This window comes from Dreissena polymorpha, chromosome 14, assembly GCF_020536995.1.
Source record: "Dreissena polymorpha isolate Duluth1 chromosome 14, UMN_Dpol_1.0, whole genome shotgun sequence".
Classification (NCBI taxonomy): domain Eukaryota; kingdom Metazoa; phylum Mollusca; class Bivalvia; order Myida; family Dreissenidae; genus Dreissena; species Dreissena polymorpha.
The window spans coordinates 40,366,546-40,435,643 of record NC_068368.1 but is presented as its reverse complement, the minus strand read 5'-3'; the positions used below and the strand labels follow the sequence as shown (position 1 = coordinate 40,435,643).

The 69,098-nt window shown below is 34.8% G+C and overlaps 2 long non-coding RNA genes across 4 annotated transcripts; both read right to left on the bottom strand.

Moving 5' to 3' along the window:
- Positions 1-19,043: 19,043 nt before the first annotated feature.
- On the bottom strand, positions 19,044-65,789 carry LOC127858147 (uncharacterized). Of its 2 annotated transcripts, none has more exons than XR_008038771.1 (4): positions 65,696-65,789; positions 20,728-20,803; positions 19,390-19,419; positions 19,044-19,169 (listed from the first exon to the last, which is right to left on the bottom strand). It is a non-coding gene; the product is annotated as an uncharacterized LOC127858147 (long non-coding RNA). The 2 variants fall into 2 exon arrangements; XR_008038772.1 differs by lacking the exon at positions 65,696-65,789 and adding an exon at positions 22,976-23,025.
- Positions 37,293-65,676, bottom strand: LOC127858148 (uncharacterized). Of its 2 annotated transcripts, none has more exons than XR_008038774.1 (3): positions 65,620-65,676; positions 37,664-37,693; positions 37,293-37,444 (listed from the first exon to the last, which is right to left on the bottom strand). It is a non-coding gene; the product is annotated as an uncharacterized LOC127858148 (long non-coding RNA). The 2 variants fall into 2 exon arrangements; XR_008038773.1 differs by lacking the exon at positions 65,620-65,676 and adding an exon at positions 39,045-39,217.
- Positions 65,790-69,098: the final 3,309 nt, after the last annotated feature.

Genomic DNA, 69,098 nt, shown 5'->3' with positions numbered 1-69,098 from the left:
AGCCTTTTTACCTGTTTACTTATATATATCTAATTTAAGGTTATACAGATGTAAAGTTGTCGTGGCCGAGTGGGTAAGGCGATGAAATTGAAATCTTTTGGGATTTTCCCGCGCAGGTTCGATTCCTGCCGACATCGCATACTTTTTGCGACGCGTTTTATTTCTTTTCTAACGTAATTTGATTTAATATAGCACATAAGCTATGTTTATTGTTAAATATGTTGAAAATTGTATGCACATCCTTCAATTTTAAAATTAAAACAACGTTATGGCTAAATTGATTAATTTACTGCTGAAAATACGAATGATGCATGTTGCATTTTTATTTTTATTTCAAAAAGTAAACGGTAAATCTGTCTATTTTTTGGTATTTTTGCTGTATATAGTGTTTCTATAAAAACTTAATTTAAAATATAACTTAAATGATACTATTTTGAATTTTATGACACTTTGTTTTTAACCGACCCAATTTTTACTTGGCTGAAATCACTTACATTTCATGGCGCTATTCCATAGATTAAAATTTGTAAAAAATAAATGTCTGTAAAAGAATACTTATTTCATCTTGTTTAAACTTTAAACACCTTTACTGCATATGTACACACCAACTGCATGCCCATATTTGGAAATTTGAATGAATTATGGAACTTTTATATACCCCAGGGGTGAAAATAAACTGGACAAAAGCCGAGCGTGAGGGTGGTTTTGAAAAAATCGGTTTATTTTTTTTAAGCATGGAAAGCTACCTACAAATTTGCATGTAGTTTAGTGAAATGATGCTGATTAGGAAAATAATTAATTAAATTATATTTTGATATGTGCCCATTAGAGGTGCGCAAGCTTAAAAAGGTAGAATTTCCGAAATTCCCGTTCTTACACGTTGTAGCATGGATCGGGTATTGAACACGATACACGTGTGTATTAGCACCCTACTGTAGTCCCGGCGGGGTTATCAACTGCACCAATACACCGGTAAGCAACCAGGGGAATATCATATGTAAAAAGAACTATCATGCATGTTTGATTTGTTAAAGTGTGTCACAAAATTTCCCTAACTGCCGGTGTCGGCTATAATTTCGGTATAAACATGCAAAGAAATTAACACATATATAATGTTAATGCCGATATGTTATTGGACATTTTGTATGTCAAATGTTCATTATTTGTATTAAAATTAAGACGATTGTATTGAACACGATACACGTGTGTATTAGCACCCTACTGTAGTCCCGGCGGGGTTATCAACTGCACCAATACACCGGTAAGCAACCAGGGGAATATCATATGAAAAAAGAACTATCATGCATGTTTGATGTGTTAAGTGTGTCACTAAATTTCCCTAACTGCCGATGTCGGCTATAATTTCGGTATAAACATGCACAGAAATTAACATATATATAATGTTATTGCCGGTATGTTATTGGGCATTTTGTATGTCAAATGTTCATTATTTGTATTAAAATTAAGACGATGCTTATTTGCCAGAAAGCGTTTATTTCAAATTCAAAACAAGCAATAATCATACATAATACCAAAATATAAAACTAACAAAATGACAACACTCTCGCTTAACGCAACGTTCAGAAGCACGCGCACTTAACGAAATTAATGCAACTAATGCAAGCTGTAATTAATATGTGACTACTTGCTATACAACCAGTATCATGCGAAAATTGATATTATTTAATTGTGGTTCCCTCTTTGAATTTATGTTGCCTGTCGACTTTTAGAATAATGTGTCAGTAAGAAATGTATTGCTTGCTCTACAACCAGCATCATGCGAAAATGGATCTTATTTAATTGTAAATCCCTCTTTGAACTTAAGTTGTCAGTCGACTTTTAGAATAATGTGTCAGTAATAAATGTTTTTCTTCAGTTTCACATGTTTTTTTAAGAAAATTTAGTGAAAGATGCAAATGTGTCTTATTTATTTTTTTCTGTGTCTTCAATGTATCTTATTTATATGTGACTGCGTGCTTATTTTTTTTTCAAGAAATGAAAGATGCAAATGTGTCTTATTTTAATTTTATCCATGTCTTAAATGTGGCTTATTTATATAAGATAAAATGATATACTGCCAGTGTCATGCAAAAAAGGATCTAATTTCTTAATATCCACATTCACGCTTTGTTCTTTAATAGCACCGTCTTTAATTAGGCTATCTATTTAAAGTACAGATTACTGTGAACTTAATAATTGTGCAACGGTGATGTTGATCCATTATCGTTGTTAATTTAAAATGTAGACAACAAGTTAGCAATTAATGAAATCAGTTATTTTGGAAGTAAATCTAATTTTTTCTGTACAGTAGCCAGGTGGATGTGTATTGAGCGGATAAGATAGGGATCACCACAACAAGTTTCTAATACACAGTATAGACTTCCCCTATTATTATTAATTACCTGATTGGAATAAATAAAGTGTTATAGATCATTTCATGTGAAAAGCAGGATTTCTGACATAATTTCAATCGTTTTGCTTTTATACACAATTTCATGAAACAATGAATATATTGGCGCGATGGAACACAATTTATAAATCAAGCTGACAGTATAGTATCATTTTTTAATTATGTGTAATTTAATTCGCATCTCTCCCTTAACTCGTTCAATGACACGTGAACTTATATCAATTATAAAACATCACGTGCATCATTAAATATTTTTTTTTAATTATGAAAACATATATGTTCTACATGGTTTTGTTTAGTTTTTTTTCTCAACCAGAGAGACATTATAAAACATTGTTATATATAAAGCGCTTTACTTTTCTACATTACATAAAGATATATCGATTTTTTTGTTAAGTGTACGTGCTTGACATATTTATAAAAAGGCAGTGTTTATTTTTGTAATAAAATCGAAAATTGACATTTAATTTGACGCAATCCACATTGTTTAGCGGCCAAGCGCAGTATTCCGCTCTCGGCGGCCGATGGTGTATTGCAATATATACAATGAAAAGCTGGGTTTCTGACATAATTTCAATTTTGTTGACGCGGAAGTGCTTTTTGGTGGCCAAAAATACTATTGTTCCCTTTATTTAAACCTAAATCAGTATTTTTTTACACTTGAAGGTTTGTACAGCGGGGATTTCGGTACCGGCGCGGGTTCATGTGCTTGTTAAGAATTACCGAAATCCCCGCTAAGAGGCAACATATTATCCTGATTTATGCTTTGATTAAACATTGATAACTAAATTGCAAAAGTGTATAGCATATTGTAAATAAGGTAGTACGATATCATTTGTTTCATCAGATTTGTTTGGAAAATACTTTCTGAAGACTTATTATTACTATGTCATGTTATATTTACATATACTTTTGTGTAACCAATGTTTTAAATGTACATTTTACCTTTTTTACATTCGTTTACACATTTTTCACATTAATAAACTATTTAATAATGGAAAAAATATTCTGATAAGAGTGTTTAAATGATTAACACTAATATGATTGTGTACAAATCAACATTAATGCAAAGCCAAAACCCAAACATAATGACATATAGACCCTTTAAGGCGTAATATGGGGGATTGGCGTAAACATGGGTGATTTCGGCTCTGGGCGTACGAATGTAGCAGTATCGAAATCCCCGCTAATTATTTTCCAAAAGAAGTAACCGAATGGAAGATAATACATGTCACTGGTTGCTAATGAAAAAAACACTATAATAATTTTGTTGACACTTGAAGGTTTGTACAGCAGGATTTCGGTACCGGCGCGCGTTTAAGTTCTAGTGTAGAATTACCGAAATCCCCACTGAGAGGCAACTTAATGCTGTCAAGAGTGCTTAATAATTAAAATTAATATCATTTTTTTGCACCTTAACATTCATGTGAAGTCAAAAACCATTCATACCGATGACCTATTGACCCTTTAAGGCGTAAATATGGGGATTTCGGTACTAAGCGGGAGAATGTAGAATTACCGAAATCCCCTTTTAATCATCGCACATTAGTGTAACATAAATTTTAACACAATATATGTAGGGAAACTCATATGATTCGCGTAATGTGAAAATGATTATTATGCTATAATTCGACCACGAAACTTGACGTGACTTAATCTCGGACATTATGGAATGGAGCTACGCTTGCCGTATTTGACATAAGACCCATTTTCGCAAATTATCTTATCAATGCTTATATGAATTTGATTGCTATAATCTAATGCGTATTCGACACGAAATTATTGTCAAGGTTTTTCATTTTGTCAATATTTATCATAGCAGGGGACATTGCTGACATCAATATGGATACTGTTTTCATTTTCTGTCGAGAAATGATATGACTTATTATCAAGATTATTTTATAGTACGGTAGCGTTCTCTTCACAAGTGAGATTTATTTGTACTGGTAAATTGCTCTTATACTCACCATTCGGACTCGACGATCGGCTCGAATAAAAATGTTAGTCGCTTAAAAGTACAAATTCATCATATTGAGCACGATTATTATTATTATTATTATTATTATTATTATTATTATTATTATTATTATTATTATTATTATTATTATTATTATTATTATTATTAAATAGCTTTTAGAAACTTATACCTTAAAAAAAATCCCATGGGACAAAAAATCCCATGGGAAAAAAATCCCATGGGACAAAAAATCCCATGGGACAAAAAATCCCATGGGATTTTTTTATTATTTTAAAACACGATATAACGCGTTGAAATCGCGAGAAATGCTCATCATTTGTTAAAAGGTAGTGTTTCTGAAGGTTACATGAATAAATCTCTAAAAATCAGAAAAAAATCCCATGGGATTTTTTTTTCCCATAAAAAAATGGGATTTTTTTTCTATCAAAGTAAATTGAACGAAAATAAGCACAAATGCTTTAACAATGCTTAAAATCGATAACTAAGCAAAAACGAACGTGTTTTATGTTTTTGAAAATCCCATGGGATTTTTTCTCCCATAAAAAAAGCTGGAGAAAAATCCCATGGGAGAAACCAAAATTCCCATGGGATAATGAAAAATCCCATGGGATATTACAAAAATCCCATGGGAACCCCAACTTTGCAAATAAAGTTCATAGTGAAGAAAACGCATTTAACAAGCAAAAATAACCAATTATTAATCACAAGTTAGACTTTTATCTTATACTTTATCACAAATAAGCAAACCTTCAAGAAAAAGGGTACTTAAGTTTGCGAAATTTCGGTTTCGCAAAGTTTTTCCGGTGGCCGTTAACATTATTTACAAAATTGATGTGCTTTTATAATTAAAAAAAACGATTTGTTTTAACGAAAAGTATAATACAAAATATTTTCAATTTTCAATTTTCCAATGTGGAATGAGTTATTACCGCATGCAGAAATCTTTGGATAAAACGTTGCAAAATCTATATTTTTACCGCGTGCAATTGAAACCTTGTAGATAATATGATCCATAAGAAGTTGAGTTTATTTTTAAAACGTATTTCTGAGCCACGGCTTTAGGTCTGAAATGCTTTATATAAATCAATAAAGCACGTCCATGTGTTAATTCTTCTTAAAGTGATATTATGCGCATTTTGCACTGTTGAATAGAGCTTAAACGAATTAACAGGTGAAAGGAGTTAATTAAAATGTGGTAATTGACCAATTATCTGACATTTATCTTAATACCAGTTAAGGAAATAAATAAATATTCGATATTGAACATGACTGTCACAGTCCTATAGGCCGAGCAGAACTGTCTTTTTATTACGATCAGAGTTAGTGTTCGTATGTCGTATGAAAATATATCGTTGCAGGAAATTAAAATGATCTGTTAAACAATATTGTGTCTTTGTGTCGTATGAACGAATCTGCACTAAAACTAAATTTAGATTCGCATCGTACATCGAATCATTTAGATTTGTGAAAACAGAAGTACGGTTGATATTCAAATGCATTTTTCCTTTTTCCAGGATATTGTTTTAGTATGTTGATGCTGCATTTACAAATATAAGTGTATATGAAGTGAAAACACCACAATTAAACAATGGTTGCGATAGACACCTATAAACATAGCATATACTGCTAGATGCGTATAATATAACTTTGAATGACACCAATGTTAAATATTTTTTCATCACAGATCAAATGTTCTCTTTGCTTAATCCGTTTGGCAACACATAAATATATTACTAATGTCGATACCTGGGTTGCAACGAGGGCAGCACTCGCCAATCGGTGTGTATTGCCCATTAGGGCAGTAGATAGGTGGGCAATACACCTTGTAACATGAAGGGTATCCCTGATATGTCTGACCAGACACCGAGGCGCAGAGCGTCAACAGTAACACGAACGAGATGGCTGATAACATCGTTATACCTAAAATGACGAGATAGCATAAACATGTAGGTATTTCGAATACATGATGTAAAAATAAATGACGGAAAAAAAAACATTCTTTGCTCAAATTAATAACATCACTCCACGAGTGTATGATTACTTTGCATTTCATTATTTCAGTATTAAAACACTCTGTCTTAAAATCTTTGTAAACAAATTTATCATTTACCATATCAGTCGCCATACTTTTAAATGTACGTAGGCCCCTTTAGAAAAAATATATCATGTAGTCATTTATTTCTAATATACAACAAAAGAAGCGTTTGCTTCAAACCATGTCAAAACATCATCCTTTATGTTCTCAAATCATCTCCTATTAACCAATATTAAATAATTGTGTTGGTTTATTCTAAGATACACCATAGTATTTTATTTAATTTCTCAAAAAATGAATACTAACTAAATAGAAATATTTGTCAAATAAAACCTCACCTTTTGGCGCTTCTGTGAAGAATCTGAAGACTCGATAATAAAGCTAGACACTTGACGTTTATATACCTGCAAGGAAGGAATTGTAAAAATACTTAATGTGTTTCTAGTTAGATAAATCTTTGTCGAGCATGTGCATTTGCAATCAAACATGTAAGCTTTTACGCTGAATTGGAAACACGCGGTGCATCTCCTTTGTTTGATGCTTTCTTAAAAACCAAGCATGTTCGGATAATCTCGACTTTTGGTACATTATTAGCTTGTAACTGTAACATATGCATGCATTACATACCTTTCGATGTTTGTGCAGTGTTGATATATTTTTTTGTTTGAATGTCAAAGTAGCATACCAGTATACATGTAAGCTAAAATATATCCTTATATCAAAACCTAAGCCACAATACCAAAAAGCAACGCTCGTCATTGCCCGGATGTCTTTCTTTGTAATCAAGCAAATTTACATTCACATTAAGATTTATGATACATCATTTTGTTCGCTTTTGTTATTCTTAAGTTTTTAGAATAACTGTCGATATAAGGGACCAACTGCACAAGGATATATTTTGTTGACCAAAAATGCGCTCTTCATTTTGAATCATCACAATCTTGTAGTTTGTTTATTTGAAAAATTGTGCAAGACCCAACAATATTCAAATATTTAAACACATTCCGTTCAGTGTTGAGTGAACGCATCAATTAACTTAAACCCTCCTAAATATAGATAACAGGCATAAAGCCAGTGTGCTTAATAAAGTGCATCAATTTCGTGCAAGGTGGTGAACAAACAACGTGTTACTTGAATATCTGTATAATTCCATGTAAAATTCCATAATCACATACTTACAACGGATAATTTCTCGTTTCTGTGAATCGAATAATTCTTGATTTATGTGCTGAAACAGGCGTCGCACGTTAATCTTATAAGTAAAGAAATATTTTAAAGGTCGACAGAGATGACTTTTTATAATGCTATTTTGTGTGTTGGCTTGACAATTGGATTTCCTAATGAATCATATAACTGCCGTGGTGTGCTGTACCCCGAAGAAAACTCAATACCTTCACCCATTCAGATACCATCGGAGAGGTCACGTACAACGTAAATTTATACTAATGATGGATATTGTGATACAAGTAGAATATTGTGCTTCAAATTAAAGCGTCTGCTGCATCAGCATGAATTGTTTATTAATTGGGACATATGTAAGCAGAGGGTTCAAAGCCATGCCGGTATGTCATCATTTTCGTTTAAATGCTAAACCCCAGGTAAATACTGGTCTAATTTGTGTAATTAAGCACTTTAAGCTCATTATATTGCTACCTACCAGTGAATACTTAAACACTTTTTTAATTTCACAGATGTAGCTAACAATCTAAAATGCCAGAAGGGTAGAAGCTAACAAAAGCAATATTCAAAACCATACTATTTTGCTGATAAACTTTCCGATGAGTATTTTACAATAATATTCAACCTTTGATAATAAAATTGACACACTCACTTGTTATTGAGAAATATTAAATTAAAAGTGTTGCAAAAATGACTTTAATCTGAACTAGTTTGTTCAAGGGAGATCACTTTATCTTTTATAAGACTGTCCAAATGTTAAGTTTGCACTCACTGAATTTAGTTATTACAAACATCAACGTAATGTGCAGAATCTCAAAGTTTCACTGATGAAGGCCGTTAGTAAGGTCCATTTTGAAAAGAGGATAATTGAGTGAACATTCAAAATTAGCCTAATTTCAAACTTTAAACTACCCACAATACAATTATTGGAGCATTAAGTTGGAGCAACTTGAGTTTCACTTGTTTATATTTCTTGAAAATGGTATTTTATTGCTCGAAAATATAAATTTTTAATTCTTATGTAAGTCCAAAGCAATATGTTTTTTTTTATTCATTTAACTCTATGTCTAATTAACTTCACAGAAGAAAGGCTTAATGCAATACACAAGTTGTCTATGAAAGAACAATTATTTCCATTGGCAACATCAGCATTAAAATGCTTATTGAACAGCAGCATGTTGCATTCAAGTAAACTAACACATTTTTTAACATCGACAAGACTCTCTGCATCATACAATTTATCATTGGTAGAGTGCATATTAGTAAGGGGGGGGGGGGTAAATCAACTACATGTATATATCGCAATACCATAATCACATAAGAATCACACAGCTTAGCATGACAATGATTATTACATGTATTTTGTGAAAAGACATTGACAATATGTAGCTTAGTGTACATTTTTCTTTGTGGAATGCAATATTCGTATCATGAGATATAACAACGCTATATATCAGTATAACGACATATCATGGTACAAACTTATTGTAAATGTAAAAATAAGCTGTGTTACACGGATGTAAGTCTTTTGCAATATGCAGCCAGTGTACATTTAGACCAGCCAGCACTGTCTCATAAGCGGACAAGTTAGCTTAAGACCAGCCTGCATTGACTCATAAGCGGACAAGGTAGCTTCAGACCAGCCTTAACTAAATCAGTAAATTTGCCTTTTAGTGTTCCAAATAATGTTAAATCTTTTATCTTAAAATGTTGATGTCAGACATTATTTTGGTGTACATTTGTAAGTTTACGGGTACATGTACATGTCATATTCATGTTTCATTACAGTAATGATTTCAATGCAGAGTCGGTTGAATTCAAGTCTATTATTCTTTATTAATATAACCTTAAGATTTGGAAACTTACTTGTTTGAATTTTATTTCAAACATGCATATGCCCCTTGCATTTTTAGGCGGAAAGTTGATAATGATTGCCCGGTCTGTACTTCTGTGACAGGTTATGTGACGTGATTGAATATGAAACTCTTGATTCTTATTTGTATGCCCCCGGATCGAAAGATCGAGGGTATATTATTTTTGGCCTGTCTGTCATTCATTCATTCATTCATTCATTGTGTGTGTCCCAAAACTTAAACCTTGGTCATAACTTTTGCAAGATTGAAGATATTTGGCATGCATGTGTATCTCATGGAGCTGCACATTTTGAGTGGTGAAAGGTCAAGGCCATTCTTCAAGGTCAAATATATGGCCTCAAAGCGGCGCATTAGGGTGCAATGTGTTTCTGACAAACACATCCATTGTTCTATCTCTGATGTTTCATCCTTTATCTTGCTGCATCATATTTACTGTGCATTATATGTAACTGTATCAGGAAGTGTTGACACTCGTTGTGCTAATGCAGACTCAAACTTGAAAAGATTTTTGTTTGCCAGTATCAAATGGAATTAGTTAACTTTTTTTACAGTTTCACATTTCAATGCTACTGGCATGGTCTATCAGTTCATGATGGGTCCCTTAACAATGTTAGCATATTTAATGATGTACATTGTATTATTATTTTATTGTGATAATTTGGAAGTATATTAAATGGACCCATGTGCGGTTATGTGTTAAAATCGTCATTCTTTTTCTCCGTAATCCTAATGTTAACATGTATGTAGTGAAACATTAACACAAAAATAAATCGTTATTATTTCTATTTTGGGTTTTATTTGTAGAAGTACATGTTGAACAAACGGAATGAAACAAGCAGAATTCTTCGAAAAGTGTGAAACTACCGTTATGTATAACAGTTGGTTATACAAAAAGTAATACATTAACATGTTCCGAATAATAAGGCTTCTTATAACGCATAATGATAATTATTCCAGAAGGAGCTAATAAAACACTGTGGTCATTTCATCAAAGATCGTACGAAAATCTTAATTTACGACTAAAATTTGAAAATTAAATTATACAAGATGTTGATAAATATCCACGCAAAAAATATTCCGAAGGTAAGACACTGATGAAATGAATAAATGTACTCAAAATTAGTAATAATATACCTTGATTGTTTGAAATGATGTTTCTTTAAAATATGTATCGTATTCTAAATTTGTCGTACGATGATTGTTGAAACGGTCCCACTAGACCTGATAAACAAATTAACTATTTGCTATGTAGTATGTGTGTATAATGCTTAATAATCAGTTATTAAAGTATCCCAGCATACACTTGGGAATTTTATTTCACTGCTTCTGAATATCACAATTGGTATCTTATAAAGAAATCTTTCAGAAAGCTTGATATCATAATTACAGGGGATTTTCATCATTTTATGCCCAATTTAAAGATAAAATTGGCAAATTACCTTTTTGAATATTTTTTTTACAGCCTAAACAACATGATGTAAAATATTGTTTTTTTAGTTCTTGGTGAAGATTGTAAATTAAACTACTTAAAATATCATCAGTACAGTTATTCCAAATGGATGCTTATATGAACAAGTGTGTATTGATAAAAAGTATTTCATTCTTTTAAACAAAAATAATATGAAAATGTCCCAAACAACCAAAATGTTTTAAGGCTGCTAGAGTATGTCAGGTGACATACCTGATTAATCACATTTTATTGCCGAAAACGGATGAAAATGAACACAACAAAATGTTTCAAAATTTAATGTCTTAATGACTACAAATAATATCCATTCCATTAACTAAACCACTAAAGCTGTTGGAACTTTCTGAACTAGAAGAGCTTGTTTCAACATCAGATATGTCCTCCGTCAAAGCTTGTACAACAGGATGTGCGTACAAATTACAGTCTGGACTACCACAATCACATTGTTGTTCACAAATATCACAACACAAGTGTTTTAGCAGGCCCTAATTATCATCAGTATTATATGCACTCAATAAGAAATTCCTGCGACATTTTGAATCATCACTTATGTAGTTCTTCATATCACTATCAATTCCTTTACAATGTCTACCACAGTATAATGAAAGTGCCATTGCCTGAGTTCCTACTCTACCTGTCCTTCCAAACTGCTGAACAAAAGTATCCATGTTCTTCGGAACCCCATAGTTTATTACTTAATTTACCCCTTTAAAACAAACGCCCATGCCAGCAGCACTAGTTGCCACTAACAGTCTAATCAAGCCATCATCATGTCCCATGTCTTTTTTTATATTCTCCTTTACATTTTCTGCAGTCTGGGAATGATACATCCAGTTCCATTCTTAACATTATATACACATCAGAGCAATTTTTTATGGATGTTCAAAATATAAGGTATCTTTTACTTTTTTCTTTCTTGTTTTTGATTGAAGTTACCAAATACTTGAACACTAAACTAAGAGGCAAGCTTCCCTTATACCTATGACAAAATAATTTGATTTTTTGACGATCTGGACTGTCAACAATTTCAAAATAGTTTTGCATACAAAATAGCTGTTTCACTTTAGTTCGAGCAGCTTTATTTGCCGAAGCAGTGATTAATAAGATGGGACACTCGACCATAGAACGAACTTCTCCTAATTTCCCAATCCACTCGCGAAATGGCTCCTTCTCCTGCTCACTGTCAGCCTCTCCCCTAAACATAAAGAAGTACATGAACTTGTCTTTATTTGTGATGCATATTTTACTCAATCACATGCCTGACTCATTATGAAATAATAATAATATGACTTGTTATTTACTAGCCAACACTATTTGTTTTGTATTGAGACCGGCGCAAATACTGGTAATATGTCACATGTCCTAAGTAGTTTGACTAACATGAAGACAATTTTACTATCAAATATAGAATTGACATTCAAAATGACATTACAATGACAATTAAACACTTTTATTATACATATGTCTGCACTTAAAGGTTTTAATAACATAACTTTGGTTTATATATTGTAGCAGCAGCTTGTTATACAAATACCACACAGCTAAAAGTGCTACATAAATACTACACAGCTGAAAGCGCTAGACAATTACTACACAGCTGTTCAATTTATTACAATTATCAAACTAAAGCTGGTTTTTTTTCACACTGTAACACAAGTGTATGGAAGGTTGATATTACCAGTGTATTATTGTATAAGCCTCATCCACAACAGTAAGTTTAATGGAAGTACTGTTCGCCATCATGTCCCTCCACTTTTGAACGCCAAGAAGATACTCCGGGGAAAAATAAATAAAGTCATGCAGATAAAATATCTGATTCTTCATTAGGATCTCGTCCGATAAATGTAGCTTTGAATCCGAGGGAAGTCAGGTATTCACAATGTTTTTTCATTATTGACAAAAGTGGAGTAACGACAACAACTTGACTGCCAGTGCACTGATTTCTTTTGATAAATTGATATATTTGATACACCAAGCTTTTCCCTCCACCTGTCAGAGTGCTTTAAAAGACATCGCGCCCATGTAATAGATTAAAGATACTTTTACTCTGAAAGTCGTTTAAATTCTCAATTTTAAAGTATTCGCATGCACGTCGAAATTCCATTTCTACGGACGACGCCATTTTGAGAAAAAACCCGAAGTCTCTATAGTACCAGTTGTATCTGTCCCACGGTCGATAAATGGAGAGTAGCGGAATGGGTTAAACGTGGGTATCCGACGATGAATTCCGCGCGAATCGGCTCAATTGGTTATTACTCATCAGAGTATTTATCTGCCGGTGCCAGAGGGGTAGGTGTTACCCAATGGACTGTCTAAAGCAGTGGACCGACTGCCGGGGACTGAGGACTAGTTGGTACCCACAGAACTGTCTACAGGAGTAGAACGACTACCGGGGTTTGAGGGGTAGTTGCTACCCACATGACTGTCTACAGGAGTGGAACGGCTGCCGGTGACAGAAGGGTTGGTGGTACCCACAGGACTGTCTACAAGAGTGGAATGACTGCCAGTTTATGATGGGTAGGTGGTACCCTCATGACTATAGGAGTGAAATGACTGCCGGTGATTGAAGATTACGTGGTACCCACCGGACTGTCTACACGAGTGAAACGGCTTCCGGTGACTGAAGGATAGTTGATACCCATAGAACTGTCTACACGAGTTTAACAACTACCGGGGACTGAGGGGTATGTGTTACCTGCTGAATTATCCACAGGTGTGGAACGTCTGCCTGTGACTGAGGGGTATGTGGTACTCACATGACTGTCTACATTAGAGGAACGACGGCCGGAGACTGAAGGGTAGGTTGTACCCACATGACTGTCTACAGGAGTGGAACGACTGCCGATGACTGAGGGGTAGGTGGTACCCACTGGATTGTCTACAGGAGTAGAACGACAGCCGGGTACTGAGGGTTAGGTGGTCTCCACAGGGCTGTCTACTGGAGTGAAACGACTGCCGGTGGCTGATGTAAAGGTTGCTGGAATGTCAACAGGAGTATAACGACTGACGGTGACTGAGGAGAATGTATGTATTTACAACAGGACTGTCGACAGAAATGGAGCGATTGCCGGGGACTGAGGGGTAGGTGGTACTCACTGGACTGTCTAAAGGGTTGGAACGACTGATGGGGATATAGGGGTAGGCTGTGAGCACTGGACTGCCTACAAGAGTGGAACGACTGCCAAAGACTGAGATGAAGGTGGAACCCAGTTGAGGGTCAACAGGTGTAAAATGATTCTCGGGTGACTAAGAGGAATGTATTACCCAAATGACTGTCTACAGGAATGGAGTGACTGCCGGGACTGAGGGGTAAGTGGTACCCATTGGAATGTTTACAGGGTTGGAACGACTGCCGGGGACTGAGGGGTAGTCGGTAATCACAGGACTGTCTACAGCTGCCACAGGACTGCTAGGATTGAGTAGTAGGTGGTAGGTGTTACCCACTGACGAGTAGGTAGTATACACAGGACTGTGTACAGGAGTGGAGAGACTGCCGGTGACTAAGGGGTATGTGGTACCCACAGGACTGTCTACAGAACTGGAACAACTGCCGGTGACTGATAGGTAGGTTGTACCCACTTGACTGTCTACAGGAGTGGAACGACTGCCGGTGACTGAGGGGTAGGTGGTACCCACTGGACTGTCTACAGCAGTGGAACAACAGCCGGGCACTGAGGCGTAGGAGGTACACAATGGACTGTCTACATGAATGGAACGACTGCCGGTGACTAAGAGGTATGTGGTACCCACAGGACCTTCTACAGAAGTGGAAAGACTGCCGGGGACAGAGGAGTAGGTACCCACTGGACTGTCAACAGAATTGAACAGGTTGCCGGGGACTGAGGGGTTGGCGGTAGCCACAGGACTGTCTTTAGGAGTGAAACGACTGCCGGTAGCTGACTGGTTGGCGGCTCCCATATGACTGTCTACAGGAGTGGAACGACTGCCGGGGACTGAGGGGTAGTCGGTAGCCACAGGACTGTCTTCAGGTTGTCATGATATTTTAGAAGCCAGCAAAAGCATTTAATTGTTTAAGCGGCGCTCTTACATGAACGTAATATTGTATAACGCACTTTGGATGAAATGTCAGCTGTTTAACATAGTTCCGGTAGGAAATCCATCCAAATGTCTAGATATAATTTCATATTGTAATTGCCAATGTCGACATCATTCCACAGACTTTGCTTGTGTCAATGCAGGACCATAGTAAGAACACAAAATGATATACCGGGCTGGAAAAGACACGTGTCCATGTGTCCATAGGTCATGGTTATCCCCAAAATAAATATTTGTCTCGAATTCCGTTTATGTCGAACACCAGCTGCTGATGCCAAAATTGAATTGTTATCTCTTAATGTGAACTTCACATTTGAGGTTATTGTAACAGGGGATACATGCGACATTTAGTAGACTGATGGGTGTCATGTGTCGTTCATTGTTTTATATCTGACATGATGGTTGTTAAAGTTACACCTTGTTCAAGCTGTTTTAAATAGAAATCGACCTTTAAGTGAAACCATGACCTCTGAGGTAAGGAGACAGGCTTTATACACGAGTTCCGATCATTCAGTGGCGTAATTCGTTCGTTAGGTAATGCATTTTCTAGTTTCGAACGACGACGCTAAAATATTATTCCGATAAAACTCTGAATGATTTATATCATCGAATATTATTGTCCTATAAAATATAATACAATGTAATCATATAACACAATTCCAAAGTTTGTAATACTAATTTCAAACGCATGATTTCAACTGTAAATGTAAATGTTCTGACAAAAGCTATCATTTGAATATATCCGAATTTTCGAATTCGTTACTGAACCCTCTTTTATACTAAAATTTCTCAAATGGTTGTCCATGGTTTGTATCTACAATAAACATACGTTGCTCCAAGATATCATCACTTTGTGATCCACAACAAATGTATTTTTTGCGTATAGTTATCATACTATGTGTTATGAAATCGGAAAATTTAATGGTTATTTATATAATGTTATATACAACTTTTCATATATAAATATATGGAACACACACTCTTTATAGTTTATATCGACTATGAATATTTTATTTATGCAATGACGTGGGATTCTTTTTATACGTCTTATTTTGTTACATTGACCATACATTACATTCTGAGATATTTAAAAGGTAAATAAATAAAACTGACATTCACTATGTACGAATGAATAAGTGTTGAAGTGACTTTAAAGTTGGACAATATATTTATATTCGTTTATCAATCCAAGTCTAAACAACAAACAGCAGTGACTTTGATATTTGCAATTTGTGTCATAGATGTTTTGCAGTTACGCCACAATTCTTTTAGCAGTGAATACACGTCTTCATTACGTTCATATGACACCTGTGGAAAATCTTTGGTAAATGATAACGTTGCAGTATAAAGAATTTGACGTCGATAAAGATTCAATACCGCGCGCATGTGGCCGCCCGCGATCATATAAAATGCTTTCGAATTGTCAAGCCGGTCAATGTCTTTCATTTTGTTCAAATATTATTTGTAAGAGTAGCAGTACATCTGCTGTACGTTATATATAACAATATATTTTAGTAATGGAAATTAACATTAAAAAAGCATCCACTATTGATATGCTTTGACTCTACCTATGTTACATACTAAATGTCCCTGTCGTAATCAAATTCACAGATAATGTTCGCTGCTTTGCCCAGCTATACATAATTATAATTTATACATAACATTGAATTTGTAATAATGTTATGTTTAACCTCTGGCTGCTCCTCTATACATTTGAGTATTACAAAGTCATAGCAACTGCTACATCAAATGAAATCTGAAAATATTTATTAAATTAAGGTATAAAAACGGTCAAACGGATATGCTTCTATTTCCATCGTAAGTGAAAACAGAGATTTGTTAGTGTATTGCTTTACATGACGGAAAAAGCACGTATCTCAAGACAATTTTCTTTGCTCAAAGTTAAAACTCATAATTCATGGCAAAAGAACAATATAATTATATAATAATAAGAATATTGTCCTCATCATGACTGTATCAAGCCAACAATTAAGCATCTATGCAAAACCAGTCCAGAAGGTTAAAATTGAAGATCACAGTTTAAAGAAGAAACAATCAACCGCTATTCGGGCTTACATTTGCCCATCATGAATGTTATTGCAACTAACTTTAAAAGAAGTACAAATAATAAGGATCAAAATGTCTCAGCTAAGAGGAACATAGCAAGTAACGATCAAAGGTCAAAACATAACGCTGAGCATAACTAGTATTGTCAAATAAACTGGAAAAGAGTTACGTCGATAGCATAACTAGCATCACTGTAAACTTTTTGACTAACGTCGACGTTTGTGCTTTAATAACACTTATTTATAACGTCGAATATTAAGATTTTATTTTGCTTTTATATCCCTGCGTCTCAATTATGTAAATTTGCAACTTCGTTTCGCAAATTGATCTTTTATATGGTTCTGGATTGTTAATGTGATATTGCATCATTTTTATCTGAAGGTTTCGTTTATAGCATATTTGTTTTCTTTTCATTTAAAAGCGAGACTATTCGATTTGTATATGTGTTAAATTGTACTATATTGATAACAATATGTTACAATAACACAAAATAGGCAAGAAAAATGATACATATAAGACGTATTTCATAAAATGCAGCAAATACAAATTAGCGCCCCGAGCCTATTGTGACGAAGATATTTCGTATATATTTTCCTTCAAGCACTTCAAGGAGTTCTGTATCACAACATCAATCTGATGCAATTGTCCTGGTGGACAAATTTGCGAGGTGCCGACTGTCCTGGAATGCAAAAAAACGCAGGATGCCGATATTTTGGATGCCGTTTGTCCAGATACCATTGTTCACACGTTGTTTCTAAGCCCCTTATGCACACACAGCTGATTAGCGCGTGCATGTTTTGATTTGTCGTAGGCCGAGTGCAGACAATATTCGGATCAGAGCTTGCACTCGCTTGTGAATTTTCAACCGTCGCGGCGACATGATCGGAAACACAAGCGCCATGGCGACATTGCTTTTGAAGTCCAGGCGCCGCGGGGCCGCTGTGATTAAACCGCTTGGGGAAACGCCTGTATAATAATTACAGCATGCGTTAATTACAAATATAGTATGACACCTAACTAAGATACAAAAAAACACGTGGAAAACACACACAAGTAACTCAATTGGTGTTCCCCGCCTAAGAATTGTCAATATAAATCATTTGGGTAAAAACCGGTTTAAAGGGTTTCTTTCATTTTTTTTCAAATATTCTTCATGTTGCATGAGGGTTTATTATTAAAAACGTCGACATTTCAAACATTTGAAAAAAATTATGTCAAGTATTTTGCCCGTAAGTGCCTCATAATATTATGTATTTAAGCGACAATATACAACCCTCACACCAACTGCTATTTTCGAAAAAAAAAGTATTATACACAACACAAAATATCCCATGCGGTCTAGCGGAACGGCAGTTGTCCAAATGCAATTAATGATCGAATCCGTCAAAAAAAAAAATGAAATGACTTTTCAGATATTGTGTTTTGTTCAAAACTTTAATAAATAACGTATTTTATTGTATTAACGTTATTTGAATTGAATTGCTTGGTCCGTTCAATAATATATACATGTTTGCAATACGGTGCGATTGACCCCGATGGCCATTTTCAGCAAAAGTAATTATTGTATAAATAGCTTTCATAGTGAGATCTTGCCTATCTACGTTTATTTATATTTCCTTAAATGTTGCTGACTTCAAAAGAATACCTCAAAGCTTGAATACGTGAATGCTTCCGATTGAGCTTTTTTACGTATTGTTCGTCATAAAAACATTGTTTATTTAATACTAAGTTAGTAAAAATTGAATTGAACACTATTCAGTATGTTTTATAGTTTTTTCATTAGTCTTAACATAGGAAATTCAATACCGGCTCATAAACATACACCCTCATCGTTTTCTTTATTGTTAATGATGTACCATGTTCAATACTCTTGAAGAAATTAATATAATGTGAGGAAATGTTTTTATGTCCTGTGTATACTTAACGTATGACAACAATAACGGATTTGGTTGTTGAATTATTTTTATTTATTATAGGCAGCAAAGGCAAACAATTTCAGTACAATAACATTTCGTTCTATATTGCGATCCATTTCTTTCGTCCTTAGTTCATGACATTCCCTTGTCTGCCTTTTTGTTACCACTTGTCATATCTCTTTTACCCTGAATAAAACAATACGATTATGTTCGACAATTGAACGTAATTCAAATAAATATTGTATTAACAATATATCTGTGTGCATGCAAACACTGTAAGTAATGTATAAATATAGTTCAAATGGTATAAATGCTTCTATAGTATTTATATCTGATATATGTACACGAAATATACATTGTATTTAATCATATTAAACAAATTCATAAACTATAATGTTGCACTAACCTGGGAAATATGGGTCTGGATACCCATACCCTACAAAACATCATAACTTAGCGTTAGTTTGGATGCAAAATGGTTGACACGGACAAACAACTGATGAACATAGTTTAGACGTAGTTTAGAAATGTGTTCGATATTTTAAGAATAAAATAATGATCTCCGTAAAAAGCTATAATTATAGTTTTATCTTACTCAACGTTTACTCTTTGTGTTTATATGTAAATTTGTATTATGAAATAAAAGAATCGGTTATCCTGTTACCATTAAATTTTCTTGAACATGTTTTACTATACCAAATCAGATTACCACATAACACTCTCACAAAAAACTCTATAGCCCTTTACTCCGACACGCACAGACATGCAAGCGAAAAACAAAAACCACTCACACGCATACATGACGTACACATAAACTCATATACTGTTTTAGAAGAAAATCCTATAGCTTATCGGTTAAAAATGATTAACATTATTTACAAAATTGATGTGCTTTTCTAATTAAAATAAACGATTTGTTATTACCGCAAGCAGAAATATTTTGATAAAACGGTGCAAAATCTATATTTATTTACCGAGTGCAATTGAAACCTTGTAGATAATATTATCCATAAGAAGTTGAGTTTATTTTTTAAACGTATTTCTCAGCTACGGCTTTAGGTCTGAATTGCTTAATATAAATCAATAAAGCATGTCCATGTGTTAATTCTTCTTAAAATGATATTATGCGCATTTTGCACTGTTGAATAGAGCTTAAAAGAATTAACAGGTGAAAGGAGTTAATTAAAATGTGGTAATTGACCAATTATCTGCCATTTATCTTAATACCAGTTAAAAAAATAAACAAATATTCGATATTGAACATGACTGTCACAGTCCTATAGGCCGAGCAGAACTGTCTTTTTATTACGATCAGAGTTAGTGTTCGTATGTCGTAGGAAAATATATCGTTGCAGGAAATTAAAATAATCTGTTAAACAATATTGTGTCTTTGTGTCGTATGAACGACGCTGCATTAAAACTAAATTAAAATTCACATCGCACATCGAATCATTTAGATTTGTGAAAACAAAAGTACGGTTGATATTCAAATGCATTTTTCCTCTTTCCAGGATATTGTTTTAGTATGTTGATGCTGCATTTAAAAATATAAGTGTATATGAAGTGAAAACACCAACAATAAACAACGGTTGCGATAGACACCTATAAACATAGCATATACTTCTAGATGCGTATAAGATAACTTTAAATGACACCAATGTTAAAATATTTTTTCATCACAGATCAAATGTTCTCTTTGCTTAATCCGTTTGGCAACACATAAATATATTACTAATGTCGATACCTGGGTTGCAACGAGGGCAGCACTCGCCAATCGGTGTGTATTGCCCATTAGGGCAGTAGATAGGTGGGCAATACACCTTGTAACACGAAGGGTATCCACTATATGTCTGACCAGACACCGAGGCGCAGAGCGTCAACAGTAACACGAACGAGATGGCTGATAACATCGTTATACCTAAAATGACGAGATAGCATAAACATGTAGGTATTTCGAATACATAATGTAAAAATAAATAACGGAATAAACATTCTTTGCTCAAATTAATAACATCACTCCACGAGTGTATGATTACTATGCATTTCATTATTTCAATATTAAAACACTCTGTCTTGAAATCTTCGCAAACAAATTTATCATTTACCATATCAGTCGCCATACTTTTAAATGTTCGTAGGCCCTTTTAGAAAAAATATATCATGAAGTCATTTATTTCTAATATACAACAAAAGAAGCGTTTGCTTCAAAACATGTCTAAACATTCTTCTTTATGTTCTACAATCATCTCCTATTAACCAATATTAAATAATTGTTTTTGTTTATTCTAAGATACACCATAGTATTTTATTAAATTTCTCAAACAATGAATACTAACTAAATAGAAATATTTGTCAAATAAAAGCTCACCTTTTGGCGCTTCTGTGAAGAATCTGAAGACTCGATAATAAAGCTAGACACTGGACGTTTATATACCTGCAAGGAAGGAATTGTAAAAATACTAAATGTGTTTCTAGTTAGATAAATCTTTGTCGAGCATGTGCATTTGCAATCAAGCATGTAAGCTTTTACGCTGAATTGGAAACACGTGGTGCATCTCCTTTGTTTGATGCTTTCTTTAAATCAAGCATGTTCGGATAATCTCGACTTTTGGTACATTATTAGCTTGTAACTGTGACATATGCATGCATTACATACCTTTCGATGTTTGTGCAGTGTTGATATAATTTTTTGTTTGAATGTCAAAGTAGCATACCAGTATACATGTAAGCTAAAATATATCGTAATATCAAAACCTAAGCCACAGTACCAAAAAGCAACGCTCGTCGTTGCCCGGATGTCTTTCTTTGTAATAAAGCAAATTTACATTCACATTAAGATTTATGATACATCATTTGGCTCGCTTTTGTTAATCTCAAGTTTTTAGAATTATTGTCGATATAAAGGACCAACTGCATAAGGATATACTTTGTTGAACAAAATATGCGTTATTCATTTTGAATAATCACAATCTTGTAGTTTGTTTATTTGAAAACTTGTGCAAGGCCCAACAATATTTAAATATTTAAAAATATTCCGTTTAGTGTTGAGTGAACGCATCAATTAACTTAAACCCTCCTAAATATAGATAACAGGCATAAAGCCAGTGTGCTTAATAAAGTGCATTTATTTCGTGCAAGGTGGTGAACAAATAACGTGTTACTTGAATATCTGTATAACTCCATGTAAAATTCCATAATCACATAATTACAACGGATAATTGCTCGTTTCTGTGAATCGAATAAGTGTTGATTTATGTGCTGAAGCAGGCGTCGCACGTTAATCTTATAAGTAAAGAAATATTTTAAAGGTCGACAGAGATGGCTTTTTATAACGCTATTTTGTGTGTTGGCTTGACTATTGGATTTTCTAATGAATCATATAACTGCCGTGGTGTGTTGTACCCCGAAGAAAACTCAATACCTTCACCCATTCAGATACCATCGGAGAGGTCACGTACAACGTAAATGTATACTAATTATGAATATTGTGGTACAAGTAGAATATTGTGCTTCAAATTAAAGCGTCTGCTGCATCAGCATGAGTTGTTTATTAATTGGGACATATCTAAGCAGAGGGTGCAAAGCCATGCCGGTATGTCATCATTTTCGTTTAAATGCTAAACCCCAGGTAAATACTCGTCTAATTTGTGTAATTAAGCACTGTAAGCTAATTTGTGAAATTAAGCTACATGACATGTAGCTAACAATCTAAAATGACAGAAGGGTAGAAGCTAACAGAAGCAATATTCAACAACAACGGTTGCGATAGACACCTATAAACATAGCATATACTGCTAGATGCGTATAATATAACTTTAAATGACACGAATGTTAACATATTTTTTCATCACAGATCCAATGTTTTCTTTGCTTAATCCGTTTGGCAACACATAAATATATTACTTAATGTCGATACCTGGGTTGCAACGAGGGCAGCACTCGCCAATCGGTTTGTATTGCCCATTAGGGCAGTAGATAGGTTGGCAATACACCTTGTACCATGAAGGGTATCCACTATATGTCTGACCAGACACCGAGGCGCAGAGCGTCAACAGTAACACGAACGAGACGGCTGATAACATCGTTATACCTAAAATAACGAGATAGCATAAACATGTAGGTATTTCGAATACATAATGTAAAAATAAATAACGGAAAAACAATTCTTTGCTCAAATTAATAACATCACTCCACGAGTGTATGATTACTATGCATTTCATTATTTCAGTATTAAAACACTCTGTCTTGAAATCTTCGCAAACAAATTTATCATTTACCATATCAGTCGCCATACTTTTAAATGTACGTAGGCTCTTTTAGAAAAAATATGTAATGCAGTCATTTATTTCTAATATACAACAAAAGAAGCGTTTGCTTCAAAACATGTCAAAAATACTGGTCTAATTTGTGTAATTAAGCACTTTTAGCTCATTATATTGCTACCTACCAGTGGATACTTAAACACTTTTTTTAATTTCACAGATGTAGCTAACAATCTAAAATGCCAGAAGGGTAGAAGCTAACAGAAGCAATATTCAAAACCATACTATTTTGCTGATAAACTTTCCGATGAGTATTTTACAATAATATTCAACATTTGATAATAATATTGACGCACCCACTTGTTATTGAGAAATATTGAATTAAAAGTGTTGGTAAAATGACTTTAATCTGAATATGTTTTTTCAAGGGAGATCACTTTATCTTTTATAAGACTGTCCAAATGTTAAGTTTGCGCTTACTGAATTTAGTTATTACAAACATCAACGTAATGTGCAGAATCTCAAAGTTTCACTGATGAAGGCCATTAGTAAGGTCCATTTTGAAAAGAGGATAATTAAGTGAACATTCAAAATAAGCATAATTTCAAACTTTAAACTACCCACAATACAATTATTTGAGAATTAAGTTGGAGCAACTGGAGTTTCACTTGTTTATATTTCTTGAACATAGTAATTTGTTGCTCGAAAATATAAATTTTCAATTATTATGTAAGTCCAAAGCAATATGTTTTTTTTTATTTATTTAACTCTATGTCTAATTAACTTCACGGAAGAAAGGCTTAATGCAATACACAAGTTGTCTATGAAAGAACAATTATTCCCATTGGCAACATCAGCATTAACATGCTTATTGAACAGCAGCATGTTGCATTCCAGTAAACTAACACATTTTTTAAAATCGACAAGACTCTCTGCATCATTGATACAATTTATAATTGGTAGAGTGCATATTAGTAAGGGGGGAAAATTAAATACATGTATATATCGCAATACCATTATCACATAAGAATCACACAGCTTAGCATGACAATGATTATTACATGTATTTTGTGAAAAGACATTGACAATATGTAGCTTAGTGTACATTTTCCTTTCTGGAATGCAATATTCGTATCATGAGATATAACAACGCTATATATCAGTATAACGACATATCATGGTACAAACTTATTGTAAATGTAAAAATAAGCTGTGTTACACGGATGTGAGTCTTTTGCAATATGCAGCCAGTGTACATTTAGACCAGCCAGCACTGTCTCATAAGCGGACAAGTTAGCTTAATACCAGCCTGCATTGACTCATAAACGGACAAGGTAGCTTCAGACCAGTCTTAACTAAATCAGTAAATGTGCCTTTTAGTGTTCCAAATCATGTAAAATCTTTTATCTTAAAATGTTGATGTCAGACAATATTCTGGTGTACATTTGTAAGTTTACGGGTACATGTACATGTCATATTCATGTTTCATTACAGTAATGATTTCAATGCAGAGTCGGTTGAATTCAAGTTTATTATTCTTTATTAATATAAACCTTTAGATTTGGAAACTTACTTGTTTTGAATTTAATTTCAAACATGCATATGCCCCTGGCATTTTTAGGCGGAAAGTTGATAATGATTGCCCGGTCTGTACTTCTGTGAGAGGTTATGTGATGTGATTGCATATGAAAACTCTTGATTCTTAGTTGTATGCCCCCGATCGAAAGATCGGGGGTATATTATTATTGGCCTGTCTGTCATTCATTCATTCATTCTTTCATTCATTCATTCATTAATTCATTCATTCATTGTGTGTGTCCCAAAACATAAACCCTGGTCATAACTTTTGCAAAATTTAAGATATTTGAAGGCATGTGTATCTCATGGAGCTTGCACATTTTTAGTGGTGAAAGGTCAATGTCATTCTGCAAGGTCAAAGGTCAAATATATGGCTTCATAGCGGCGCATTAGGGGGCAATGTGTTTCTGACAAACACATCTCTCGTTCTATCTCTGATTACTCATCCTTTATCTTGCTGCATCATATTGTACTGTGCATTATATGTAACTGTATCAGGAAGAAATTGACACTCGTTGTGCTAATGCAGAATCAAACTTGAAAAGATTTGTGTTTGCCAGTATAACATGGTATTTGTTAACTTCTATTACAGATGCTACTGGCATGGATCAGTTCATGACCCTTAACAATGTTAGCATATTTAATTGTACTATATTAAAACCCACTAAAATGGTAATTAATGACTACATTAACACAAAAATAAATCAATTTCTATTTTGTTACATGTTTGAAACAAGCCCTACAAATGTATAACTTTTATAAAAAAGTAATACATTACATAATAACTTAAAACAAATATGTAATTAAACAGTGATGTACGCTTAATTTACTACATATTTTTCACCGATGAAATTTTACAATGTATTCAACATTTAATAATATCTTTTATTGAGAAATATTGAATTAAAAGTGTTGGTTGTCTGAATATGTTTTTTCAAGGAGATCACTTTATAAGACAAATTAAGTTTTGCATCAACGTAATGTGCAGAATCTCAAAGTTTCACTGATGAAGGCCATTAGTAAGGTCCATTTTGAAAAGAGGATAATTAAGTGAACATTCAAAATAAGCATAATTCAAACTTTAAACTACCCACAATACAATTATTTGAGAATTAAGTTGGAGCAACTGGAGTTTCACTTGTTTATATTTCTTGAACATAGTATTTGTTGCTCGAAAATATAAATTTTCAATTATTATGTAAGTCCAAAGCAATATGTTTTTTTTTATTTATTTAACTCTATGTCTAATTAACTTCACGGAAGAAAGGCCTTAATGCAATACACAAGTTGTCTATGAAAGAACAATTATTCCCATTGGCAACATCAGCATTAACATGCTTATTGAACAGCAGCATGTTGCATTCCAGTAAAACTAACACATTTTTTAAAATCGACAAGACTCTCTGCATCATTGATACAATTTATAATTGGTAGAGTGCATATTAGTAAGGGGGGAAAATTAAATACATGTATATATCGCAATACCATTATCACATAAGAATCACACAGCTTAGCATGACAATGATTATTACATGTATTTTGTGAAAAGACATTGACAATATGTAGCTTAGTGTACATTTTCCTTTCTGGAATGCAATATTCGTATCATGAGATATAACAACGCTATATATCAGTATAACGACATATCATGGTACAAACTTATTGTAAATGTAAAAATAAGCTGTGTTACACGGATGTGAGTCTTTTGCAATATGCAGCCAGTGTACATTTAGACCAGCCAGCACTGTCTCATAAGCGGACAAGTTAGCTTAATACCAGCCTGCATTGACTCATAAACGGACAAGGTAGCTTCAGACCAGTCTTAACTAAATCAGTAAATGTGCCTTTTAGTGTTCCAAATCATGTAAAATCTTTTATCTTAAAATGTTGATGTCAGACAATATTCTGGTGTACATTTGTAAGTTTACGGGTACATGTACATGTCATATTCATGTTTCATTACAGTAATGATTTCAATGCAGAGTCGGTTGAATTCAAGTTTATTATTCTTTATTAATATAACCTTTAGATTTGGAAACTTACTTGTTTGAATTTAATTTCAAACATGCATATGCCCCTGGCATTTTTAGGCGGAAAGTTGATAATGATTGCCCGGTCTGTACTTCTGTGAGAGGTTATGTGATGTGATTGCATATGAAACTCTTGATTCTTATTTGTATGCCCCCGGATCGAAAGATCGGGGGTATATTATTATTGGCCTGTCTGTCATTCATTCATTCATTCTTTCATTCATTCATTCATTAATTCATTCATTCATTGTGTGTGTCCCAAAACATAAACCCTGGTCATAACTTTTGCAAAATTTAAGATATTTGAAGGCATGTGTATCTCATGGAGCTGCACATTTTTAGTGGTGAAAGGTCAATGTCATTCTGCAAGGTCAAAGGTCAAATATATGGCTTCATAGCGGCGCATTAGGGGGCAATGTGTTTCTGACAAACACATCTCTCGTTCTATCTCTGATTACTCATCCTTTATCTTGCTGCATCATATTTACTGTGCATTATATGTAACTGTATCAGGAAGAATTGACACTCGTTGTGCTAATGCAGAATCAAACTTGAAAAGATTTGTGTTTGCCAGTATAACATGGTATTTGTTAACTTCTATTACAGTTTCACATTTCAATGCTACTGGCATGGTCTATCAGTTCATGATGGGTCCCTTAACAATGTTAGCATATTTAATGATGTACATTGTAATATTATTTTATTGTGATAATTTGGAAGTATATTAAATGGACCCATGTGCGGTTATGTGTTAAAATCGTCATTCTTTTTCTCCGTAATCCTAATGTTTACATGTTTGTAGTGCAACATTAACACAAAAATAAATCGTTATTATTTCTATTTTGGGTTTTATTTGTAGAAGTACATGTTGAACACACGGAATGAAACAAGCAGAATTTTTCGAAAAGTGTGAAACTACCATAATGTATAACAGTTGGTTATAAAAAAAGTAATACATTAACATGTTCCGCATAATAAGGCTTCTTATAACGCATAATGATAATTATTCCAGAAGGAGCTAATAAAACACTGGGGTCATTTCATCAAAGATCGTACGACAATCTTAATTTACGACTAAAATTTGAAAAGTAAATTATACAAGATATTGATAAATATCCACGCAAAACATATTCCGAAGGTAAGAGACTGATGAAATGAATAAATGTACTCAAAATTAGTAATAATATACCTTGATTTTTTGAAATGATGTTTCTTTAAAATATGTATCGTATTCTAAATTTGTCGTACGATGATTGTTGAAACGGTCCCACTAGACCTGATAAACAAATTAACTATTTGCTATGTAGTATGTGTGTATAAAGCTTAATAATCAGTTATTAAAGTACCCCAGCATACACTTGGGAATTTTATTTCACTGCTTCTGAATATCACAAATGGTATCTTATAAAGAAATCTTTCAGAAAGCTTGATATCATAATTACAGGGGATTTTCTTCATTTTATGCCCAATTTAAAGATAAAATTGGCAAATTACCTTTTTAAATATTTTTTAACAACCTAAACAACATGATGTAAAATATTGTTTTTTTAGTTCTTGGTGAAGATTTTAAATTAAACCACTAAAAATATCATCAGTACAGTTATTCCAAATGGATGCTTATATGAACAAGTGTGTATTGATAAAAAGTATGTAATTCTTTTAAACAAAAATAATATTAAAATGTCCCAAACAACAAAAATGTTTTAAGGTTGCTAGAGTATGTCAGGTTACATATCTGATTAATCACATATTATTGCAGAAAACGGATGAAAATGAAAACAACAAAATGTTACAAAATTTAATGTCTAAATGACTACAAATAATATCCATTCCATTAACTAAAACCACTAAAGCTGTTGGAACTTTCTGAACTAGAAGAGCTTGTTTCAACATCAGATATGTCCTCCGTCAAAGCTTGTACAACAGGATGTGCGTACAAATTACAGTCTGGACTACCACAATTACATTGTTGTTCACAAATATCACAACACAAGTGTTTTAGCAGGCCCTTATTATCATCAGTATTATATGCACTCAATAACAAATTCCTGCGACATTTTGAATCATCACTTATGTAATTCTTCATATCACTATCAATTCCTTTACAATGTCTGCCACAATATAACAAAAGTGCCATTGCCTGAGTTCCATCTCTACCTGCCCTTCCAAACTGCTGAACAAAAGTATCCATGCTCTTCGGAACCCCATAGTTTATTACTTGATTTACCCCTTTAAAATAAACGCCCATGCCAGCACCACTAGTTGCCACTAACAGTCTAATCAAGCCATCATCATGTCCCATGTCTTTTTTTATATCCTCCTTTACATTTTCTGCAGTCTGGGAATGATACATATGCACATATTGTATGTCATTATCCAGTTCCATTCTTAACATTGTATACACATCAGAGCAATTTTTTATGGATGTACAAAATATAAGGTATCTTTCACTTTTTTCTTTCTTGTTTTTGATTGAAGTTTCCAAATACTTGAACACTAAACTAAGAGGCAAGCTTTCCTTATACCTATGACAAAATAATTTGATATTTTGACGATCTGGACTGTCAACAATTTCAAAATAGTTTTGCATACAAAATAGCTGTTTCACTTTAGTTCGAGCAGCTTTATTTGCCGTGGCAGTGATTAATAAGATGGGACACTCGACCAAAGAACGAACTTCTCCTAATTTCCCAAACCACTCGCGAAATGGCATCTTCTCCTGCTCACTGTCAGCCTATCCCCTCAACATAAAGAAGTACATGAACTTGTCTTTATTTGTGATGCATATTTTACTCAATCACATGCCTGACTCATTATTAAATAATAATAATATGACTTGTTATTTACTAGCCAACACTATTTATTTGTATTTAAACCGGCTCCAATACTGGTAATATGTGTAGTTTACTAACATGAAGACTATTTTACTATCAAATATAGAATTGACATTCAAAATGACATTAACATGACAATTAAACACGTGTATTATACATATGTCTGCACTTAAAGGTTTTAATAACATAACTTTTGTTTATATATTGTAGCAGCAGCCAGTTATACAAATACTACACAGCTAAAAGAGCTACATAAATACTACACAGCTGAAAGCGCTAGACAATTACTACACAGCTGTTCAATTTATTACAATTATCAAACTAATGCTGTTTTTTTTTCACACTGTAACACAAGTGTATGGTAGGTTGGTATTACTTTTTACCAGTGTATTATTGTATAAGCCTCATCCACAACAGTAAGTTTAATGGAAGTACTGTTCGCCATCATGTCCCTCCACTTTTGAACGCCAAGAAGATACTCCGGGGAAGAATAAATAAAGTCATGCAGATAAAATATCTGATTCTTCATTAGGATCTCGTCCGATAAACGTAGCTTTGAATCCGAGGGAAGTCAGGTATTCACAATGTTCTTTCATTATTGACAAAAGTGGAGTAACGACAACAACTTGACTGCCAGTGCACTGATTTCTTTTGATAAATTGATATATTTGATACTCCAAGCTTTTCCCTCCACCTGTCAGAGTGCTTAAAAAGAGAACGCGCCCATGTAATAGATAAGAGATACTTTTGCTCTGAAAGTCGTTTAAATTCTCAATTTTAAAGTATTTGCATGCATGTCAAAATTCCATCTCTACGGACGACGCCATTTTGAGAACAAACCCGAAGTCTCTATAGTACGAGTTGTATCATTGGTAAAAAATATCCGCATCAAACAGTACTGGATCCAATGGAATTACTGGATTTGACACATCCTAAAACGGTGAAAAGAGTTCGTAATGTCCCACGGTCGATAAATGGAGAGTAGCGGAATGGGTTAAACGTGGGTATCCGACGATGGTTTCCGCGCGAATCGACTCAAATGGTTATTGCTCATCAGGGATTTTTTTATGTGCCGGTGCCAGAGGGATAGGTGTTACCCAATGGACTGTCTGAATCAGTGGACCGACCTCCGGGAACTGAGGAGTAGTTGGTACCCACAGGACTGTCTACAGGAGTAGAACGACTACCGGGGTCTGAGGGGTAGCTGCTACCCACAGGGCTGTCAACAGGAAAAGATAGTCTGCCGGTGAATAAATGGTTGGTGATACCCACAGGACTGTCTACATAAGTGGAACGTCTGCCGGTGACTGAGGGGTAGGGACTGTCTACAGGAGTGGAACGGCTGCCGGTGACAGAAGGGTAGGTGGTACCCACTGGACTGTCTACAAGAGTGGAATGACTGCCAGTTTATGATGGGTAGGTGGTACCCTCATGACTATAAAAGTGAACTGACTGCCGGTGATTGAAGATTACGTGGTACCCACCGGACTGTCTACACGAGTGAAACGGCTTCCGGTGACTGAAGGATAGTTGCTACCCATAGGGCTGTCTACATGAGTTTAACAACTACCGGGGACTGAGGGGTATGTGTTACCCGCTGAATTATCCACAGGTGTGGAACGACTGCCTGTGACTGAGGGGTATGTGGTACTCACTTGACTGTCTACATTAGAGGAACGACTGCCGGAGACTGAAGGTTAGGTGTTATCCACACGACTGTCTACAGGAGTGGAACGACTGCCGATGACTGAGGGGTAGGTGGTACCCACTGGATTGTCTACAGGAGTGGATCGACAGCCGGGTACTGAGGGTTAGGTGGTCTCCACAGGGCTTTCTACTGGAGTAAAACGACTGCCGGTGGCTGGTGTATAGGTTGCTGGAGTGTCAACAGGAGTATAACGACTGACGGTGACTGAGGAGAATGTATGTATTAACAACAGGACTGTCGACAGGAATGGAGCGACTGCCGAGGACTGAGGGGTAGGTGGTACCCACTGGACTGTCTAAAGGGTTGGAACGACTGCTGGGGATATAGGGGTAGGATGTGAGCACTGGACTGCCTACAAAAGTGGAACGACTGCCAAAGACTGAGGTGAAGGTAGAACCCAGTGATGGGTCAACAGGTGTAAAATGATTCTCGGGTGACTAAGGGGAATGTATTACCCAAAGGACTGTCTACAGGAATGGAGTGACTGCCGGGACTGAGGGGTATGTGGTACCCATTGGAATGTTTACAGGGTTGAAACGACTGCCGGGGACTGAGGGGTACAGTAGACTCTCTGAACCGGACTGTCTCGGGACCGGCCTGATCGTCCGGTTTTCAGAGAGTTCCGGTTTACCAAGAGTATGCATATTGCCGAAATATACATGGTATGCATTGTGAACAGAATAACATAAGAATAAAACAAACCATATACATTTACATGTACAATGTGGTAACTGTACGCAGGTACTGATGATGTTAGTTGCATTCTTAAAAAATGTGTTTTTAATCGATTAAAAGCAAACAAAATTCCATACCGACTTGTTTTGATTAATCCCAAAGTGAGCGTGGTGCTTTATACATGTACGTACGTGGCATTTGTCATATAGGCGAGTGATAACACAAATAAGATTGTTGTAGATACACGATTTATTATTCAATACATACACAGTTTGTTTTACATGACTTAATCGGACTCTCATAGCGCGGTAACGACTTGACACCTTTATGGTATGTTTAATCCGATTATCGATAATTGCGCGAGCAAAATGTGTGACACCGCACTCGCTGTGCTGACTAGGTATTGTTATTTTCACGCCTCGGGCATCTTGAGAATTTTGACCGTCCGGTATACTCAATGTATTTTACGTTGAAAATGACCAAATTTACGGAGATACCCGTCCGGTTTCCGGTTTTCAGAAGGTTGGGTTTATTCAACATTTTTTAACAAAGATATAGAAGGAGAAAATACGGGACTGGCCCGACCGTCCGGAATAGGGAGAGTTCTGGTATTCAGAGAGTCCGGTATTGGCAGAGTCTACTGTAGTCGGTAGCCACAGGACTGTCCACAGCTGCCACAGGACTGCTAGGATTGAGTAGTAGGTGGTAGGTGTTACCCACTGACGAGTAGGTAGTATACACAGGACTGTGTATAGGAGTGGAGAGACTGCCGGTGACTAAGGTGTATGTGGTACCCACAGGACTGTCTACAGGAGTCGAACGACTGCCGGTGACTGAGGGGTAGGTGGTACCCACTGGACTGTCTACAGTGGAACAACAGCCGGGCACTGAGGCGTAGGGTACACACTGGACTGTCTACCTGAGTGGAACGACTGCCGGTGACTAAGAGGTATGTGGTATCCACAGGACCGTCTACAGAAGTGGAAAGACTGCCGGGGACAGAGGAGTAGGTACCCACAGGACTGTCAACAGAAATGAAACGGCTGCCGGGGACTGAGGGGTTGGCGGTAGCCACAGGACTGTCTTCAGGAGTGAAACGACTGCCGGTAGCTGAGGGGTTGGCGGCACTCATATGACTGTCTACAGGAGTGCAACTACTGCCGGGGACTGAGGGGTAGTCGGTAGCCACAGGACTGTCTTCAGGTTGTCATGATATTTTAGAAGCCAGCAGAAGCATCTAATTGTTCAAGCGGCGCTTTTACATGAACGTAATATTTTATAACGCACTTTGGATGAAATGTCAGCTGTTTAACATAGTTCCGGTGGGAAATCCATCCAAATGTCTAGATATGTTTTCATATTGTAATTGCAAATGTCGACATCATTCCACAGACTTTGCTTGTGTCAATGCAGGACCATAGTAAGAACACAAAAGGATATACCTGACTGGAAAAGACACTTGTCCATAGGTCATGGATATCCCCAAAATCAATATTTGTCTCGAATTCCGTTTATGTCAAACACCAGCTGCTGATGCCAAAAACGAATTGTTATCTCTAAATGTGAACTTCACATTTGAGGTAATTGTAACAGGGGATACATGCGACATTTAGTAGACTGATGGGTGTCATGTGTCGTTCATTGTTTTATATCTGACATGATGGTTGTTAAAGTTACACCTTGTTAAAGCTGATTTAAATAGAAATCGACCTTTAAGTGAAACCATGACCTCTGAGGTAAGGAGACAGGCTTTATATACGTGTTCCGATCATTCAGTGGCGTAATTCGTTCGTTGAGTAATGCATTTTCTAGTTTCGAACGACGACGCTAAAATATTATTCCGATAAAACTCTGAATGATTTATATCATCGAATATTATTGTCCTGTAAAATGTAATTCAATGTAATCATATAACACAATTCCAAAGTTTGTAATACTAATTTCAAATGCATGATTTCAACCGTAAATGTAAATGTTCTGACAAAAGCTATCATTCGAATATATCCGAATTTTCGAATACGTTACTTAACCCACTTTTAATATACTAAAATTTCTCAAATGGTTGTCCATTGTTTTGTATTTACAATAAACATACGTTTCTCCTAGATTTCATCACTTTGTGACCCACAACAAATGTATGTTTTTCGTATAGTTATCATACTATGTGTTATGAAATCGGATAATTTTATGGTTATTTATATAATATTATATACAAATTTTCATATAAAAATATATGGAACACACACTCTTTATAGTTTATATCGACTATGAAAATTTTTATTTATGCAAGGACGTGGGCTTCTTTTTATACGTCTTATTTTGTTACATTGACCATACATTTCATTCTGAGATATTCAAAAGGTAAATAAATAAAACTGACCTTCACTATGTACGAATGAATAAGTGTTGAAGTGACTTTAAAGTTGGAAAATATATTTTATTCGTTATTCAATCCAAGTATAAACAACAAACAGCAGTGAATTTGATATTTGCAATTTGTGCCATAGATGTTTGGCTGTTACGTCACAATTCTTTAAGCAGTGAATACACGTCTTCATTACGTTCATATGACACCTGTGGAAAAGCTTTGGTAAATGATAACGTTGCAGTATAAAGAATTTGACGTCGATAAAGAATCAATACCGCGCGCATGTGGCCGCACGCGATCATATAAAATGCTTTCGAATTGGTAAGCCGGTCAATGTCTTTCATTTTGTTCAAATATTATTTGTAAGAGTAGCAGTACATCTGCTGTACGTTATATATAACAATATATTTTAGTAATGGTAATTAACATTAAAAAGCATCCACTATTGATATGCTTGGACTCTACCTATGTTACATACTAAATGACCATGTCGTAATCAAATTCACAGATAATGTTCGCTGCTTTGCCCAGCTCTACATAATGATAATTTATACATAACATTGAATTTGTAATAATGTTATGTTTAACCTCCGGCTGCTCCTCTAGACATTTGAGTATTACAAAGTCATAGCAACTGCTACATCAAATGAAATCTGAAAATATTTATTAAATTAAGGTAAAAAAAAACAGTCAAACGGATATGCTTCTATTTCCATCGTAAGTGAAAACAGAGATTTGTTAGTGTATTGCTTTACATGTCGGAAAAAAAAATCACGTTTCTCAAGACAATTTTCTTATCTCAAAGTTAAAACTCATAATTCATGGCAAAAGACCTACATAATTATATAATAATAAGAATATTGTCTTCATCATGACTGTATCAAGCCAACAATTAAGCTTCTATGCAAAACTAGTCCAGAAGGTTAAAATTGAAGATCACAGTTAAGAGAAGAAACAATCAACCGCTATTCGGGCTTACATTTGCCCATCATGAATGTTATTGCAACTAACTTTAAAAGAAGTGCAAATAATAACGATCAAAATGTCGCAGCTATGAGGAACATAGCAAGTAAAGATCAAAGGTCAAAACATAACGCTGAGCATAACTAGTATTGTCAAATAAACTGGCAAAGAGTTACATCGATAGCATAACTAGCATCACTGTAAACTTTTTGACGAAACTCGACGTTTGTGCTTTAATAACACTTATTTATAACGTCGAATATTAAGATTTTATTTTGCTTTTATATCCCTGCGTCTTAATTATGTAAATTTGCAACTTCGTTTCGCAAATTGATCTTTTATATGAATCTGGATTGTTTAACGTGATATTGCATAATTTTTATCGGAAGGTTTCGTTTATAGCATATTTGTTTTGAATCTTTTCATTTAAAAGCGAGACTATTCGATTTGTATATGTGTTAAATTGTTATATATTGATAACAATATGTTACAATAGCACAAAATAGGCAAGAAAAATGATACATTTAAGAAGTATTTCATGAAATGCAGCAAATACAAATTAGCGCCCCGAGCCTATTGTGACGAAGATATTTCGTATATATTTTCCTTCAAGCACTTCAAGGAGTTCTGTATCACAACATCAATCTGATGCAATTGTCCTGGTGGACAAATTTGCGAGAAGCCGATTGCCCTGGAATGCAAACAAACGCAGGATGCCGATATTTTGGATGCCGTTTGTCCAGATACTATTGTTCACACGTTGTTTCTAAGCCCCTTATGCACACACAGCTGATTAGCGCGTGCATGTTTTGATTTGTCGTAGGCCGAATGCAGACAATATTCGATCAGAGCTTGCACTCGCTTGTGAATTTTCAAGCGTCGCGGCGACATGATCGGAAACACAAGCGCCGCGGCGAAATTGCTTTTGAAGTCCAGGCGCCGCGGGGCCGCTGTGATTAAACCGCCTGGGGAAAAGCCTGTATAATAATAACAGCATGCGTTTATTACAAATATAGTGGAAAACACACACAAATAACTCAATGTGTGTTCCCCGCCTAAGAATTATCAATATAAATCATTTGTGTTAAAACCGGTTTAAAAGGTTTCTTTCATTAAAAAAATGTTGCATGAGGGTTTATTATTGAAAACGTCGACATTTCAAACATTTGAAATTTATGTATTTTTCCCGTAAGTGCCTCATAATATTAAGAAATTAAGCGACAATATACAATGCTTGCACCAACTGCTATTTTCGAAACAAAAACGTGCTATACACAACACAAAATATTCCATGCGGTCTAGCGAAACGGCAGTTGTCCCAATGCGATTAATGATCGAATCCGTAAAAAAAAAATGAAATGACTTTTCAGATATTGTGTTTTGTTCAAAACTTTAATAATTCACGTATTTTATTGTATTATCGTTATTTGAATTGTTTGGTCCGTTCAATTAGATATATACATGTTTGCAATACGATGCGATTGACCCCGATGGCCATTTTCACCAGATGTAATTATTGTACAAATAGTTTTCATAGTGAGAACTTGCCTATCTAAGTTTATTTATATTTCCTTAAATGTTGCTGACTTCGAAAAGAATACCTCAAAGCTTGAATAAGTGAATGCTTCCGATTGAGCTTTTTACGTATTGTTCGTCATATAAACATTGTTTATTTAATCACCTTAAGAAAACTATTCAGCATATTTTAAAGATTTGTCATTAGTCTTAACATAAGAAATTCAATACCGGCACATAAACATACACCATCATCGTTTTCTTTATTGTTCATGATGTACAATATTCAATGCACTTGAAGGAATTAATATAATGTGAGGAAATGTTTTTTATGTCCTGTGTATACTGAATGTATGACAACAATAACGGATTTGGCTGTTGAATTATTTTTATTTATTATAGGCAGCAAAGGCAAACAAGTTCAGTACAATAACATTTCGTTCTATATTGCGATCCATTTCGTTCGTCCTTAGTTCATGTCATTCCCTTGTCTGCCTTGTTGTCACGACTTGTCATATCCCTTTTACCCTGAATAAAAAATACGATTATGTTCGACAATTGAAGGTAATTCAAATAAATATTTTATTTACAATATATCCGTGTGCATGCAAACACTGTAAGTAATGTATAATTATATTGCAAATGGTATATATGCATCTATAGTATTTATATCTGATATATGTACACGAAATATACATTGTATTTAATCAGATTAAACAAATTCATAAACTATAATGTTGTACTAACCTGGGAAATATGGGTCTGGATACCCATACCCTACAAAACATCATAACTCACCATTAGTTTAGATGCAAAATGGTTAACATGGACAAACAACAGATGAACATAGTTAAGGTTTTGTTTGGAAATGTGTTCGATATTTTAAGAATAAAATAATGATCTCCGTAAAAAGCTATAATTATAGTTTTATCTAACTCAACGTTTACTCTTTTTGTTATTTATGTAAATTTTTATTATGAAAGAAAATAATCAGTTATCCTGTTACCATTAAATTTTCTTGAACATGTTTTACTATACCAAATCAGATAACTACATATTACCATTCAACATTCTCACACAAACTCTATCGCCCTTCACCTCCGACACCCACACACACGAAAGACACGCAAGCTCAAAAACAAACAAACACTCACACGCATACATGACATACACATAAACTCATATACTATTTTTGAAGAAAATCGTTTAGCTTATCGATTAAAAATGATAAACATTATTTATAAAATTAATGTGCTTTTCTAATAAAAAAACGATTTGTTTTAACGAAAAGTATAATACAGTATTTTCAATGTTCAATCAACCAATGTGGAATAAGTTTTTACCGCATGCAGAAATTTTTTGATAATACGTTGCAAAATCTATATTTGTTTTACCGATTGCAATTGTAGCCTTGTAAATAATACGTTTTTTTAAACGTATTTCTGAGCTACGGCTTTAGGTCTGATTTGCTTTATATAAATCAATAAAGCACGTCCATGTGTTAATTCTTCTTAAAGTGATATCATGCGCATTTTGCATTGTTGAAAAGAGCCGAAAAGAAATAAAAGGTCAAAGGAGTTAATTAAAATATGGTAATTGACCAATTATCTGCAACTCATCTTGCTACCAGTTTTTTATAAAAATTTTTTTTATATTATATTCGATATTGAACATGACTGCCACAGTCCTCTAGGCCGAGAAGAACTGTCTTTTTATTACGATCAGAGTTAGTGTTTGTATGTCGTATGAAAATATATCGTTGCAGGAAATTAAAATGATCTGTTATACAAAATTGTGTCTTTGTGTCGTTTGAACGAATCTGCACTAAAACTAAATTTAGATCCACATCGTACATCGAATCATTTAGATGTGTGATGTACATTTTCTCTTTCCATGATATTGTTTTAGTATGTTGGTGCTGCATTTACAAATATATGTGTTTATGAAGTGAAAACACCAAAAATAAACAACGGTTGCGATAGACACCTATAAACATAGCATATACTGTTAGATGCGCATAATATAACTTTAAATGACACCAATGTTAAAATATGTTTTCATCACAGATCAAATGTTCTCTATGCTTAATCCGTTTGGCAACACATAAATATATTACTAATGTCGATACCTGGGTTGCAACGAGGGCAGCACTCGCCAATCGGTGTGTATTGCCCATTAGGGCAGTAAATAGGTGGGCAATACACCTTGTAACATGAAGGGTATCCACTATATGTCTGACCAGACACCGAGGCGCAGAGCGTCAACAGTAACACGAACGAGACGGCTGATAACATCGTTATACTTAAAATGACGTGATAGCATAAACATGTAGGTATTTCGAATACATAATGTAAAAATAAATAACAGTAAAAACCATCATTTGCTCCAATAAATAACATCACTCCACGAGTGCATGATTACTATGCATTTCGTTATTTCAGTATTAAAGCACTCTGTCTTGAAATCTTCGCAAACTAATTCATCATTAGTTACCATACTTTTAAATGAACGTAGGCCCCTATAGAAAAAATATATCATGAAGTCATTTATTTCTAATATACAACAAAAGAAGCGTTTGCTTCAAAACATGTCAAAACATCATCCTTTATGTTCTCAAATCATCTCCTATTAACCAATATTTAATAATTGTTTTTGTTTATTCTAAGATACACCATAGTATTTTATTAAATTTCTCAAACATTGAATACTTATTAAATAGAAATAGTTGTCAAATAAAACCTCACCTTTTGGCGCTTCTGTGAAGAATCTGAAGACTCGATAATAAAGCTAGACACTAGACGTTTATATGCCTGCAAGGAAGGAATCGTAAAAATACGTTACTAGTTAAATAAATCTATTTCGAGCATGTGCAATTGCAATCCCCCGTGAAAGCTTTCACGCTGAATTGGAAACACGCAGTGCATCTCATTAATTTGATGTTTTCGTTAAATCAAGTATGTTCGGATAATCTCTGCTTTACGCACATTAACAGCTGTTAACATTGGTATATGCATGCAAAACATACCTTGTGATATGTTTGCACTGTTTGGATATAAATACTCGTTTGAATGTCAAAGTAAAATACCAGTGTACATGTCAGCCTAAATATGTCTTACTATCAAAACTTAAGATACAGTACCACAAATCAACGCTCGTCATTGCCCGGAAGGCTTTCCTTGTAGGCAAGCAAATTCACATTCACATTAAGATTAATGATGCATCTATTGGCTCGGCTTTGTTAATCTCTAGTTTTAAAATTACTGTCGATATAAGGGACTAACTGCATAAATATATACTTTGTTGAAAAAGATAAGCGTTCTTCATTTTGAATCATCACACTGTTGTATTTTTTTTTAATTTGAAACATTTTGCAAGGCCCTTAAATCTTAAAAAATGTATGTCACATAATATGTTTCACATTCCATTCAGTGTTGTAACGATGACTTCATCAATTGGCGAAAACCCATATAAATATAGAAATAGGTATAAAGCAGCTGCGCTTGATAAAGTGCATTTATGTGTTAGGCGGTGAATAACCTATATGTTACTTTAATATCTTTATAATTCCATGTACAATTACATAATCACATAATTACAACGGATAATTTCGGTTAAACACGAGAAGCGGATAAGTATTGATTCATGCGCAGATACAGACGGGGCTCGTTAATCTTACAAGTCAAGAAATATTTCAAGGGTCAACAGAGATGACTTTCTATAATGCTCTTTTGGATGTAGGATTGTCTATAAGATTTCCTAATGAATCATATAACTGACGTGGCTTGGTTTACCCCGAACAAAACTCAATACCTTCACCCATCCAGATCCCATTAGAGAGTTCACTTTCAACAAAAATGTATACTTATGATTAATAAAGTGGTACAAGTAGAGTACTTTTCTAAAGTGAAGTCCCAAGCCAATCCTGGTATAATAGTGGTAATTATGCACTGTACGCGCATTATATTGATATATATAAGTGAATACGTGAATACTTAAATACACATATTAAATTACACAGATGGAGCTAACAATCTAGAAGGCCAGAAGGGTGGAAGCTAAGAGAAGTAATGTGCAAAGCCATGCTTTTTTGCTGTTAATCTTTTAATTAAGTATTTTACAAAAATATTCGACTTTGGTTAACAAGTCTGACGAATTCACCTTTAATTGAAAAATATTGAATAAAAATGTGTGATTTTTTAAACGGCCAAATAAAACAATTTACAGAATATTCATGACTTTAATCTGAAGTTATTTGTTAAGGTCAGATCACTTAATCTTTTTATAAGACTTTCCAAACTTTGCACATACTGACAATTTTTAATCAAACACCAACGTAATCTGTAGAATGTAAAAGTTTCACTGGCTGAAATCATACATTTGAAATTATTATTACAAACTTTGGCATTGTGAAATATAATTACATTGTATTAAATTTGATAGGAAAATAATATTCGTTGATATAAAGGAATGTGTTTCGAAATAATATTTTAAGGTCGTCGTTCTAAACGAGAAATTGCGTTTATCACTATATATTTGGTATACTAAACGCACGTACTACGCCACAGAATGATCGGAACCAATGATCGCTCGTTTCAACTCTTGCTGTCCCCAGTGAATACTAGCATACAGGGGAAGTAACTGAATATTGAGGACCTACCTAATCCTAGTGAGACCTAGTATACAGGGGAAGTAACTGAATACCGAGGACCTATCTGATCCTAGGGAGACCATATATTAATGGGAAGTAACCGCTGTCTAATAACAATTCGTACATATTCGTCATCAAGCCGTAATCTTCATTTATTCAAATCGGATCTTATTTGTGCGCTTTTACGAGAAGTTTTACAAATCTGATTGTGTTCTTTGATGTCTTTGTAGGCGTTGTCAGCGAATACATTTTGTACCCCATATTACATTCATAGACATGCTTAAAGTAAATAAACGTTTAGACTTGTTAATAATGCATGTAGGTTCAACGGGTATTTTTCTAGAACAGTTAAAAACATTCGACGCGTTGATTAAATGTAAGGATCAAATTATCATTTTCTCAATTAGTCTCACGTTATTGGATGCTCATAGATAAATAATAATGCATTACAACTTAATGCGCATGTACATGACCTAATGTTTAATATAATGAAAGAATTAATAAATTATAATTGTTTCATTAGATATTTGATCCGCGTTTTGCGAAGATAGGTATCATTTTATTCAGCCATATTAGCTCCAGACCAACCCACGAGTTCGCGCAGACTCTTAAGATACTACGCTTGCCACTTTGACGTGAGGCAAAGTTTCGTGTTCTTATTAACGGAAAAGGTAGCATCTGACCAGTCTGTGCGAATGGTTTGGTGCTACGCTGATCGCATCGAGCATAAAACATATTTTCGCATGTCGTGGGTCAATGTTATATAACATAACCCATGAATATAAATATTGTATACATATAGCCCTACAGTTAGCCAGTTAAAAGATGGACCAGCATGTACAAGTTATGAAATCAAACCCTGTATACTTTATTATGCTTCTTGTATTTGTTTATGCGAGGGACATTATTAAAATTATTTATAATGGAAACCATAATTTTTATTTACCCGCTATACATGACTTCGTATCTTTGTATTCTTTGGTCCACTTTCAAGAACAGACAGAAAACTAAACGGAGCGTATCATGCAATTAGACTCACAAAAACGCATACATCCCGTGTATGATATCGCTGTAAACGTGTATAATTCTTTGGTCACAGTTCAGCGACCCTGATCAGAGAATAAGTACACATAAAGGAAAAATGTTATATGTACAAATATTACATATCGTTAAAGGTATAGTAAAACAATGACGAGCGGGCCATTATTCGTATTTGGCGGGTCAACATAAATCAATCGGCCCGCCTAGTCGGGTCGATTTTTCATATTTGAAAAGAATCGTATCGCAGACGTCAACTGAACAAAAAGGCGTCCACACTTAGTCTTTTTCTAATTAATTAAATTAAGCCAGCAATAAACGAATTAATAAAAGAACAATAATAATGAAAGGTAGCAAACAATTGGAATAATGAATAAATATCGATTACATATGAAACTGCACTGTAGATGAGATGACATTATTTGCGCTTTAACAGGAGTCATTCAACATACTTTTTTTTGTAAACGATACCCTTACCTCAATCAACTTTATTCGAATGCTTATACATGTTATAATAATAAAATTACAACGACATGCACTTCCATTTTCTGTTCTTTCATCCTTTTATCTAATTTATGTCAAACCACACTTTCAAAAACGGTTGTATCGGTTTCTAATCATTCTGACCGAAACACGATTTACGAAACCAAATGACTGGTCGGAGTGTTTAATATATTTCTTTTAAAGTTCAATTTTACACGTAAAAACCACAATGCAAAATAAGTTTTGGACTCGTTCGATGCTTTTTTAAATAAATATTTTACTGTTAAAGTAACCAAAATGTTCGAATCGTTGTCTTGAAAAACTGGGATGTTTCTTCCCATATATTGCGTCACACGAGATACGTCATAAATTTCGTAATCAGTCGAATGAAAATAAAAGTTTTTGACAATGGACCTTGATACATGTGCGTAAAGTGAAGTCCACACAGGCGTTTGTGGGCCGAGAATTTGGGCTTTCATTGTATTTTAAGTTTAAAAGATCATTTTCTTAGCGGAAAGCATGTTTTAGCGTAAAGTGTCCTCCCTGGGACGACCTGTTCGCTTGTCTATTGGATTTCCTTATGAATCATATAACTGACGTTGTTTGGTTAACTCGAACAAAACTCAATACCTTTCCCCAATTAGATCTCAAGAGTTTACTTTCAATGAAAATTTATACGAATGATGACTATAGAGGTTCAAGTAGAAAACTGTTATCCAAAGTGAAGCGTCTGCTGCATCAGCATGCGAATTTTTATGAATAAAGACATATCTATGATAATAAAAGGCATATGCTGCTGCTGCTGCTTTAAACGCAGAAGGTGAAAAGCCCTGCCGGTCTGTCATCATTTTCTTTTGAATACTTAGTCTCAGGCAAATACTGGTACAATTTTTGTTATTAGGCATTGTACGCGCATTATAATGTTACCTACTAGTGAATACTTAAAAACACATAAATAATAAATAACACAGATGGAACTAACAATCTAGAAGTCCAGAAGGGTTAAAGCTAACAGAAGCAATATGCAAAACCATACTATTTTGCTGCTTATCTTTTCGATGAGTATTTTACAAAAAATGTTCAACCTTTGATAAAAAATGTTATTGAGAAATATTGAAATAAAAGTGGTGGAAAAATGACTTTAATCTGAACTAATTTGTTCAAGCCCTTATCACTTAATTTTTATATAAAACTGTCCAAATTATGTTTTGCGCTTACTGAAAATTTAATAAAACACAAACGTAATGTGCAGAATCTCAAAATTCCACTGATGAAGGCCATTATTTAGGTCCATTTCAAAAAAAGATAATTTAGTGAACATTCAACATAAGCATAATTGCAAAATTCAAACAAACCACACAAAAAATTATTGAAGTATCAAGTTGGAGCAACTGGAGTTCCACGTCTTTATATTACTTGAAAATGGCATTTATTGTTCGAAAATATGTTCAATTGTTATGTTAGTCCATAGCATTATGTTTTTTATTTATTTAACTACATGTCTAATTAACTTTCACGGAAGAAAGGCTTAATGCAAGTACACAAGTTGTCTATGTCATTTAAAGGTGTGCAATAAATATAGAAAATAACAATAATTCCCATCGGAAACAACAGCATTAACTTGCTTATTGAACAGCACCATGTTGCCATCCCGTAAATTAACACATTCTTTAACATCGATAAGACGTTCTGCATCATTGATACAATATATAAATGGTAGAGAGTATATAAGTGAGGGGGTGAACAATCAACTACATTGATATATCGCAATACCATAATCACATAAGAATCACACAGCTTAGCATGATAATGATTATTACATGTATTTTGTGAAAAGAGTGTACATTTTCCTTTCTTGAATGCAATATTCGTATCATGAGATATAACAACGCTATATATCAGTATAACGACATATCAACGTACAAACTTATTGTAAATGTAAAAATAAGCTGTGTTACATGGATGTGAGTCTTTAGCAATATGCAGCCAGTGAACATTTAGATCAGCCAGCACTGTCTCATAAGCGGACAAGTTAACTTAAGACCAGCCTGCATTGACTCATAAGCGGACAAGGTAGCTTCAGACCTGCCTGCACTGTCTCATAAGCGGACAAGGTAGCTTCAAACCAGCCTGCATTGACTCAGAAGTGGACAAGGTAGCTTCACACCAGCCTGCATTGACTCATTAGTGGACAAGGTAGCTTCAGACAAGCCTGCATTGACTCATAAGCGGACAAGTTAGCTTGAAACCAGCCTGCATTGACTCATAAGCGGACAAGGTAGCTTCAAACCAGCCTGCATTGACTCATAAGCGGACTATCATTTAGGCGTAGGAGGTACACACTGTACTGTCTACAGGAGTGGAACGACTGCCGGTGACTAAGAGGTATGTGGTACCCACAGGACCGTCTACAGAAGTGGAAAGACTGCCGGGGACAGAGGAGTAGGTGGTACGCACTGGACTGTCAACATAATTGAACCGGCTGCCGGGGACTGAGGGATTGGCGGTACCCATATGACAGTCTACAGGAGTGGAACGACTGCCGGGACTGAGGGGTAGTCGGTAGACACAGGACTGTCTTCAGGTTGTCATGATATTTTAGAAGCCAGCAGAAGCATTTAATTGTTCAAGCGGCGCTCTAACATGACCGTAATATTTTATAATGCACTTTGGATGAAATGTCAGCTGTTTAACATAGTTCCGGTAGGAAATCCATCCAAATGTCTAGATATGTTTTCATATTGTAATTGCCAATGTGGACATCATTCCACAGACTTTGCTTGTGTCAATGCAGGACCATAGTAAGAATACAACATGATATACCTGACTGGACAAGACACGTGTCCATGTGTCTATAGGTCATGGATATCCTCAAAATTAATATTTGTCTCGAATTCAGTTTATGTCAAACACCAGCTGCTGATACCAAAATTGAATTGATATCTCTAAATGTGAACTTCACATTTGAGGTTATTGTAACAGGGGATACATGCTACATTTAGTAGACTGATGGGTGACATGTGTCTTTCATTGTTTTATAACTGAAATGATGATTGTTAAAGTTGCATCTTTTTCAAGCTGTTTTAAAGTGAAATCGACCTTTAAGTAAAACCATGACCTCTGAGGTAAGGAGACAGGCTTTATACACGAGTTCCGATCATTCAGTGGCGTAATTCGTTCGTTAAGTAATGCATTTTCTAGTTTCGAACGACGACGCTAAAATATTATTTCGATAAAACTCTGAATGATTTATATCATCGAATATTATTGTCCTATAAAATGTAATGCAATGTACTCATACAACACAATTCCAAAGTTCGTTATAATAATTTTAAATGCATGATTTCAACCGTAAATGTAAATGTTTTGACAAAAGCTATCATTCGAATATAGCCGAATTTTTTAATACGTTACTTAGCCTTCTTTTATACTAAAATTTTTCAAATGCTTGCTTATGGTTTTGTATCTACAATAAACATACGTTGCTCCTAGATATCATCACTTTGTGACCCACAACAAATGTATGTTTTGCGTATAGTTATTATACTATGTGGTATGAAATCGGAAAATGTTTTGGTTATTGATATTATGTTATATACAACTTTTCATATATAAATATATGGAACACACACACTTTATAGTTTATATCGACTATGAATATTTTATTGATGCAAGGACGTGTGCTTCTTTTCATACGTCTTATTTTGTTACATTTACCATATATTTCAATCTGAGATATTCAAAACGTAAATAAATAAAACTGACCTTCACTATGTACGAATGAATAAGTGTTGAAGTGACTTTAAACTTGAAAAATATATTTTTATGCGTTATTCAATCAAAGTGTAAACAACAAACAGCAGTGACTTTGACATTTGCAATTTGTGTCATAGATGTTTGGCTGTTACACCACAATTCTTTAAGCAGTGAATACACGTCTTCATTACGTTCATATGACACCTGTGAAAAAGATTTGCTAAATGATAGCGTTGCAGTATAAAGAATTTGACGTCGATAAAGATTCAATACCGCGCGTATGTGGCCGCACACGATCATATAAAAAGCTTTCGAATTGGTAAGCCGGTCAATGTCTTTCATTTTGTTCAAATATTATTTGTAAGAGTAGCAGTACGTTATATATAAAAATATATTTTAGTAAAGGTAGTTAACATTAAAAAGCATCCACTATTGATATGCTTGGACTCTACCTATGTTGCATACTAAATGTCCCTGTTATCGTAATCAAATTCACAGATAATGTTCGCTGCTTTGCCCAGCTATACATAATGATAATGTATACATAACATTGAATGTGTAATAATGTTATGTTTAACCTCGGCTGCTCCTCTAGACATCTGAGTATAACAAAGTCATACCAGCTGCTACATCAAATGAAATCTGAAAATATTTAATTAATTAAGGTATACAAACGGTCAAACGGATGTGCTTCTATTTCCATCGTAAGTGAAAACAGAGATTTGTTAGTGTTTTGCTTTTCATGCCGGAAAAACAGCACGTATCTCAAGACAATTTTCTTTGCTCAAAGTTAAAACTAATAATTCATGGCAAAAGACCTATATAATTATATAATAATAAGAATATTGTCCACATCATGACTGTATCAGGCCAACAATTAAGCATCTATGCAGAATCAGTCCCTAAGGTTGAAATTGAAGATCGCAGTTAAAAGAACAAACAATAAGAATGAAACCATCAACCGCTATTCGGGCTTACATTTGCCCATCACGAATGTTATTGCAACTAACTTAAAAGAAGTGGAAATAATAAGGATCAAAATGTCGAAGCTAAGAGGAACATAGCAATTAAAGATCAAACTTGAGGTCAAAACATAACGCTGAGCATAACTAGTATTGTCAAATAAACTGGAAAAGAGTTACATCGATTACATTACTAGCACCACTGTAAACTTTTTGACGAAAGTCGACGTTTGTGCTTTAGTAACACTTATTTATAACGTCGAATATTAAGATTTTATTTTGCTTTTTTATCCTTGCGTCTCAGATATGTAAATCTGCAACTTCGTTTCGCAAATTGATCTTTTATATGGTTCTGGATTGTTTAATGTGATATTGCATCATTTTTATCTGGAGGTTTCGTTTATAACATATTTGTTTTCTTTTCATTTAAAAGCGAGACTATACGATTTTTATATGTGTTAAATTGTAATACATTGATAACAATATGTTACAATAGCACAAAATAGGAAAGACAAATGATACATTTAAGACGTATTTCATGAAATGCAGCAAATACAAATTAGCGCCCCGAGCCTATTGTGACGAAGATATTTCGTATATATTTCCATCAAGCACTTCAAGGAGTTCTGTATTACAACATGGTGCAATTGTCCTGGTGGACAAATTTGCGAGTTGCCGATTGTCCTGGAATGCAAAAAAACGCAGGATGCCGATATTTTGGATGCCGTTTGTCCAAATACCATTGTTCACACGTTGTTTCTAAGCCCCTTATGCACACACAGCTGATGAGCGCGTGCATGTTTTGATTGGTCATAGGCCGAATGCAGACAATATTCGGATCAGAGCTTGCACGCGCTTGTGAAACTTTGAAGCGTCGCGGCGACATGATCGGAAACACAAGCGCGGCGGCGAAATGGCTTTTAATTCCAGGCGCCGCGGGGCCGCTGTGATTAAACCGCCTGGGGAAAAGCCTGTATAATTATTACAGCATGCGTTAATGACAAATATAGTATGACACCATACTAAGATACAAAAAACACGTAGAAAACACACACAAATAACTCAATTTGTGTTCCCCGCCTAAGAATTGTCAATATAAATCATTTGGGTTAAGACCGGTTTAAAAGGTTTCCTTTCATTTAAAAAAAAAAGGATTCTACATGTTGCATGAGGGTTTATTATTGAAAACGTCGACATTTCAAACATTTGAAATTTATGTCAAGTAGTTTGCCCGTAAGTGCCTCATAATATTAAGTAATTAAGCGACAATAAACAACGCTTATACCAACTGCTATTTTCGAAAAAAAAAGTGCTATACACAACACAAAATATTCCATGCGGTCTAGCGAAACGGCAGTTGTCCCAATGCGATTAATGATCGAATCCGTAAAAAAAAAATTAAATGACTTTTCAGATATTGTGTTTTGTTCAAAACTTTAATAATTCACGTATTTTATTGTATTAACGATATTTGAAGTGTTTGGTCCGTTCAATTATATATACATGTTTGCAATACGGTGCGATTGACCCCGATGGCCATTTTCACCAAAAGAAATTATTGTATAAATAATTCTCATAGTGAGAACTTGCCTGTCTACGTTTATTTATATTTCCTTAAATGTTGCTGACTTCGAAACGAATACCTCAAAGCTTGAATAAGTGAATGCTTCCGATTGAGCTTTTTACGTATAGTTCGTCATATAAACATTGTTTATTTAATTCTAAGTTAGTAAAAATTGAATCACCTACAGAACACTTTTCAACATATTTTAAAGTTTTGTCATTAGTCTAAACAAAAGAAATTCAATACCGGCACATAAACATACACCATCATCGTTTTATTTATTGTTAATGATGTACAATGTTCAATGCACTTGAAGGAATTAATATGATGTGAGGAAATGTTTTTTTTATGTCATGTGTATAATGAATGTATGACAACAATAACGGATTTGGCTGTTGAATTATTTTTATTTATTATAGGCAGCAAAGGCAAACAATTTCAGTACAATAACATTTCGTTCTATATTGCGATCCATTTCTTTCGTCCTTATTTCAAGTCATTCCCTTGTCTGCCTTGTTGTCACGACTTGTCATATCCCTTTTACCCTGAATAAAACAATACGAATATGTTCGATAATTGAACGTAATTCAAATAAATATTGTATTAACAATATATCTGTGTGCATGCAAACACTGTAAGTATTGTGTAAATATATTTCAAATGGTATATATGCATCTATAGTATTTATATCTGATATATGTACACGAAATGTACATTGAATTTAATCAGATTAAACAAATTCATAAACTATAATGTTGTACTAACCTGGGAAATATGGGTTGGATACCCATACCCTACAAAACATCACAACTTAGCATTATTTTATATGCAAAATGGTTGACACGGACAAACAACTGATGAACATAGTTTAGACTTAGTTTGAAAATGTGTTCGATATTTTGAGAATATAATAATGATCTCCGTAAAAAGCTATAATTATAGTTTTATCTAACTCAACGTTTACTCTTTGTGTTATTTATGTAAATTTGTATTATGAAATAAAAGAATCGGTTATCCTGTAACCATTTAATTTTACTATACCAAATCAGATTACTACATAACACTCTCACAAAAAACTCTATCGCCCTTTACTCCGACACGCACAAACACGCACAGACACGCAAGCGCAAAAACAAACGTACACTCACACGCATACATGACGTACACATAAACTTATATACTATTTTTGAAGAAAATCGTATAGCTTATCGATTAAAAATGATTAACATTATTTACAAAATGATTAGCTTTTCTTATTAAAAAAACGATTTGTTTTAACGAAAAGTATAATACAAAATATTTTCAATTTTTAATTTTCCAATGTGGAATAAGTTATTACCGCATGCAAAAATCTTTTGATAAAACGTTGCAAAATCTATATGTTTTTTACCGATTTCAATTGAAACCTTGAAGATAATATGATCCATAAGAAGTTGAGTTTATTTTTTATACGTATTTCTGAGCTACGGCTTTAGGTCTGAATTGCTTTATATAAATCAATAAAGCACGTCCATGTGTTAATTCTTCTTAAAGTGATATTCTGCGCATTTTGCACTGTTGAATAGAGCTGAAAAGAATTAACATGTGAAATGAGTTAATTAAAATGTGGTAATTGACCATATATCTGCAATTTATCTTAATACCAGTTTAAAAAAAAATTAAATATTCGATATTGAACCAATACTGTCACAGTCCTATTGGCCGAGCTGTCTTTTTATTACGATCAGCGTAAGTGTTCGTATGTCGTATGAAAATATATCATTTCAGGAAATCAAAATGATCTGTTAAACAAGATTGTGCCTTTGTGTCGTATGCACGAATCTGCACTAAAACTAAATTTAGATTCACATCGTACATCGAATCATTTAGATTTGTGAAAACAAAAGTACGGTTGATATTCAAATGCATTTTTCCTCTTTCCAGGATATTGTTTTAGTATGTCGATGCTGCATTTACAAATATAAATGTATATGAAGTGAAAACACCAAAACTAAACAACGGTTGCGATAGACACCTATAAACGTAGCATATACTGCTAGATGCGTATAATATAACTTTAAATGACACGAATGTTAACATATTTTTTCATCACAGATCCAATGTTCTCTTTGCTTAATCCGTTTGGCAACACATAAATATATAAATATATGTCGATACCTGGGTTGCAACGAGGGCAGCACTCGTCAATCGGTGTGTATTGCCCATTAGGGCAGTAGATAGGTTGGCAATACACCTTGTAACATGAAGGGTATCCACTATATGTCTGACCAGACACCGAAGCGCAGAGCGTCAAAAGTAACACGAACGAGACGGCTGATAACATCGTTTTACCTAAAATGACGAGATAGCATAAACATGTAGGTATTTCGAATACATAATGTAAAAATAAATAACGGAAAAACAATTCTTTGCTCAAATTAATAACATCACTCCACGAGTGTATGATTACTATGCATTTCATTATTTCAGTATTAAAACACTCTGTCTTGAAATCTTCGCAAACAAATTTATCATTTACCATATCAGTCGCCATACTTTTAAATGTACGTAGGCTCTTTTAGAAAAAATATGTAATGCAGTCATTTATTTCTAATATACAACAAAAGAAGCGTTTGCTTCAAAACATGTCAAAAATACTGGTCTAATTTGTGTAATTAAGCACTTTTAGCTCATTATATTGCTACCTACCAGTGGATACTTAAACACTTTTTTAATTTCACAGATGTAGCTAACAATCTAAAATGACAGAAGGTTAGAAGCTAACAGAAGCAATATTCAAAACCATACTATTTTGCTGATAAACTTTCCGATGAGTATTTTACAATAATATTCAACCTTTGATAATAATATTGACGCACCCACTTGTTATTGAGAAATATTGAATTAAAAGTGTTGGTAAAATGACTTTAATCTGAATAAGTTTGTTCATGGGAGATCACTTAATCTTTTATAAGACAAAATGTTAAGTTTGCGCTTACTGAATTTAGTTATTACAAACATCAACGTAATGTGCAGAATCTCAAAGTTTCACTGATGAAGGCCATTAGTAAGGTCCATTTTGAAAAGAGGATAATTAAGTGAACATTCAAAATAAGCATAATTTCAAACTTTAAACTACCCACAATACAATTATTTGAGAATTAAGTTGGAGCAACTGGAGTTTCACTTGTTTATATTTCTTAGACATAGTATTTTGTTGCTCGAAAATATAAATTTTCAATTATTATGTAAGTCCAAAGCAATATGTTTTTTTTATTTATTTAACTCTATGTCTAATTAACTTCACGGAAGAAAGGCTTAATGCAATACACAAGTTGTCTATGAAAGAACAATTATTCCCATTGGCAACATCAGCATTAACATGCTTATTGAACAGCAGCATGTTGCATTCCAGTAAACTAACACATTTTTTAAAATCGACAAGACTCTCTGCATCATTGATACAATTTATAATTGGTAGAGTGCATATTAGTAAGGGGTGGAAATTAAATACATGTATATATCGCAATACCATTATCACATAAGAATCACACAGCTTAGCATGACAATGATTATTACATGTATTTTGTGAAAAGACATTGACAATATGTAGCTTAGTGTACATTTTCCTTTCTGGAATGCAATATTCGTATTATGAGATATAACAACGCTATATATCAGTATAACGACATATCATGGTACAAACTTATTGTAAATGTAAAAATAAGCTGTGTTACACGGATGTGAGTCTTTTGAAATATGCAGCCAGTGTACATTTAGACCATCCAGCACTGTCTCATAAGCGGACAAGTTAGCTGTAGACCAGCCTGCATTAACTCATAAGCGGACAAGGTAGCTTCAGACCAGTCATAACTAAATCAGTAAATGTGCCTTTTAGTGTTCCAAATAATGTAAAATCTTTTATCTTAAAATGTTGATGTCAGACAATATTCTGGTGTACATATGTAAGTTTACGGGTACATGTACATGTCATATTCATGTTTCATTACAGTTATGATTTCAATGCAGAGTCGGTTGAATTCAAGTCTATTATTCTTTATTAATATAACCTTTAGATTTTGAAACTTACTTGTTTTAATTTAATTTCAAACATGCATATGCCCCTGGCATTTTTAGGCGGAAAGTTGATAATGATTGCCCGCTCTGTACTTCTGTGAGAGGTTATGTGATGTGATTGCATATGAAACTCTTGATTCTTATTTGTATGCCCCCTGATCGAAAGATCGGGGGTATATTATTTTTGGCCTGTCTGTCATTCATTCATTCATTCTTTCATTCATTCATTCATTAATTCATTCATTCATTGTGTGTGTCCCAAAACATAAACCCTGGTCATAACTTTTGCAAGATTGAAGATATTTGAAGGCATGTGTATCTCATGGAGCTGCACATTTTTAGTGGTGAAAGGTCAATGTCATTCTGCAAGGTCAAAGGTCAAATATATGGCTTCATAGCGGCGCATTAGGGGGCAATGTGTTTCTGACAAACACATCTCGTGTTCTATCTCTGATGTTTCATCCATTATCTTGCGTCATCATATTACTGTGCATTATATGTAACTGTATCAGGAAGTATTGACACTCGTTGTGCTAATGCAGAATCAAACTTGAAAAGATTTGTGTTTGCCAGTATAACATGGTATTTGTTAACTTCTATTACAGTTTCACATTTCAATGCTACTGGCATGGTCTATCAGTTCATGATGGGTCCCTTAACAATGTTAGCATATTTAATGATGCACATTGTATTATTATTTTATTGTGATAATTTGGAAGTATATTAAATGGACCCATGTGCGGTTATGTGTTAAAATCGTCATTCTTTTTCTCCGTAATCCTAATGTTTACATGTTTGTAGGTCAACATTAACACAAAAATAAATCATTATTATTTCTATTTTGGGTTTTATTTGTAGAAGTACATGTTGAACACACGGAATGAAACAAGCAGAATTTTTCGAAAAGTGTGAAACTACCATAATGTATAACAGTTGGTTATAAAAAAAGTAATACATTAACATGTTCCGAATAATAAGGCTTCTTATAACGCATAATGATAATTATTCCAGAAGGAGCTAATAAAACACTGGGTTCATATCATCAAAGATCGTACGACAATCTTAATTTACGACTAAAATTTGAAAAGTAAATTATACAAGATATTGATAAATATCCACGCAAAACATATTCCGAAGGTAAGAGACTGATGAAATGAATAAATGTACTCAAAATTAGTAATAATATACCTTGATTTTTTTAAATGATGTTTCTTTAAAATATGTATCGTATTCTAAATTTGTCGTACGATGATTGTTGAAACGGTCCCACTAGACCTGATAAACAAATTAACTATTTGCCATGTAGTATGTGTGTATAAAGCTTAATAATCAGTTATTAAAGTACCCCAGCATACACTTGGGAATTTTATTTCACTGCTTCTGAATATCACAAATGGTATCTTATAAAGAAATCTTTCAGAAAGCTTGATATCATAATTACAGGGGATTTTCATCATTTTATGCCCAATTTAAAGATAAAATTGGCAAATTACCTTTTTAAATATTTATTTAACAACCTAAACAACATGATGTAAAATATTGTTTTTTTAGTTCTTGGTGAAGACTTTAAATTAAACCACTTAAAATATCATCAGTACAGTTATTCCAAATGGATGCTTATATGAACAAGTGTGTATTGATAAATAGTATTTAATTCTTTTAAACAAAAATAATATTAAAATGTCCCAAACAACACAAATGTTTTAAGGTTGCTAGAGTATGTCAGGTTACATATCTGATTAATCACATATTATTGCAGAAAACGGATGAAAATGAACAAAACAAAATGTTACAAAATTTAATGTCTAAATGACTACAAATAATATCCATTTCATTAACTAAAACCACTAAAGCTGTTGGAACTTTCTGAACTAGAAGAGCTTGTTTCAACATCAGATATGTCCTCCGTCAAAGCTTGTACAACAGGATGTGCGTACAAATTACAGTCTGGACTACCACAATTACATTGTTGTTCACAAATATCACAACACAAATGTTTTAGCAGGCCCTTATTATCATCAGTATTATATGCACTCAATAACAAATTCCTGCGACATTTTGAATCATCACTTATGTAATTCTTCATATCACTATCAATTCCTTTACAATGTCTGCCACAATTTAATAAAAGTGCCATTGCCTGAGTTCCATCTCTACCTGCCCTTCCAAACTGCTGAACAAAAGTATCCATGTTCTTCGGAACCCCATAGTTTATTACTTGATTTACCCCTTTAAAATAAACGCCCATGCCAGCACCACTAGTTGCCACTAACAGTCTAATCAAGCCATCATCATGTCCCATGTCTTTTTTATATCCTCCTGTACATTTTCTGCAGTCTGGGAATGATACATATGCACATATTGTATGCCATTATCCAGTTCCATTCTTAACATTGTATACACATCAGAGCAATTTTTTATGGATGTACAAAATATAAGGTATCTTTCACTTTTTTCTTTCTTGTTTTTGATTGAAGTTTCCAAATACTTGAACACTAAACTAAGAGGCAAGCTTTCCTTATACCTATGACAAAATAATTTGATATTTTGACGATCTGGACTGTCAACAATTTCAAAATAGTTTTGCATACAAAATAGCTGTTTCACTTTAGTTCGAGCAGCTTTATTTGCCGTGGCAGTGATTAATAAGATGGGACACTCGACCAAAGAACGAACTTCTCCTAATTTCCCAAACCACTCGCGAAATGGCATCTTCTCCTGCTCACTGTCAGCCTATCCCCTCAACATAAAGAAGTACATGAACTTGTCTTCATTTGTGATGCATATTTTACTCAATCACATGCCTGACTCATTATTAAATAATAATAATATGACTTGTTATTTACTAGCTAACACTATTTATTTGTATTTAAACCGGCTCCAATACTTGTAATATGTGTAGTTTGACTAACATGAAGACTATTGTACTATCAAATATAGAATTGACATTCAAAATGACATTAACATGACAATTAAACACGTGTATTATACATATGTCTGCACTTAAAGGTTTTAATAACATAACTTTTGTTTATATATTGTAGCATCAGCCAGTTATACAAATACTACACAGCTAAAAGAGCTACATAAATACTACACAGCTGAAAGCGCTAGACAATTACTACACAGCTGTTCAATTTATTACAATTATCAAACTAAAGCTGTTTTTTTTCACACTGTAACACAAGTGTATGGTAGGTTGGTATTACTTTTTACCAGTGTATTATTGTATAAGCCTCATTCACAACAGTAAGTTTAATCGATGCACTGTTCGCCATCATGTCCCTCCACTTTTGAACGCCAAGAAGATACTCCGGGGAAGAATAAATAAAGTCATGCAGATAAAATATCTGATTCTTCATTACGATCTCGTCCGATAAACGAAGCTTCGAATCCGAGGGAAGTCAGGTATTCACAATGTTCTTTCATTATTGACAACAGTGGAGTAACGACAACAACTTGACTGCCAGTGCACTGATTTCTTTTGATAAATTGATATATTTGATACTCAAAGCTTTTCCCTCCACCTATCAGAGTGCTTAAAAAGAGATCGCGCCCATGTAATAGATTAAAGATACTTTTGCTCTGAAAGTCGTTTAAATTCTCAATTTTAAAGTATTTGCATGCATGTCAAAATTCCATCTCTACGGACGACGCCATTTTGAGAACAAACCCGAAGTCTCTATAGTACGAGTTGTATCATTGGTAAAAAATATCCGCATCAAACCGTACTGGATCCAATGGAATTACTGGATTTGACACACCCTAAAACGGTGAAAAGAGTTCGTAATGTCCCACGGTCGATAAATGGAGAGTAGCGGAATGGGTTAAACGTGGGTATCCGACGATGGTTTCCGCGCGAATCGGCTCAAATAGTTATTGCTCATCAGAGATTTTTTTATGTGCCGGTGCCAGAGGGATAGGTGTTACCCAATGGACTGTCTGAATCAGTGGACCGACCTCCGGGGACTGAGGAGTAGTTGGTAACCACAGGACTGTCTACAGGAGTAGAACGACTACCGGGGTCTGAGGGGTAGCTGCTACCCACAGGGCTGTCAACAGGAAAAGATAGTCTGCCGGTGAATAAATGGTTGGTGATACCCACAGGACTGTCTACATGAGTGGAACGGCTGCCGGTGACTGAGGGGTAGGGACTGTCTACAGGAGTGGAACGGCTGCCGGTGACAGAAGGGTAGGTGGTACCCACTGGACTGTCTACAAGAGTGGAATGACTGCCAGTTTATGATGGGTAGGTGGTACCCTCGTGACTATAGGAGTGAACTGACTGCCGGTGATTGAAGATTACGTGGTACCCACCGGACTGTCTACACGAGTGAAACGGCTTCCGGTGACTGAAGGATAGATGCTACCCATAGGGCTGTCTACATGAGTTTAACAACTACCGGGGACTGAGGGGTATGTGTTACCCGCTGAATTATCCACAGGTGTGGAACGACTGCCTGTGACTGAGGGGTATGTGGTACTCACTTGACTGTCTACATTAGAGGAACGACTGCCGGAGACTGAAGGTTAGGTGGTATCCACATGACTGTCTACAGGAGTGGAACGACTGCCGATGACTGAGGGGTAGGTGGTACCCACTGGATTGTCTACAGGAGTGGATCGACAGCCGGGTACTGAGGGTTAGGTGGTCTCCACAGGGCTTTCTACTGGAGTAAAACGACTGCCGGTGGCTGGTGTATAGGTTGCTGGAGTGTCAACAGGAGTATAACGACTGACGGTAACTGAGGAGAATGTATGTATTTACAACAGGACTGTCGACAGGAATGGAGCGACTGCCGATGACTGAGGGGTAGGTGGTACCCACTGGACTGTCTAAAGGGTTGGAACGACTGCTGGGGATATAGGGGTAGGATGTGAGCACTGGACTGCCTACAAAAGTGGAGCGACTGCCAAAGACTGAGATGAAGGTAGAACCCAGTGGAGGGTCAACAGGTGTAAAATGATTCTCGGGTGACTAAGGGGAATGTATTACCCAAAGGACTGTCTACAGGAATGGAGTGACTGCCGGGACTGAGGGGTATGTGGTACACATTGGAATGTTTACAGGGTTGAAACGACTGCCGGGGACTGAGGGGTACAGTAGACTCTCTGAACCGGACTGTCTCGGGACCGGCCTGATCGTCCGGTTTTCAGAGAGTTCCGGTTTACCAAGAGCATGCATATTGCCGAAATATACATGGTATGCATTGTGAACAGAATAACATAAGAATAAAACAAACCATATACATTTACATGTACAATGTGGTAACTGTACGCAGGTACTGATGATGTTAGTTGCATTCTTAAAAAATGTGTTTTTAATCGATTCAAAGCAAACAAAATTCCATACCGACTTGTTTTGATTAATCCCAAAGTGAGCGTGGTGCTTTATACATGTACGTACGTGGCATTTGTCATATAGGCGAGTGATAACACAAATAAGATTGTTGTAGATACACGATTTATTATTCAATACATACACAGTTTGTTTTACATGACTTAATCGGACTCTCATAGCGCGGAAACGACTTGACACCTTTATGGTATGTTTAATCCGATTATCGATAATTGCGCGAGCAAAATGTGTGACACCGCACTCGCTGTGCTGACTAGGTATTGTTATTTTCACGCCTCGGGCATCTTGAGAATTTTGACCGTCCGGTATACTCAATGTATTTTACGTTGAAAATGACCAAATTTACGGAGATACCCGTCCGGTTTCCGGTTTTCAGAAGGTTGGGTTTAGTCAACATTTTTTAACAAAGATATAGAAGGAGAAAATACGGGATTGGCCCGACCGTCCGGAATAGGGAGAGTTCTGGTATTCAGAGAGTCCGGTATTGGCAGCGTCTACTGTAGTCGGTAGCCACAGGACTGTCTACAGCTGCCACAGGACTGCTAGGATTGAGTAGTAGGAAGTAGGTGTTACCCACTGACGAGTAGGTAGTATACACAGGACTGTGTACAGGAGTGGAGAGACTGCCGGTGACTAAGGTGTATGTGGTACCCACAGGACTGTCTACAGGAGTGGAACGACTGCCGGTGACTGAGGGGTAGGTGGTACCCACTGGACTGTCTACAGTGGAACAACAGCCGGGCACTGAGGCGTAGGGTACACACTGGACTGTCTACCTGAGTGGAACGACTGCCGGTGACTAAGAGGTATGTGGTATCCACAGGACCGTCTACAGAAGTGGAAAGACTGCCGGGGACAGAGGAGTAGGTACCCACTGAACTGTCAACAGAAATGAAACGGCTGCCGGGGACTGAGGGGTTGGCGGTAGCCACAGGACTGTCTTCAGGAGTGAAACGACTGCCGGTAGCTGAGGGGTTGGCGGCACTCATATGACTGTCTACAGGAGTGGAACTACTGCCGGGGACTGAGGGGTAGTCGGTAGCCACAGGACTGTCTTCAGGTTGTCATGATATTTTAGAAGCCAGCAGAAGCATTTAATTGTTCAAGCGGCGCTCTTACATGAACGTAATATTTTATAACGCACTTTGGATGAAATGTCAGGTGTTTAACATAGTTCCGGTGGGAAATCCATCTAAATGTCTAGATATGTTTTCATATTGTAATTGCAAATGTCGACATCATTCCACAGACTTTGCTTGTGTCAATGCAGGACCATAGTAAGAACACAAAAGGATATACCTGACTGGAAAAGACACTTGTACATAGGTCATGGATATCCCCAAAATCAATATTTGTCTCGAATTCCGTTTATGTCAAACACCAGCTGCTGATGCCAAAAACGAATTGTTATCTCTAAATGTGAACTTCACATTTGAGGTAATTGTAACAGGGGATACATGCGACATTTAGTAGACTGATGGGTGTCATGTGTCGTTCATTGTTTTATATCTGACATGATGGTTGTTTAAGTTACACCTTGTTCAAGCTGATTTAAATAGAAATCGACCTTTAAGTGAAACCATGACCTCTGAGGTAAGGAGACAGGCTTTATATACGAGTTCCGATCATTCAGTGGCGTAATTCGTTCGTTGAGTAATGCATTTTCTAGTTTCGAACGACGACGCTAAAATATTATTCCGATAAAACTCTGAATGATTTATATCATCGAATATTATTGTCCTGTAAAATGTAATTCAATGTAATCATATAACACAATTCCAAAGTTCGTAATAATAATTTCAAATGCATGATTTCAACCGTAAATGTAAATGTTCTGACAAAAGCTATCATTTGAATATATCCGAATTTTCGAATACGTTACTTAACCCTCTTTTAATATACTAAAATTTCTCAAATGGTTGTCCATGGTTTTGTATTTACAATAAACATACGTTGCTCCTAGATTTCATCACTTTGTGACTCACAACAAATGTATGTTTTTCGTATAGTTATCATACTATGTGTTATGAAATCGGATAATTTTATGGTTATTTATATAATATTATAGACAAATTTTCATATAAAAATATATGGAACACACACTCTTTATAGTTTATATCGACTATGAATATTTTATTTATGCAAGGACGTGGGCTTCTTTTTATACGTCTTATTTTGTTACATTGACCATACATTTCATTCTGAGATATTCAAAAGGTAAATAAATAAAGCTGACCTTCACTATGTACGAATGAATAAGTGTTGAAGTGACTTTAAAGTTGGAAAATATATTTTATTCGTTATTCAATTCAAGTATAAACAACAAACAGCAGTGAATTTGATATTTGCAATTTGTGCCATAGATGTTTGGCTGTTACGTCACAATTCTTTAAGCAGTGAATACACGTCTTCATTACGTTCATATGACACCTGTGGAAAAGCTTTGGTAAATGATAACGTTGCAGTATAAAGAATTTGACGTCGATAAAGATTCAATACCGCGCGCATGTGGCCGCACGCGATCATATAAAATGCTTTCGAATTGGTAAGCCGGTCAATGTCTTTCATTTTGTTCAAATATTATTTGTAAGAGTAGCAGTACATCTGCTGTACGTTATATATAACAATATATTTTAGTAATGGTAATTAACATTAAAAAGCATCCACTATTGATATGCTTGGACTCTACCTATGTTACATACTAAATGATCATGTCGTAATCAAATTCACAGATAATGTTCGCTGCTTTGCCCAGCTCTACATAATGATAATTTATACATAACATTGAATTTGTAATAATGTTATGTTTAACCTCCGGCTGCTCCTCTAGACATTTGAGTATTACAAAGTCATAGCAACTGCTACATCAAATGAAATCTGAAAATATTAATTAAATTAAGGTAAAAAAAACGGTCAAACGGATATGCTTCTATTTCCATCGTAAGTGAAAACAGAGATTTGTTAGTGTATTGCTTTACATGTCGGAAAAAAATCACGTTTCTCAAGACAATTTTCATATCTCAAAGTTAAAACTCATAATTCATGGCAAAAGACCTATATAATTATATAATAATAAGAATATTGTCTTCATCATGACTGTATCAAGCCAACAATTAAGCTTCTATGCAAAACTAGTCCAGAAGGTTAAAATTGAAGATCACAGTTAAGAGAAGAATCAATCAACCGCTATTCGGGCTTACATTTGCCCATCATGAATGTTATTGCAACTAACTTTAAAAGAAGTGCAAATAATAACGATCAAAATGTCGCAGCTATGAGGAACATAGCAAGTAAAGATCAAAGGTCAAAACATAACGCTGAGCATAACTAGTATTGTCAAATAAACTGGCAAAGAGTTACATCGATAGCATAACTAGCATCACTGTAAACTTTTTGACGAAACTCGACGTTTGTGCTTTAATAACACTTATTTATAACGTCGAATATTAAGATTTTATTTTGCTTTTATATCCCTGCGTCTTAATTATGTAAATTTGCAACTTCGTTTCGCAAATTGATCTTTTATATGAATCTGGATTGTTTAACGTGATATTGCATAATTTTTATCGGAAGGTTTCGTTTATAGCATATTTGTTTTGAATCTTTTCATTTGAAAGCGAGACTATTCGATTTGTATATGTGTTAAATTGTAATATATTGATAACAATATGTTACAATAGCACAAAATAGGCAAGAAAAATGATACATTTAAGACGTATTTCATGAAATGCAGCAAATACAAATTAGCGCCCCGAGCCTATTGTGACGAAGATATTTCGTATATATTTTCCTTCAAGCACTTCAAGGAGTTCTGTATCACAACATCAATCTGATGCAATTGTCCTGGTGGACAAATTTGCGAGAAGCCGATTGTCCTGGAATGCAAACAAACGCAGGATGCCGATATTTTGGATGCCGTTTGTCCAGATACTATTGTTCACACGTTGTTTCTAAGCCCCTTATGCACACACAGCTGATTAGCGCGTGCATGTTTTGATTTGTCGTTGGCCGAATGCAGACAATATTCGGATCAGAGCTTGCACTCGCTTGTGAATTTTCAAGCGTCGCGGCGACATGATCGGAAACACAAGCGCCGCGGCGAAATTGCTTTTGAAGTCCAGGCGCCGCGGGGCCGCTGTGATTAAACCGCCTGGGGAAAAGCCTGTATAATAATAACAGCATGCGTTTATTACAAATATAGTGGAAAACACACACAAATAACTCAATGTGTGTTCCCCGCCTAAGAATTATCAATATAAATCATGTGTGTTAAAACCGGTTTATAAGGTTTCTTTCATTAAAAAAAAATGTTGCATGAGGGTTTATTATTGAAAACGTCGACATTTCAAACATTTGAAATTTATGTCAAGTATTTTTCCCGTAAGTGCCTCATAAAATTTAAGAAATTAAGCGACAATATACAATGCTTGCACCAACTGCTATTTTCGAAACAAAAACGTGCTATACACAACACAAAATATTCCATGCGGTCTAGCGAAACGGCAGTGTTCCCAATGCGATTAATGATCGAATCCGTAAAAAAAAAATGAAATGACTTTTCAGATATTGTGTTTCGTTCAAAACTTTAATAATTCACGTATTTTATTGTATTATCGTTATTTGAATTGTTTGGTCCGTTCAATTAGATATATACATGTTTGCAATACGGTGCGATTGACCCCGATGGCCATTTTCACCAGATGTAATTATTGTATAAATAGTTTTCATAGTGAGAACTTGCCTCTCTAAGTTTATTTATATTTCCTTAAATGTTGCTGACTTCGAAAAGAATACCTCAAAGCTTGAATAAGTGAATTCTTCCGATTGAGCTTTTTACGTATTGTTCGTCATATAAACATTTTTTATTTAATCACCTTAAGAAAACTATTCAGCATATTTTAAAGATTTGTCATTCGTCTTAACATACGAAATTCAATACCGGCACATTATCATACACCATCATCGTTTTCTTTATTGTTCATGATGTACAATGTTCAATGCACTTGAAGGAATTAATATAATGTGAGGAAATGTTTTTTATGTCCTGTGTATACTGAATGTATGACAACAATAACGAATTTGGCTGTTTAATTATTTTTATTTATTATATGCAGCAAAGGCAAACAAGTTCAGTACAATAACATTTCGTTCTATATTGCGATCCATTTCGTTCGTCCTTAGTTCATGTCATTCCCTTGTCTGCCTTGTTGTTACGACTTGTCATATCCCTTTTACCCTGAATAAAACAATACGATTATGTTCGACAATTGAAGGTAATTCAAATAAATATTTTATTTACAATATATCCGTGTGCATGCAAACACTGTAAGTAATGTATAATTATATTGCAAATGGTATATATGCATCTATAGTATTTATATCTGATATATGTACACGAAATATACATTGTATTTAATCAGATTAAACAAATTCATAAACTATAATGTTGTACTAACCTGGGAAATATGGGTCTGGATACCCATACCCTACAAAACAGCATAACTCACCATTAGTTTGGATGCAAAATGGTTAACATGGACAAACAACAGATGAACATAGTTAAGGTTTTGTTTGGAAATGTGTTCGATATTTTAAGAATAAAATAATGATCTCCGTAAAAAGCTATAATTATAGTTTTATCTAACTCAACGTTTACTCTTTTTGTTATTTATGTAAATTTTTATTATGAAAGAAAATCCTGTTATCCTGTTACCATTAAATTTTCTTGAACATGTTTTACTATCCCAAATCAGATAACTACATATTAACATTCAACATTCTCACACAAACTCTATCGCCCTTCACCTCCGACACCCACACACACGAAAGACACGCAAGCTCAAAAACAAACAAACACTCACACGCATACATGACATACACATAAACTCATATACTATTTTTGAAGAAAATCGTTTAGCTTATCGATTAAAAATGATAAACATTATTTATAAAATTAATGTGCTTTTCTAATAAAAAAAACGATTTGTTTTAACGAAAAGTATAATACAGTATTTTCAATGTTCAATCAACCAATGTGGAATAAGTTTTTACCGCATGCAGAAATTTTTTGATAATACGTTGCAAAATCTATATTTGTTTTACCGATTGCAATTGTAGCCTTGTAAATAATACGTTTTTTTAAACGTATTTCTGAGCTACGGCTTTAGGTCTGATTTGCTTTATATAAATCAATAAAGCACGTCCATGTGTTAATTCTTCTTAAAGTGATATTATGCGCATTTTGCATTGTTGAAAAGAGCCTAAAAGAAATAAAAGGTCAAAGGAGTTAATTAAAATATGGTAATTGACCAATTATCTGCAACTCATCTTGCTACCAGTTTTTTATAAAAATTTTTTTTTATATTATATTCGATATTGAACATGACTGCCACAGTCCTCTAGGCCGAGAAGAACTGTCTTTATATTACGATCAGAGTTAGTGTTTGTATGTCGTATGAAAATATATCGTTGCAGGAAATTAAAATGATCTGTTATACAAAAGTGTGTCTTTGTGTCGTTTGAACGAATCTGCACTAAAACTAAATTTAGATTCACATCGTACATCGAATCATTTAGATTTGTGATGTACTTTTTCTCTTTCCATGATATTGTTTTAGTATGTTGGTGCTGCATTTACAAATATATGTGTTTATGAAGTGAAAACACCAAAAATAAACAACGGTTGCGATAGACACCTATAAACATAGCATATACTGTTAGATGCGCATAATATAACTTTAAATGACACCAATGTTAAAATATGTTTTCATCACAGATCAAATGTTCTCTATGCTTAATCCGTTTGGCAACACATAAATATATTACTAATGTCGATACCTGGGTTGCAACGAGGGCAGCACTCGCCAATCGGTGTGTATTGCCCATTAGGGCAGTAAATAGGTGGGCAATACACCTTGTAACATGAAGGGTATCCACTATATGTCTGACCAGACACCGAGGCGCAAAGCGTCAACAGTAACACGAACGAGACGGCTGATAACATCGTTATACCTAAAATGACGAGATAGCATAAACATGTAGGTATTTCGAATACATAATGTAAAAATAAATAACAGTAAAAACCATCATTTGCTCCAATAAATAACATCACTCCACGAGTGCATGATTACTATGCATTTCGTTATTTCAGTAATTAAGCACTCTGTCTTGAAATCTTCGCAAACTAATTCATCATTAGTTATCATACTTTTAAATGAACGTAGGCCCCTATAGAAAAAATATATCATGAAGTCATTTATTTCTAATATACAACAAAAGAAAGGTTTGCTTCAAAACATGTCAAAACATTCTCCTTTATGTTCTACAATCATCTCCTATTAACCAATATTAAATAATTGTTTTTGTTTATTCTAAGATACACCATAGTATTTTATTAAATTTCTCAAACAATGAATACTAACTAAATAGAAATATTTGTCAAATAAAACCTCACCTTTTGGCGCTTCTGTGAAGAATCTGAAGACTCGATAATAAAGCTAGACACTAGACGTTTATATGCCTGCAAGGAAGGAATCGTAAAAATACGTTACTAGTTAAATAAATCTATTTCGAGCATGTGCAATTGCAATCCCCCGTGTAAGCTTTCACGCTGAATTGGAAACACGCAGTGCATCACATTAATTTGATGCTTTCGTTAAATCAAGTATGTTCGGATAATCTCTGCTGTACGCACATTAATAGCTGTTTACATAGATATATGCATGCATAACATACCTTGTGATATGTTTGCACTGTTTGGATATAAATACTCGTTTGAATGTCAAAGTAAAATACCAGTGTACATGCCAGCTTAAATATGTCTTACTATCAAAACTTAAGATACAGTACCACAAAGCAACGCTCGTCATTGCCCGGAAGTCTTTCCTTGTAGGCAAGCAAATTCACATTCACATTAAGATTATTGATGCATCATTTGGCTCGGCTTTGTTAATCTCTCGTTTTAAAATGATTGTCGATAAAAGGGACTAACTGCATAAATATATACTTTGTTGAAAAGATATGCGTTCTTCATTTTGAATCATCACACTGTTGTATTTTTTTTTGAATTTGAGACATTTTGCAAGGCCCTAAAATGTTTAAAAAAATGTATGTCGCATTATAGTTTTCACATTCCATTAAGTGTTGAAAGAACGATGACTTCATCAATTGAAGAAAACACATATAAATATAGAAATAGGTATAAAGCAGCTGCGCTTGTTAAAGTACATTTGTTTCGAGTTAGGTGGTGAACAACCAATATGTTACTTTCATATCTTTATAATTCCATGTAAAATTCCTGAATGACATTATTACAACGGATAATTTCGGTTTAACATGAAAAGCCGATAAGTCTTGATTCATGCGCGGCAAGAAATATTTCAAAAGTCGACACAGATGATTTTCTAGAATGTTGTTTAGGGTGTAGGCTTGTCTATTGGATTATTTCCTTATGAATCATATAACTGACGTGGTTTGGTTTACCCCAAACAAAACCCATTATTTTTCCCCATCCAGATACCATCGGAGAGTTCACGTTCAATGTAAATTTATACTAATGATGAATATATTGGCACAAGTAGAATACTGTTCTCCAAAGTGAAGCGTCTGCTGTTTGAGCATGAGGATTGTTTATGAATAGGGACATATACATGATAACAAAAGGCATATGGTGCTGCATAAAATGCAGAGGTTAAGAAGCCCTGCTGGTCTGTCATTTTTTTTAAATACTAAGTCCCAGGCAAATCCTGGTTCAATGTTTGTAATTAAGCATTTTAAACACATTATATGGTTACCTACCAGTGAATAGATCTACTTAAAAACACATATTAAATTAATCGGATGGAGCTTACAATCTAGGAGGCCAGAAGGGTTGAGGCAAACAGAAGGAATGTGCAAAACCATACTATTTTGCTGCTTATCTTTCCGATTAGTATTTTACAAATAATTTTTTCAACCTTTGATAACAAAAACGACGCACCAACCTGTCATTGAGAAAAATTGAATTAAAAGTGGTGGAAAAATGACTTAAATGGTCTGAAGCTACCTTGTCCACTCATGAGACTGTGCAGGCTGTCTAAAGCTACCTTGGTCACTTATGAGACAATGCAGGCTGGTCTGAAGCCACCTTGTTCACCCATGAGACAGTGCAGGCTGGTCTAAAGATACCTGGTCCACTTATGAGACAGTGCATGCTGGTCAAAAGCAACCTTGTCAACGTAAAAGACAGTGCAGGCTGGTGTGAAGTTACCTTGTCCACTTATGAGACAGTGCAGGCTGGTCTGAAACTACCTTGTCCACTTATGAGACAATGCAGGCTGGTCTGAAGCTACCTTGTCCACCTATGAGACAATGCAGGCTGGTCTGAAGCAACCTTGTCCAGTTATGTGACAGTGCAGGCTGGTCTTAAGCTACCTTGTCCACTCATTTGACTGTGCAGGATGGTCTAAAGCTACATTGTCCGCTTATGAGACAGTGAATGCTTGGCTGCAGCTACCTTGTCCACTTATGAGACAGTGCAGGCTGGTCTGGAGCTACCTTGTCCACTTTTTAGACCAGCCTGCATTGACTCATAAGTGGACAAGGTAGCTTTAGACCAGCCTGCACTGCCTCATAAGTGGACAAGGTAGAATTAGACCATCCTGCACTGTCTTGTAGCGGACAAGGTAGCTTCAGACCAGCCTGCACTGTCTCATAAGCGAACTAGGTAGCTTCACACCAGCCTGCAGTGTCCCGTGAGCGGACAAGGTAGCTTCAGACTAGCCTGCACTGTCTCATAAGTGGACAAGGTAGCGTCAGACCAGCATGCAGCCCTGCCCTGTCTCATGAGTGGACAAGGTAGCTTAAGACCAGCCTGTACTGTCTCATAGGTTGACAAGGTAGCTTCAGACACGCCTGCACTGTCTCATAAGTGGACAATGCAGTTTTAGACAAGCCTGCACTGTCTCTTTAAGTTGACAAGGTAGCTTCTCCAGACTGCACTGTCTCATAAGTGGACAAGGTAGCTTCAGACACGCCTTCACTGTCTTATAAGTTGAAAAGGTAGCTTTACATCAGCCTGCACAGTCTCATACGTGGACAAGGTAGCTTCAGACCAGCCTGCACTGTCTCATAAGTGGACAAGATAGCTTCAGACCAGCCTGCACTGTCTCTTAAGTGGACAAGGAAGCTTCACACCAGCATAAACTGTCTCATGAGTTGACAAGGTAGCTTTAGACCAGCCTGCACTGTCTCGTAAGGTGACAAGGTAGCTTTAGACCAGCCTTCACTGTCTAATAAGTGGACAAGGTAACTTCACACCAGCCTGCACTTTCTCACAA